Below are 62,535 nucleotides of genomic sequence, written 5' to 3' on the forward strand. Positions count from 1 at the left end.
AGTACGTCTTTGATCGACTTTTTACACTATGAAATGATACATTCAATATTGAAATTTATCCTACAGCTAAATGATTTTATAGAACAAAATAGGTCATATTACTCTGAATCAACTATAATCATTTTTAGTAAAATCGAATCAGATTCAACAAACAAACAATTTGATACCCAGATGTAATATATTGTAAACACAAAATGCAACACAAACAGCAAAAAACATTTTTTTACAAATATAAAGCGTGCTCATGACGTCATTATTAAAACAGATATTTTTAGAACATGTACATAGGGACTACTTTTTTACCTTTCACCCTGGTTAAAGGCCAAATGCAATGAAGACTTGTAGACGATTCATTTTGTAAAAATGTATCATATTTAAAAAGCATTATTTTGACCAAAACAAACAACAGAAAAACGTAGATTTTGTTGTTATTTTATTAAATTGTTATCAATGACAATATTCATACGAATAAAATAAATAAATCACTATTACACACTGAAGTACTGTCGTCTGCTTCAAATAAATATTGAACAAGATAACATTCTAAACAGAAGAATAAACATGTCAGATAATATTGATAATATAACATTTAAAATTTTATGGGATGATATTTTGCAAAACGACATGGAAGATGACTCACTTAAAACTACAAACAAACCAACGAACGTGAAAAATGAAGAAAATGGAACGATAGAATCGCAAAGAGCAGATCAAATTGTTCAAGCGTTATCATTTGAAGATTTTATTAAATTGTACGGATTCGATGCAAGGGTTCTGGACGATACATTTGAAAATGTAACTTCTAATGCAGTAGCCAGCATTCCGATTCCTGAACTAAATGAAGAATTTGAGGACATTGACATTTGCACGGTTAAAAAAACGTCTTTTAGGACAAGAAAACAAAGCAACATTGAAACAAAAATTATGTTGAAAAATTTAAACGATTCCTGAAATTAAAAGGCGAGAGCAGAGAACTGCGTGTACTTAATGTTGATATTTATGCCCCCCCCCCCCTTCGAAGAAGAGGGGGTATATTGTTTTGCACATGTCGGTCCGTCGGTCGGTACGTCAACCGAATGGTTTCCGGATGATAACTCAAGAACGATTACTGTATATTGGGGTATATTGTTTTGCACATGTCGGTCCGTCGGTCGGTACGTCCACCGAATGGTTTCCGGATGATAACTCAAGAACGATTACGCCTAGGATCATGAAACTTCATAGGTGCATTGATCATGACTGGAAGATGACCCCTATTAATTTTCATGTCACTAGGTCAAAGGTCAAGGTCACAGTGACTCGAAACAGTAAAATGGTTTCCTGATGATAACTCAAGAACGCTTAGGCCTAGGATCATGAAACTTCATAGGTACATTGATCATGACTGACAGATGACCCCTATTGATTTTCAGGTCACTAGGTCAAAGGTCAAGGTCACAGTGACTCGAAACAGTAAAATGGTTTCCGGATGATGACTCAAGAATGCTTAGGCCTAGGATCATGAAACGTCATAGGTACATTGATCATGACTTGCTGATAATCCCTATTGATTTTCATGTCACTAGGTCAAAGCTCAAGGTCACAGTGATAAAAAACAGATTCACACAATGGCTGCCACTACAACTGACAGCCCATTTGAGGGGCATGTGCGTGTTTTACAAACAGCCCTTGTTTAGATGAATATGTGGCAAATTTCATTCTTTCATGCAAGACTAAGTCAGGAACGGATTACGAACCCTCTAGTATTAGCAACATCATGTCATGCATAGATAGGGAAATAAAACACAACAAATATCCGTATTTGATCATGTCGAACACTGGCCCTGAGTTCAGTCTATCGAGGGATGCCTTCGCAGCAAGGTCCAAGAGTCTAAAGAGACAAGGCAAAGGAAACAAACCGAAAGCTGCTTCTCAATTGACTGACGATGAGATTGGGGCTTTATACCAGAAACAGATTCTTGGTTGTCAGACTCCCAGTGCCTTGCTGAATACCATAAGGTATAATAACTGTGTCCACTTTGGCCTTCGGGGAACCACGGAGCAGTATAATCTCTGGTTTGAGTGATTTATTATCGTTTAGCCATTTCTTTTGAGTTTTCTATATTGCCTGAAATAAAAAAAAACAATAAAGTAACATTGAGAGATTATTTTGAACAAATAGTAAATAATAATACACTAAATAAGTCGGCAAATGACATTTATTGCACACGGTACATCACACAGTTTTGAAGTTTATTATTTCAACAAGATTTTTTTCAAATGATAATTTGCACCATAGTTGCAAAAGGTACCATCTGCCATTTCAGTGTCCATGGTATTTTTTTGCACCAATGAGGCGATATTCAACTAGTATTCATCTGTTCATGTTCATCTCTTCTTTTTAGCTGGGAAGACGTTACCCTCAGAACGGCAACAGATGACACGGATTTACTTGAACTGCATGAGCGCCAGACCAAAACAAGGTCAGGGGTGACATTTCAAACATCCGGAAAGTGCCACCTAGGATGTATGCCACACAAGAAGACAGCTGCCCCATCGCAGCCTACAAGTTGTTTGCCTCTTAGCGACCCACTGGATATTGTTAACCAGGAAGTCCATTCTACATTGCGCGTAGGACCTGGGCTTTGACAGGACCACATTGCCAGTGGTTTATTATGCAGAGGGTCGGCCTAAATAAACTGGGACACATGGTTCGAAGTATAACTGAGCAGTGCGGGCTGGTCCGTCAGCGCTTGACTAACCACTTTGTTCGCAAGCGAATGGTCCAAATGCTCAGGGACGAAAACGTTGCACCTACTGACATTATGCATTTCACAGGCCACAAAAACATCTAATCTGTATTGAATTACAGTGCGATTTCTGAAACACAGAAGGCCGGATCACACATCCTGTCTGGGAAACGACGCTATCCAGTCACTGCACTATCACGTCTAGCGCTTTCAAGGGACCAACATCCGAACACAGGCCCGTCAATATTCCGAACATTGATGTTCATTCTTTCCCTACCCTCTCGGAACAGCATCACGTGTCCGTCTCGTCTCCGATGAATCTCCTTCAGACACACTCTCAGTTTTATGGGGCAGTCTTCAATGTGAACAATTTCAACTTTTACACCAATTAAATCCAACGATCTGTGTAATTCGCGTGATATTTGTTTATCTTTTTGTTTCAGTTACATTCGTTGTGTAGTAACACTGCCACATGTTCTGTACATGATTTATTTATGATTGCAAATGGCGGCCTTCACCTTTTTTTGACGGAAAATTATTTGCTAATTCTCATTTAATACTTTATATTTGATAATAAAAATGTGTACAGTCAAGTTACCATTACCGGATCATTACCCATAGCGGATCACTTTGATGTTCAAGATTGCGTATCGCAAAAAATAGTTGACATTTTTAGATGATATTTTGCACACAGCATCTTCAAGGCCTGTTCTTTAAAACGGATTGATTGAGTCGTAATCGGAGCTACTCTTTGTAAAACATTTCTGTATGTTTTGCTGACATGTACATACGACTTTTTTGACTTCCGTCTCGTTTCCAAATCGAGGTTGAACATTTTTCGCGGCCACGTGCTATAACTCTGTTGGAAAGTAAGAAGTTTACGCATTAATGTAAAGGCCATTTAGTGGTATTTTCTCTCTGCCTGCAAAAGTCCATTTCATATTTGATTTGTGTTTAAGATTTTGCAACACCTTAAATGAAATGAAGAATTAGGTAAATAACGGATCAAGCGTGATTATATGCGTATTGATAATATATTATATTAAAATATATACAAATCTTGTTGATTCTTTCAATAAATGATCTCACTCTTAATGTTTTATTTATGTTCCATGTTCAATATCGATGATGAGATATGATTCAAACAATTTACATGGTTTATAAGATGCCCATATTTTTTCGATCTTTTTAGGATTTTCAACAGATAATTCACACATGAACACCATGCTTACAGCGTGGATACAAGATCACATATAGAACACAATTAATAACAAAAAAATAATATAATTTATAACTGGCAATGTAACATGGTCATTGTAAACAACACATATCATGTTTCGACAGTTTAAATAGAGTGTTAAATGCCCCCCTGAGTTGTTTCAGTCACGTGATCCGTTATGGCTACAACTGAACCGTTAATGCATGAATTCTGCGGCAAAAAAAAGGTATCACAAATACGTTTTGCCTGCGTTTAAAAATAAGAATATGTGCTGAATCAGTAAGCAAATGTAATATTTAATAAAACTGTTGTAAAAGAAGTCTCAAAACATGTATTCCTTTTCACAAGAACAACTTAATTACGCTACTGATCCGGTAATGGTAACTTGACTGAATAAATTAGAACCGACGTATATGATGTTTATAATACGCGAGTAAAAATAGGTTAAAAACATAAAGGTACAGCCCCCGATTTTTGTTACATTATCGTTTCGTATAGATTCGTAACAATTTTATTAAATTATTTGTAGGATAAATGGAATACTATGTAAATGTGCTTGTGTACTTAAATTTATCCAACTCGTGTCAGAAAGGCTAACAAGGCTCGGCAAGCCTCGCCATGTAAACCTTTCTGCACTCGTGGGATAAATTTAAGTACACAATCACACTAACATAGTATTCTCTATATCAATATAAGTATTGTCGCGTTTTTGATTTGCGTTTCTATTGAATTATATTGGACAAACATAAAATAAACATCATTATTTTTTAAATAATAACATTTTGTAGCAATAATTAATAAATTCAATTGCATGACTCATTATCAAAACTATGGCATATATGTATTGTGCTAGTTGTTGGATATTAATGGATACAACGACATCGCAAACAAAATTATGTAGTATGAAAATATGCGTAACTGTATTGCATACACCATGAAAATCCCAGATCAAAAATGATTCCCGCTTTAATTATTCCAGTAAATTAATGTGGATTGTGGATTTTTAGGTTATTTCATACGTTTAAAAATGCACATTTTTCTAAACAGTTATCTGATAGTTGGGCCTATTTCATAAGTGTTATCGGTCAGATTTAAAATAACATTTAAAAAGGTCAGCGTCTACCATATATTTTATTATAAGTGTTTATTATATCGGTTTAATAACGAAACACTTCATAAAATAATGGATCGTGTTTCTTACAGGGAAATATGGGCGTGGATTATCACACACATCGCTGTAGAATTGGATATTTCTGTACGGGTTGCTACAGGGGCTCGGTTGCTAAGAAAGGAAGTGCATCTGTCTTACGTAATGAAGACTGACGGCAACATGACATCATGTTTATTTCGGCAGCCACCTCAAAGTGATCGTGAATATGCTTATCGAGTCATTTAACTATAAGTTTGAAAATTTCCAACTTGCACTTTCGATCTGCGAACTATACATGCACATATCTCGTTCATTCTAAAAACAAGAATGACTTCAGTGGAAGGTTATTATTTCTAAAAGTTTTAATAACACAGTCTTCACTTGAAATAAAATATAAAAGTTATATTTGACAATAGCCTTTATATGGTTTTAGACACGTTAAACGCACAGTTAATTATCTTCTATACAGATTTACCATGATCGGAATTGGCTATGCTTTCATTCAGATTTTGCAAGTGTTTGTCATTAAACAACAGTTACATATATAAGGCCTGGAGCAAAATCCTTGACCAGTTACAGTCAAAACTACAGGTATCGATTAGCCGTTGTTAGTTTAAACGTGAATCAATTAAAAACATATAGTTCCTTGCACAGAAACCACATTATTAAATAAAATTTTAAGTCCCTTTCTTAAGGTCTAATATCCGCTTCTTTTTCCCGCCTTCAATTAATGCACGTGCGAAAAACATATAAATGTGATGTTTCTTTTTAACAGCTTTCATTTCGTTGCTTACATTTATTTCGTTATAAATATTTTCTATTGTATTGCAGTAGACGTATAAGTCTTTATATACAAGATTGTATGATTAAAAATGAAATTTATCTAGTTTCGTGTTGTTGTCTACGTATCGTTTAAATCGTTATATGTCTTAAATTTCATTATCCGTAGTTATATAATTTTTCAGTAACAGATAGCCAATTTAGCACAAACTAATGTAGAACTAGACAAGTTTGTTTTAAGGTTGCTTTCTGATCATAAGTCAATACATATGTATTCATTTTTAAGTCATCGTCAAGGACTTTCTTGGGTTGTCTGAGTTCGGCAAGCCTACTAGGTACGAAACTTGTACATATTTACATGAAACGATCTCTCAAAAACAAATTTGTATTCGTGAAACAGAAAATATTAATGTAATCTGTGTTAAAAATGGTCGCAATGCAAATTTATATATTGAACTTATTTATTGTTATACTTAACATATTAATTTTAATAGAATCCAGTTTGCAAATCTTTAAAATTGAACGTGTTACTTTCCGCTTTCTTCTGAGAATTATACAGTCATTTCGACAATGATTAATCACAATTATGTATATTAAATACCGAACATTTAACCAATTTTCTTATCTAATGGATCATCTTTTTACAGATAGTGTACGTTTGTCGTTTTAATTGTGTTCAGTAGTAAGTTAATCAAGTGAAGATGTATATGTAAATTACGGTATATATTCGAGAATAAATCGTGCATTTGTTATTCCAATACAAAAACAGTAAATATGATACATAATATAATAATGATAATTATACATTTTATTCACCACAACAGCGATACTAAACAAACTTGATATTGTTGTAAACGAACAATATTTGTGAAATATAAAACAATATATGAAAATAACAGCGTATCGTACTGTTTATGGATTCTGTTGCAGTGATATACAAGGTCCAAGGAGGCCACTCGTTCGACAGTACAGACCTAACAATTATGTCGTTAAAGGTATGCTAAAATGTGTTCAGAAATATTGCTGGTGAAGTGTTTGGTTTGACATGCATTTATACTGGTTGAACCCCATATGAGTTAATCCTTTTTACGATTTATGTTGAATTGTTACTATCGTCCTGATTGTTTAAGGCAATTGGCCCCTTGCCCAGTTTTAGCCTCCTTTATTTGACCTCCATCCCAACCCCCAAATTCCATGCATTTTACTCCTTTAAAATTGTTACCCGCTGTTGTCAAAGTGCAGCGAATCTTTTCAGTTGTAATGAATACACAGATGCACAAAAAACCGCCATGTAAACCACTGATAAATCATCTGAAAGAAGGTAATGTGCATTCAAATACGATATTAATGATCTTAATACACCGAGTTGAAAACCCCTTGTAGGGTCCAGGCATTCATGAACTAGGCCATTAAATAAACAGACTACAATAGGTTAACAAGAAATTGTGTAAGGTATTTTTTTAGTGTAAATTTCCTGTCCTACCAATTTATAATCTGAATTAAATGTTTGTTTATTGTGTTTCTGTCGACGAACAGGGATGTCTGCTTTTTAGGCTGGAACTTGACAGGAAACGTCAAACAGAACTGAACAAGAAAAACAGAAGAGATTTGCAGCATCAGGCTTTTAGAGAAGTTCTCGATAACATATATGGTTTAAGTACAAGAACTGAATTGAGAATATCACCATTGCTTACTATCAGCAAAAGAAAATTATATTTAATGATCCCATTGTCGTCATGGTGGGAGCGATTAGATTTTTCACTAGCCGTTAAATATCCTTGTGTAGGCCTTGCTTATCGCAACCACCGTAGTAAAAACTCGCACTTTTTTTAGAATCGACTACATTAAGAGAATCGACTACATTCCGAGGAAATCCAAACAATCAAGTATGCAGACTTAATGTCAACTGATTGGGGATTCGATAAAGTTTGGGATAATTTATATCGCAGACATTATTCACGTCCCAATTCCTCAGCTTTTTATGATAGGCCTTCGTTTTGTTTGGACTTAAATAATATTACGAATCAAAACGTGTCAAATATCGGATCGAACTGCATGCTTGATCAGAAGGACACACATGCTTGGCTGGATTTTATCAAATGGGATCAAAGGATAGATTCCTTCAGCAGATACCCAATAGCAGAACATCAACGTCACGGAATTTGTTCAGCTGGTTTTTATTTAGGTATACATCATACGAATATTACATGATTGTGTTGTTTTGATGTTTTGTGTCGAACGAGTATGTTTAGGTTTACATCCAAAAAATATTAAATTGTTGTGGTGCTTTAATGTTTCGTGTCGAACGAGTTGGTTGTGTGGCTCGTGAAAATAAAACACATCCAACGAGTGCACATTTTTATATTAGCAAAATTATTAAGTTTGTATTCTACCTACATTTATTTTCTATGCATGCCTATAAATATGTTTTCCATAATAATATCGAACGCTTTATAACTCGCAATCACGCATTTCAGACGCCTTATAATACAAACAAGTTTTATTTAACAGCGAAATCATGTACATGAAAATGAGTTCTTTTATACGAAAAAAATAATGAATTATAAACTTGTAATAACGAGATTTTAAGTTATTTTTTTCACTTAGTTAACTAAACTTCATATAGATTTACGCCTGGCGTCCAAATTAGTTGAGAACGACAAAGTGAAACATAAACAGGTCGTGACACTGGAATCTCGCATAGATTCATACAAGAATTGGCCATTAGACCAACCCGAGAAACCGGAACAACTTGCGAAGGCAGGAATGTTTTACACAGGTAATTCGAGTAGTCCATGAAAGAGTCCTATATTTAGTTCAATTGCATGTGAGTAGACTTAATTGTGGTAGCACGTTTAAGCTTTACATGTTATATAATGTGTTTATGCAAGCCTTATAATTAACCTTTTATTAACTGTGAGATAAACGTTTGCTGCCCAACCCGTATTTAATCCATTTCGAGATGACGCCATTATAAATATATTGTTTATGTTTTATCTTTTTTATGCATACGAGTGCGCGTTTACAATTGGCACGCTCCGATGACAGCACACTACACAATGCGTTTTTGTAAATGTATTTCGCTTTCCAAGGTATTGAAGACCAGTGTCAGTGTTTCTCATGCGGCGGCGTCATCAGAGAATGGAGACCAGGAGTCGTTCCCTGGATTGAACACTTTCAACGGTTTTCATCGTGCTTTTATGCAACGGCATTCTATGGCGACGGTTTTATTAACCTGCTCGAATTCTCCAGGATTGTTACAGCAGTTGTAAGTTGGTTTGATATTGTAATTATCATAATTATTGATTCATAACTCAATGCTGTTTTACTTAAATAATCATCCACAGGAAAAATGCAGCAAAATAGGATGAAAACATTACTGCGTTCAGTGGGGATGAAATGATTCTTCAGCAAGCAGTTGAGATGAACAGTTCTGCGGACGATGTCAGAAATACTGTTCTCAAGCCTATGCAACAAGGTCAGATAAACAGAAACTGTTAGATGTTGCATATATCAGACTGTTGTATTCCAATAATACTTTGATTTAACAAAAATAAGACAAGATTAACCCCAAACGATTCCAAACGTGGCCATACTGTTAATTTTATCAGAGTTGCATAATATGTCGCAAACAATTAAAGGTACTGGTTCACGGTTTGCCAAAATAACAGTTTATATGATTCACGAAAAGTGGAAGCATATAGTCGTCTCTTCGTTCGTCCATCCAAATGCTTATTTTGAATGAATTTAGTTTGCTAAACAAATGCCCGATAATCGTGTCCGTCCTTCTTGTCTGTCCGTGCGCTCTTCCGTCAATGAGACGTAGACCCTAGTGATCCGACCTTGTTAACACTTGATATGCAGTACGACTATAGAATGAAGCGCATTATTGTCAGGTCGTTTCGATTAAAGAAAATTGGAAGTGATTACTTTTTATTATCGTTTCCGCGCAAAATGTCGGTCACTTATGATCCGAAATTGATGAAACTTTATATGCAAGATCCCTGAATGGGGGAATATGCACATCGTTGTACGGTCGTGCCGATTTCAATAACCTTCAAGCGATTCATATCCGTTCGATTATATATATATATGTCACTGTTCGTTTCCGCGCGAAATCTCGGACCTTTATGAGCCGAATATGATGAACTTGATATGCAGCATTCCTGTAGGTAAAAAATGCACATCATTCTAAGATCGTTAAGGGCCAATTGCTTTTCATGGAGTTATTGCCCTTTGATTTATTAAACGTCACTTATAATTTCGAGATATCGCGCGACTTGTCAGCCACGAGTGTTCAGAATTGTATGTATAATATGCAGCATCTCTTTTAGGTGAACATGCGCATAGTTGTAAGGTAATTCTAGTCCAATGACTGTTCAGGATGTCATTGCTATTCAATAATTTATATGTCACTTTTTGGTTCGGCGCGAGATCTCAGACACATATGCTCCGGAATCGATTCAACTTGATATGCAGCAACCTTTTAATGGTAGAGTTGCCCATAGTTGTCAGGTCGTTCAGGTAAATTGATTGTTCAGTGATTAATTGCCCTTTTGTTATTAATATGTCATTTTCTAATTGATTTCTGCGCGAGATATGTGGAATGATTGGATTTAGTGAAACGTTAATTGCACTATTTTACGACGGATGTGTACATAATGTCAAGTCATTCCGTTTATTTGATTTGTCCGTCAGTTATTTTCCCATAAAAATAATTCCTGTCCAACGTTAGATCTCGGACACTACTAATCCTTATTTAATGACATTTCATATGCAGCATCCCTTTTTGGTGGACGTGCATATAGTTTCGATTATTCCGCTCAAATTAATTCAAGGAATTAATCATGCGACGCTTTTGATGAATCTTCCTCGTGAACTATTTTTAAGGAAGATTTTGTCCCTTTATTATTAATATAGCATTTTCTGATGACGTTTCCGCTTGATATTTCAGGAACGTATGATCCAAGTTTGATAACAGTTTATATACGGTAATCTTAAAGGGAGGGCGTGCGCATATTGTTAGATCATACCTCATCAGCGATTTTCAAGCGTTTTATTGACTTTCGAATAACAATGTGTTTTCGCGTGAAGGTCTCGGACACTAACTATAAGAAATACATTTTACTTATACTCTGAAAATTAACTTAATGATATTGTTGCATCATTTGCTTCAATGTCAAGGCAATGCCATGGCGCCAGTATTTTCATCTTTCAAAGAGTTATAAGCTAAATTTCTAGTCCCCATGCTTTCAATTAAACCATGCACATTGCAACATCGGAGAACATCCATCAGTTTCACTGATGGCCTTGCCAAAAACAAAAGGTCATAGATTCTGAAAAGAAGGAAAACAATAGTTTCAGAAAAGCTAATAAATGACACTTCTGACTAAGAAAGAAAAATTGACATATTGCTTCATTAACGGCTAATTTACGGCAAATCTTAAAGCGAAATCAGTTTAAAGAAAAAAAGTTAATTATATGGTTGATATGATTTTCTTACCTTTTTAAAATTCGATTTTGAGTGGGAAATTCGCAGTGGTGTAATGGTATCGCTTAAGATTTAGCTTCGATTGACCCCGGGTTCAAAGTGGGCAAGGCAATGTTTTTATTCTTTGTTTAATAATGTTACAAAATATTCTCAATATTAGATATGTGTTAGGATATGAAACAAATGACATTTAAAAAAGGTATAACATCCGTTAACAATTTTAACAATTCACTTTCTGTCATTGTTTCCTACATAACATTAAAAGTTATTTCGTTACTGACGTAATGGACTTGTTTTCGCTTTTGTTACTGTATCGTGCATATTTTTACTGCGTCTCTTGAAACATGACATTCGTGTAAAGTTACTTCCTCAGGCCTAGAGTATACGGGCAAAGACGATGTTGTTATGTATCTGCATTCAGCTAAGGAGAGACAAGAACTCATTCAACGCTTCAAAACACCCCACCCGCCATTTCAACCTATAAGTAAGTTTGGCTAGAATAAAATTATACCGTCGTGATTTGGTATCATACATACTCGGGATGCAGGATCAATGGGGTTCACAGGGGTTTAAAGATGGGCTGGACAGAATGTAAACACACGGTTAAGAACTTTATTTTTGCAAATATCTCAAGTTTATTAAAATACATTTGCAAAAATCTACAGTGCATAAGAACAGTTTTTTCTTGCATTGTGTGCCTATATCTTTAGATTTAATAATAAATAATTGAATACGTCTGAAATTGGTGCCAAACTTTCACGTTGCGTGCAGCATAACCGTGAACATGAATGCGTTACACATCGGATTTTTGGCCAAGAACACAGGCTTATAAAATAAAGTAATTCTGATGTATTTCACATTGCCAAAAGCGGAATAAAAACTGCCTTTTTTGCACTACATGTAGTTTAAATTCTTAAGAAAAACTGTTTAAAAAAATTATTTGAACAAAGCACCACATACCGATGTGTTTACATTCAATTGTAAATCCCACAAAATCACGTGATCCTGCTCCCTGATACTAGCTGTATCGTGTGCGTTTGTTTACACATTATATCTTCCGTACTTTTGTTCTGATTTCGTTTTGTTTGTATTCATCATTATTTATGACTATTGTTCATTGCTAAATGCCATTGTTGCTTAAAGGTGCGGTAATCGAGAAAATTCAACACATGTGTCATGAATGTCAAGATAACCAGGTGAACGCATTGTTTCTACCGTGCACACATTACAAGTACTGCTTTAACTGTAACATGGAGCTGGGACAGGTGCCCAGACTGCGGCAATCCGATAAAGGAACGCATTCGCTCGCACATGGAATACTGTTGATTATGGGACAATGTTGGTATTCATTAATGATTGACGTGTGTATGTCCCTTCATGAATAATAAATGTAATAAATTACATGCATAAGCGGCGAGTGTATATTTTCATATTTGGATAACATTATAACTCAATTGTGAGGCATACAACATATACTTAATTGAGATGTATTGACTGTGTTCTCTTTAAACGATCCTTTTATTTATATAATGGACGCACGTGTGTATCGTTTTGAATCCCAAAGTTAAAATACTTAATAGCTAAAATACATAATAACATAATTTTTACTTTAAGATCATCAATTTAGAAACATCATTATTTCAAAACAAATGTCATGTTATTATACTAAAATTGGCTTTGTATGCTCTGTTTAGCTATATAATTGTTGTAATTTACTTTAATCAAATATACGAGCGTATACAACACTGGTGCGTTCAATGTTTTCTGTTTTATTGCACGTATATTATGGAGAAAAATTGCATCATAGTATATTCGATGACAACATTTTCATGTCTTATCTAATACAAAACGATGCACTTTCTTATAGTACATGTGCAAAGAATTTATAATGAACGCATTTGTCAACTGATTTATACATATCAATTTAACAGCAAAGTTGTTGTTTTTTTCGGAAGACCTTTCTTAAGTGTTTTATTGAAAAATTCATTCGCATTTAAAATTTAACCAGTGTTGAACAGTCCGTAAAACCACGCATACTTTTAATGAACGACCACGGCGTGCACTGAATGCTGAACAATACTTTTCAAGCATATCAAGTTTGGTATTATTATATGATACTGTAAACAGTAAAGTTATCATACATCGTGATCTTGTTAAATGAAGCCCTAGTAAGCAGGACCGTAAAACAAAAACAAGCTTATCTAAAAGTTAGACGCTCTTCCAAGCATAACAGAACCATTCGTTTCTTTATTATATTCCTTTATAGTGTTCTTTATTCCATATAAAGCAAGTGAACCCTTACACACAAAACATGAATTCATCGAGCAAATATGAATTACACATGTTATCGATGCGTGTGTTATTGTTTTAACAAGACACAGATCAAAGTATGACATAAACAGAATTTACAAAATTGCGTTAAGTCAACTTAAGCCGTAAACAGTTTACAAAAATTAATTTTATATGATTGCATGTACACGCATAATTTATTAAAATGCTATAGACGAACGCACAAAACTGCGACCAAAATACGTTGCGTAAAAACGTCGAATTGTACATTATTTTGACGCCGTTTGAATAATATTAAAAGTGGAAAATCCGACACACTTTTCTAGGAAAACTACTTTATATTTAGGAATAGCAAACACCAATACACCGTGTTGTCCTAACTTTATTGTCATTACGAACCGGTGCGAAAAAAGGTAGTTACTCATAGGCATTAGTAAATTTATTATTCTCTATTCTAAAATGCGATGAAATCCTCCTTGAACAAAACCAACATAAACATTATCTTCATCACAATCAGTACATTCATCAGCACACGCCCATACACGCCACGGCCCGAACAACCCGCCCGCCCCCGCCGATGCCCAAAGCGCACACAGAACGCCCCCAATGCATGTCCACCATGCCAATTTGCTAAAGTGCACAACATGAATCATCAGTTGTGCTTAAAGCAGTGCGCTATTTACAAGATTTACCCATTACCACCAATCAAGAGAAATACACATGACTTCAAGTACACCCAAAACAATCATCGGTAGTAATGTACGATTCAGGTTTAACCATTTTTCTTTTTCGTATTTTTTTTTCTTTTAATGGCAGGGGAACGTATGGGGACCGATATTTCTCAAGACCGGTGTCTAGATGCCTGCATCACTTCCTGAAACCTCTACTTTTAGAGAAATATTCAAATAATCACCTATAACTATATCGTTGACATTAAGTATTCTTTATAAAACAATGTAAAAACACATGGTCACATTCACAAACCCATACACCCGAATAGGGTAGTTAAATCAGATGCATTCGAACATTATATGTGTATACATTAGACGAAAAAATTTGCAATCGCTGCATTAACCTGACATCTACATCTAACCAACACCAACACGAAAAGATAAGCATATCCGTCTAATGATAGAAACAAGAATATCAGTGAAACTGATGGATGCTCCCCGATGGTGCGCTTTGTCAATCTATGTGTAAATTACCACCTAAAAAATCTATTATTAGCCTCGGTGACCTTGACCTTGACCCCAGTGAACTCAAACTTCATCAAAAGGTAGAGGTCCATGCAAGGTACCTACATGGCAAATATGAAAGAGATCGGTAAAGAATTGAAGGTGCTGTGAGAAACTGTAACAAGTGTGACGGAAAAATCTATTATTTGCCTCGGTGACCTTGCCCTTGACCCCAGTGAACTCAAACCTCATCAAAAGATAGAGGTCAATGCAAGGTACCTAAATGCCAAATATGAAAGAGATCGGGTAAAGTATTGAAGGTGCTTATGAGAAACTGTTAACAAAAGTGTGGAAGAAAGTGGAAGGAAGGAGGGAGGGAGGGAGGGGGGGAAGGAGGTGGTGGGTGGGAGTGAGTGATGTGCGAAGAACTTCATGTAATTCCCCGTTTCCTTCCTTACTTCCTCCGTCCTTCCTTCCTTCCTTCCTCCCTTCCTCCTTGCCTTTTCCTTCCTTCCTTCCTTCAGGTCCTTCCTTCCTTCCTTCCTTCTTCCACCTTCCCTCCTTCCTTCCTCCTTCCTGCCTTCCTCTCCTCCTTCCTTCCGGCCTTCCTTCCTGCCTTCTTCCTGTCCGGAAGGAAGGAAGGAAGGAGGAAGGACGGAAGGAAGGAAGGAAGGAAGGAAGGAAGGAAGGAAGGAAGGAAGGAAGGAAGGAAGGAAGAAGGAAGGAAGGAAGAAGAAGGAAGGAAGGAAGGAAGGAGGAAGGAAGGAAGGAAGGAAGGAAGGAACTACAAACTGGCAACTATATGCTTTACCAAAAATGTTTCGGGGAGAATAAAAATAAGAATAACTTGTTACCTCTAACTTTCAGTACATAACAAAACAAAATGATAAATCTTTTATCAGTTTCGACTTTTTAAACATACTTATTTTTAAATACAAAAACGACAAAAATTATCTCCATTACGCGAGAGTCTCAAGTATGACAAACATAAATTAGTATTAAAATCGATTTAAAGCACAATATAAAGTATAGGATGGAACGAAATGATCAAGAACGCTTAGCTGCTTCAGACTTAAGTGAACATTCATCCATTGATCAACACAGTAAAAGACTCGTTTCTTGTAAGGATCTAATCTCAAATAAACTAAAACAACTCGAATGAAAAAAAAAACTATATTTAACAGCTCTCCACTATCTAATTATACTTTTGAACTGTTCCTTAAGGCCACTCCGAATTGATATGTTGGTCTACGGATTTTTTTTTAAGTTGAAGAGGCGAGCGAAAAAAAAATTGTTTTTTGAAAACAGGAAAATTTCTGAGCGAGCGAAGAGCGAAGAATAAAAAAAACATTTGGATCGAAAAAAAATTGCATTATCAAGAGATACAGGTTTAAACAGCTATATTTTACATATAAATCAATTCTTATATAAAGAATATATATCGACCTCATATATATAGGAGTAAGTTGCATATGACCTTTGACCACAAAAAATACGTGTAACCATATCATTGAAGTGAGGGACACATGTCTACCTACTGCTGCTTATATTTGTTTGAAGTTTTAAACAGTGAAAGCTGTGAAAAGGTATATCATGTTGCAGCTTTGAAAAGGTATAACATGTTGCAATAGCACTTGAAGAGGGACAATCATCAAAATGATAATGACAGACAGTCGGACAAAGGCCATGCATATAATCCATTGTCGCTACCGTAGTTTAAAAGGGGCATATCGATTGCTAGTACGGTATTGTATTTTTCTGAAATAAATTTTTACATTACAAAGAACTTATTTGATGTTTCTGAAATACACGGACCTAGCTGTTAAACATGTTCCGTCAACCATGTATTTAAAAAATTATAAAACATTGTCCCTGTGAAACTTTTAGAACCAGCATTTAATGATTTTATGTTAATTTGTTTGTTCACTTAAAATTGTGTTATAGGAAAAAATTGCCCACATATAGGGAAATACCGTCCATATGTCCATTTAATGAAGAAAAAGTATTTTAAAAAATCTTTTAAAGTATTTTAAAAAAACGTCATTTTTCCCGATGTTGTTTGAAATTGAACATGCTTCAACGGTATCTGCTGATAGTTGCATGTTCGAACGTAAACAAACACATTCAAATAAGTTACAGAAGGTAGAAGATGTGTTTATATTTTAAAGGGTTTGCTGCAGCAACTTTACATCGCAATTTGTTAAAACGATCACGACAGCGAAAATGTACTGGTCGTCCTGATCGAATTATTTAGCGTCTACAGTTATCGATTAAAAGTGTAACGAAACACTATATTTGGCATTCGTATTCAGCGTCAAAATCGTTTCTGCTAGATCGCGTTTTTTTCTTCACAAATTAAAAAAACAATATGCGCTACGGTTACAGAAGGACACAAAAATGAATGCGAGCGGTAAAAAAAAAAAAATCATTTTGACAAAAATAGGTGCGGCAAATCTGACGACCAACAGATCAATTTCGAGTGGCCTAATTTAAAATATAAAGTTGGAAACATTAAAAAAAATTAAGATGTGCGTTTTAAATCGGTCAACTGACCACACAAGCCAACTAGAGTATCCACATTAGGCACACTGGCCTTCATCAAAACGGTCAACTAACCACATATGCCAACTGTTGGACTATTCCACATCAGGCACACTGGCCTTCATCAAAACAACAACTGACCACACATGCCGACTGTTGGGCCTATCCACATCAGTCACACTGACCATCAAATCGGTTAACTGACCACACATGCCAACTGTTGGGCTATTCCATATCAGGCACGCTAGCCTTCATTAAAACAACAACTAACCACACATGCCAACTGCTGGGCTATTCCACATCAGGCAAACTGGCCTTCATCAAAACAACAACTGACCACACAAGCCAACTCTTGGTCTATTCCATATCAGGCACACTGGCCTTTATCAAAACAACAACTGACCACACATGCCGACTGTTGGGCCTATCCGTATCAGGCACACTGGCCTTCATCAAAACGGTCAACTGACCACATAAGCCAACTGTTGGGCTATTCCATATCAGGCACACTGGCCTTCATCAAAACAACAACTGACCACACGAGCCAACTGTTGGGCTATTCCATATCAGGCACACTGGTCTTCATCAAAACAACAATTGATCACTTATACCAACTATTTGGCCTATCCACATTAGGCACACTGGCCTTTGTCAAAACGGTCAACTGACCACACAAGCCAACTGTTGGGCTATTCCACATAAGGCACACTGGCCTTCATCAAAACGGTCAAAAGACCATACAAGCCAACTGTTTGGCTTTTCCACATCAGGCAAAATGGTCAACTGACCACACAAGCGAACTATTGGGCTTTTCCTCATAACTGTCTTTCACAGAAAGCTCAGCTGACCACTCAAAGTTAACAAAAGAGTGTAAAATAGAGATTTAAGTATACAAATTATAATCATAATGTAAATAACTATTATAATAAAATTAATGCTCATCACAATACTACTAATCTTGCAATTATAACAAAACTTTGAAACCTTACTTTTAAGGTCACTATACTATTCGAACTGTACAGAAACTTTATTTGAAAGTTCTACACTAGCTCAAAAACATTCGGACTACCCATTTACTGGAAAATCAAGCTTACAACATTGTAAATTCAATATCGACGTGCGTTTAAAGAAAATTTCAGTCAACTGACCATATAATAAATCTGACTGCCTTCATGATTTCTTTCTACCATATCTTATGTCCGTCAAATACACGCCTCGAATGGCAAATCAGTAGATTTGCAACTCATATAAAGCCAAACCCGTGCTTTTTCGCGCTAAACCTTCAGCAAACAACCCGTGGATTTTTCGCGGCAAATATATACCGTACCTTCTCCTCTTAATATTAACCTGAACAATACGAATACGATGCCGAATTTATCAAACCAAGAATAATTTCATTTATCTAGACAAACGTGCGCCGTTTATCTGGTTTTCATTCAAAACTTAAACAAATAATACTGATTAAAGTTTGTTTTATTTTCAAATGTTTGTGCTTTACTGGAAACGTTTGTTTCATAATCGCGCATCCTTTCATTGACCTACATTCAGGTAGTTCCCTCATTCGATGTTCCGACCATAGAAATGTTACCTCCACCCGCTTGAATTACTTTGATTATTTTTTTTCATTAAGCTTTTTTATTTTGAGTAAGAAAACTAGTGGCTACACTCTTTCGTTGAAAAGATAACGTTTGGCTATTTAGTCATACTGTTTTACAACATTTCAAATGTCTGACATGCCAACTTCGAAAATAACGTTTTAAAAGTATTAAACGAATACAATTGTCGAAACTAAGTTGTTCCATTCATCCCTTATCCATTTTGTAGATGAATTTATAGTGAAATTAATAACAACGACAACTGAAAGCTATATTTCTATAACGTTAGGAAATATAATCTGGTGATCTGTGTCAAACCGACGTCGCGATTATTTTTCTTTTCTTTCTTTCCTTCGACACTGGGTAAAGGATGTAAGTTTTAAAATACACATAATGTTGATGTTATATAAACAGCGTTTATACTAAAATCTGGGCAATTATACCCCAAGTTAATCATAAGGAATACCCCACCTTATAGTCTCATTATTTTAACAAACTATTGAGTATCTTTAGGCTAACCCGCTTCATTAACTTTACATTATTAAACGGGATTCGAGTTTCGTCGTGCGAAACTTCGGTTAAGAGAGATTACGTTCTCATATTTCAGTTCCAAAGATTTCCCCAAAACTGGTTTTAAGTAGTTTAACATGTTAAATGTATAAGGATGTTAACCGAATTGTGTGCCAATAGGAACTGACTGCCCGTTGAACGCCGTCGTCAGTCGCCTGCACTGCAATTTACTCCATTACAGAATAATATTCCTCTCATTGGCATAAATCGATTAAACTTGTTATGTTTTAGCGGGTTGTTTGTCTTATTCGTTAAATAAGTGCTACTTTCGCAGGTAAGAGTTATATATCTACGGTGGTGATGCTTTTCACAGTGGTGATTCGAGGTGATACTGAAGTAGTGGATATGTTCTTTATGCATGGGTGATGTTGCTGATTTGATTGGTAGTGGTTCTGGCGTATGTCATGCTTCTGTTAATGTCGGTGGTATTGATTAGTGCTGCAACAATACGCCAAAAACAGTATTGCAATATATTGTCAGTTCAAAAACCCGTATTGCAATATATCGCAATATATTGCTAACTTGTACCAAAATTATAACTTGCCAATTACCCGATAATCCCATAAATTCCAATTTTAAAGCAAATTCTGGTAAATATTTACTATAATTGTGCTCAAGAATAATAAGAAACACAAACATTCGCAAATTTTCTTAAGTATCAAATACATTTTTGAAATTGTTACTTTTTAAAGATGTGATGAAATAACGTCCAACCGGGGCGTTTTTCCCACTGAACACGCGTAATTCAGCTGATGTGATGTTCCCGTTTTTATACGACACAAAATACACCCATACTTTCCATGCGACGTTCTACATGTCTGTATAATTTTCGCGCGCTTTTTATTGAGACAAAGGATAAAGCACTTTTTATTTGACGCTATAATTTTTTATTGTCGCGTTAGCATTCAAATTTGGAAGCGTGTTTCCGAAATTCGGATTACAAATAATGCTCAAATCAGAATCGAACGAAACATTTACAGCTGTGCGCAATTAATTCAACGATAATCTGTTCAAAAGCATCGAATGAACGCTCCCATGGGTGTAACAACGCTTCTCCGTATAATACACTTTTTAGAATGCTATTTTTACGTAAAAAATAATTTACACTGCTTTGTTTTGTTTACCTTTTTATCATTATTTCGGATGGCTTTTCTGGACGAAATGTGAGTGAATTTTTGTAAAATTTTCGTACCGGTATGATGAAAATCATATCGCAATACAATATGCGGATTGCGTATTGCGATATATACCGATATACCGGTATATTGTTGCAGCCCTAGTATTGATGCTGATGTCGGTTGGGATGATGCGTGATAAGATTGATTTCGTTGGTGGTACCAGAGGGTGATACTGCTTCAAATGCCAATCGTGGTGGAGCAGGTGTCAGTGGTATCTATATTGATGTTGATGGTTTGTTATGCTTATTTAAGTGGGGGTGATGCTGATGTTCGATTTGTATGTTCTGTTCAGGCCGGTTGTGCTGATGCTGATACCGGTGTTGTTTGTGCTGATATAAAGAGAGTATTACGAGAGTTTGGATAAAGATTAAGTTGATCATGCGAGGCTTAGAAACATGGTAGCGCGAGGCTCGACCAGAGCTACTATGGCTCGAGCCGAGCATGATAAACTTTATCTTTTCCAAAATTCACATAATATTCATTTATTCTATTATGTTCACCCTTTTTCCATTAATAAACATCATACATCGCATTTTTTGACAATTTTGTTTTTCCGTAGTTGACAAAAATAGATTCTCCAATTTTTGGAAAACCCCAAATCGGATCTAAAAATAGCATAGTATAGAGCTCAAGTTTATACCATCGTTGTTATACTTTAGCGATTTTCATCTGACAATAGGATAAAAATCTATAAGATTTGGCATTGATTTGATTAGAAAAATTAAAAACTGTGCTGTTTAAAAAAATAATATTGTATAAGTCGTTGAAAAATAGAACAATGCTCCGGTTGAATTTAAATTAATAAATGTCCTCTAAATAATAATATTCTATTTGTTTCTAAAAACCATCGTTTAAAAAGTATTTTTTTTAGTAAAGGTGTTATGTATCTACTTATATGTACTTCAATTATACATAAAACTTTATTCATACAAAATGTGCAGACAAGAGGTTCAAGAGGTTCAGAAATTTTTGGAAAAACCATATTTAAATTTTTAAATTCAAAATTTCCCTAGTGGAATCAATCCGTTTATAAATACTTTTAATGTGGACACCATATTAATTTGTGAATGATAATATTCATTAGTTTTTAACTCCCGCATCATCAGTTATTGTGTCGTTTCAGATCAGTAACGGTAATAATAATTGGACGGAAACGATTATTTTAGTACATTTTACATACGAATGGTGTTGATTATTTGTCTTTCAAAGGCTTATATCAAACGCATTGAGGTTCCTTAGTCCTTAGTCAAGTAAGGATTAAAAAACTAGTGAAAAAAAAACAAACTTACTTATTATAGTTTTTATACGGGTAATAACACCCAAAAGCATGAGATAGGCAGTGGCTTGTGTCACAATATTGAGTGCGAAATCGTGCTAGAAATGAAAAATAATTATCTTGGATTTACTGTCAAGGGGAACCATTTCTAAGTACAAACAACTTAAAATGTTCAAGTACAATACACAATGCTTAAGTGTGAAGAAGTCTTTGTTATTGAACAGTCCATATTCTTTCGTCAAAGGGATATTGTTTAAATGATTAATCTTTCGTAGGAGTTAAGATAGTGAACGTTGTCGTGCATGGTAACATGACAAGCACAGATGAAGCATGTCCATTTTTGTGAACAACGCAGTTTTACCAATTTAGTGGAATATTGTATCCGTGAACACGATCTTCACAATGTTATACACATTTACCAGGCAATTTTCTGTTTCGCTATCGCTGTTGTTTTAACGAACAAATGTAGTCATACAATATAAAATAGAACTACACAACGAAACCATAAAACCTAATTAGTACAATACGGAAGTTGGATGAATATAAGCTTTACGAATGAAAGACAATCCACCAGGATAATCGAAATAGTTTGTGTCTGTAAGTAAATTGTCTTTTATATAATAGGAATATATCTGGTGTTGCATTTATCTCAAAGTTGTTATAGGAAAATGAATGAAAGCAAAATAAAATATAGTATTACTCCGGGGTATTACTTGTGATGTAATGCAGGAACAATATTGCACTAGGAAGTAAATCAATTATGAATATTCAAATGAGTTTGTTTTTCACAGAAATGCGAGTAATATATATATATGGGATCAAACATCATACTAGTGAATATCGATTACGAACTTCAATGTTATTCCGTTAATAGTAAAGTTTTAACCCGAAACAAAACTAATTATATATGGGATTCCAGCATTAAAGAAGTTCTATAAATAAATTATGTTATGAGCAAGTTCAAAAAATAAAAGCTGTTCATAGATTATTTTAAGTTATTAGTAATCAGCCTTAGGATGCCTTAGGAAAACGTAAGCATATAGTTGGATTGACTTGTTTGGTGATCATATTTATGTATAAAACAAGACAAATTGATGTGTATTAATACCGCTTTGTGGCGCTTAAAAATGTATAATGCCTTTATCAAGCAACCCAACGACATGTCAATGACAATAACAGAATGACATGTAAGAACATGCAGGTTTAAACTTTGCTCTTTTCATTCTTATCGCATTCGCTATTTGAACATTTCATTATTTGCCACGTATCTTTATCATTTTGCTGATAGAAGTGCAATTCGGGAAGTGATATAAGTGTGTCGACGATGGATCGATGTGAAATACCGGTTAGCAGCTGTTTTAAATGCAGCCCAAATGGCCAGAAAAGTGTCACTAGGTTCGGAAAATTCAGGTAACATTGTTTTAAAAGTATAGTTATTGTACTGTTCTTAGAAATATGCTCAAGATATATAATTATTATTATTAAGAATGTCGCGTACCGTTTTAGCCTACCGGTACACTGTGTTTACAGATTGTATTATCCTATATACAAATCCTTACATAATTTAAATTTGTTTAAATTTGGTTTGTGTTGATATTTCTCCGTGTTCTGCCGTAATTCAGTCATTAAAACTTTGTCCTTGGATATATGGGTCGGAATTCACGTATCCCCTGAGGGCAATGTTATCTTCTTTCGTAGTTAAAGCCACACAACTTATTTGGCATAGTAATTTTAAGTTTAAATAAGAAACATATTTTATCTTTGCCAATTAGAATCTATTTGGTGTTGCAAGGAAGAAATCCGTCTTTTTGCGCTTTAAAACTTAAAAATAATCGCGTTTGTCGAAATGGGCGTATACGTCTAGAAATCCTAATTTCGGTTTTAAAAGCGGTAACGTTTGAAAAATAATAAATTAATTGCTAACTAGGCTATATATTTAATTTTATCTATGCCAATTAGAATATATCTGGTGTTTACAAGGTAGAAATTCGTCTGTTTGCGCTTTAAAACTTTAAAATAGTCGCGTTTTTTAATGGACGTATACGTATAGAAATCCTACTTTTGGTTTAAAAGCGGTACCGTTTGATAAATAATAAATAAATTGCTAACTAGGCCAAATATTTAATTGTATCTATGCCAATTAGAATATATCTGGTGGTTACAAGGTAGAAATCCGTCTTTTTTGCGCTTTAAAACCTAAAAATAATCGCGTTGGTCGAAATGGACGCATACGTATATAAATCCTACTTTCGGTTTCAAAATTTAGAAAAATAATAAATTACTTGCTAACTAGGCTATAGATTTAATGGCAATTTTGAACACTTTCAAATTGCATCTATATGCATTGATTAACATGTATTTCATTTCAAGGTGTGTGGCTTTAAGTGACAGTTGCTGATATAGTTTTCTTGCGTGCTCTTCATTTAACCTGCTTACTTGCTTATAAAAGGATATACTAATAATAAGTATAAGAGAAACAATTAAATGTTACATCTCCAAACAAATCCAGAGACCTAAGGAAATTAAAAGAGTTGTAGTAATTTTCTTACGTTTTATCTAAGGATATTTGTGAATACTTGCCCTGGTTTACCAGATATGAGTGCTCATACTTTTAACATTTATTGATATATCGATTAGCTGAGACGAAAAATCGTGTTACTTTGTAGGTGCATTAAATGTTCATTCACTTCAATGTCAATGTGTAATGTGCACTTGATTTTAAAATATACCTACATGTACGGCTGGTGTGTTTAAATTGATATTTGTTTGTTCGTTTTGTTAAATAAAAACAGGCCCGATATAGATCTTATACTAAAGTAAAAATCGCCTAAGCCATTTAGATCTCAGTTTTTTCTCCGTGTACAAAATGTTCAACTGCCTATGATTTATGTAAGTCTGGTGTTAAACCTTTAATAAGCCATTCGATTTGTGTCTTTACTTTGCAGATTGTCGCCGCAAAGGATTGGGCAAACGACACCATTTGAACGCTCAGTTAAAGGTATCAACCTATAAGAATCTACATGATAGAATTAGTAAATATAAAAATAATGAAATACACTATATGAGTAATTTTGCCAATAACAATTAATTTGCATACAAGTATAACACATGTCTAACTGTATTTTACACTGATTATTTGGTAAGATATCGTTGGAAATCGCTTTTATTTGCTTTTGCGAATAACAATAACACCGAGCGCCCAATGTGTTTAAAACAATATCCGAACCATTCAGCTGTGCCTCGTCAAATTAGGTTTGGATTCTGATTCGCCCTTGTCAGTCTGTCCTTCCAACTTACTTTATTTTATTGTGTAATACGAACTCCATATTAAGTATTTGTGATAGAGGGACGCCTTAGCAAACATATAAACATGCACGTGAACATTCGCACCTTTTTGTTTGGTTCGGATATTTTCGACATAATCGGAGTTACCGTCCTTTTTTCATCAGCAAAAATACAATATTTATTGTGTTTCTTGCGTAACTCAAAATGTATTGATTTTAAAAGGCGGAAACTTTACAATCACATTAACCAGCATATGAACTTGCATTTTTCGAGTTTTTGGTCAGCATGTTTTCGCCATAAGTGGAGTTAAGGACCCTTTTCATATGAAAAAAGTGCGATTTCACTTATTTTTCTTTTGGATCTTTTGTCACAACTGGAGTTGGAGCACCTATTTGTATGTTTTATGTTGGGGAATCCGTGTCTTTTGGACACATGTTAAGCAGCATTTTTAATCGATATGCAACGCTATGAGGCTAATGTTTATTTGCTATTGATTGTTAGGTATTTTATGCCTTTAAATTATGTTGCCTTTGCTTTTTCGTTTTATTTCTTAATATGTTTGCTTTATGCCATAAACAAAGACTATCGGATGCGTCCTATTCGAGATTCAATATCTTTATATATGTCATACAGACAGTGTGCATAACTGAATAGGTAATTTGTTTACTAGAACAGTTTGAAAATTAAAGAAAACTTAAGTCTTTGCATATGTGCGGACCTACATTGTAACCTTATTCTCGCTTTTTAATATTACATTTTCAAAGCCATGTTCTTTAGGCTTTATTTTACTGAGTACAACACATTTATGTTGACAGCAGCAATGTTTGTGTTTGTTAACACGCCGATATATTTAACTGTAGACTTTGAGCTGCATTATGAACCTGCCCGCCCCAGGGCGAATTTCCAAGGTTATGTTTTTCTTATCTCTCTATATAGTTTGCATTTCCTGGCAAAAGTTTGAAAAATTCTCTTGGAGCTTAACAGAGTTATGGGACTTTGAAACGCATACCCCCTTATGCTGCTGCTATTTATTCTGTTTAAGCAATATTGGTGCTAAATAACTGGTGCCCCAGCCCACTGTGAATGAACAAAAACTGTCACGTGACCACAAAAGTCAACGTCAGTAGTCATTTTATGACAACAAACAGCCGCGCAAGGTACGTTTTTTTCCAATATCTTTGCTGATCATCCTCTGATTTTCATACGACCTAGTGCAGGCAATATGGCATGCATATAGCTTTCGATCGGTATATCACGCGTTTTGTGTGTTGCTCTGGTTTTCGAGAACACTTCGGCGCAAATTTCTATTTAAGAAGCAAACGTCAGTAGAAAATTTTTAAAGAGACAGTGTTCTCGAAAATTAACAATCACAGAACTGTCCATGCTTTACCGGACAAACATATATTACATATGTCTATGCATAAACAAACACAAATATCTACCATATATTAGATAAACGTTTAAAGAGCGAAAACAAATATGGCAAACGTCAGTAGTACGTTTAGGAATGGCTAACGTCAGTAGCACAAATATGCAAACGGCAGTAGCCGAATAAATGCAAGCGTTTAATTTAATGAAAAACATGTCAAACAATATAATTTATGCTAAATTAGATATAACAAGTTAAGATTGATGTCATAAATTAATGCACTACATATATAAATTCTACAAGTGTTCTCTAAAACCAGAGCAACACACAAAACGCGTGATATACCGATCGAAAGCTATATGCATGCCATATTGCATGCACTAGGTCGTATGAAAGTCAGAGGATGATCAGCAAAGATATTGGAAAATACGTACCTTGCGCGGCTGTTTGTTGTCATAAAATGCCTACTGACGTTGACTTTTGTGGTCACGTGACAGTTTTTGTTCATTCACAGTGCAGCCTATTCTATCGAATTTAGACATTGTGAATGACAATTCTTCCTACTTATCGCATATTTTATACACACAAATGTAAATATCAACTATTTTTTAAAAAAGTTACGTCCCTTTGTTTGGATCCGTTCATTTTATTGAATTTCTATAGACAAAACCAAAGTTTTGACTTTCAAAACGTCATGAAAAGATAAGTGGAATTTATTTCTTAATTATTTAATCACTTTTGATAAATCAGAAATACATCTTAATGTATTTTTCAAAAATGAGTCATAATATGATGTTCTATCAACTGTAAGGTTTTCATACTGCAGGGGTTTTACTGCTGGGAATGCAAGTAAATGTATCACACCTCAGCCTGTGTTGATAAATTTGCTCAATTGGCTCTATTTTTTGTTCCAAGGGTTATTATTATGTTCCCATTTAAATAGCTCTCTCTGTTTAATCAAAACAATGTGATTGCTGTTTCTTCTTGAAATAATACAGACAACAGATTATATAGCAATTTTCATTTGGACTTAGACTTTGAATAAGAGAGGAACAAAATAGTATGTGCAAAAGTTAACACCGTTTTATTTTGACAATAATGTGAGTCTTTTGCGAAATTATACAAAATAAAATACTGTTTTTAAAATATACAATAACAAAATTAAAAAGTTGTTTTCTATATATAATTTAATTGCGAGTACATTATTTACAGTCAGAAGAGTAATTCTACTAGAACAAGTGAAATCCTTGCTACATGTACTATTTAATTCTTTATACGGTTTTAAATTAAGAAAATGTTCAATAAACGAAATCTAGAATTCTAGGTATATTGTGTCTTTTAAAAATGAAGTGTTATAGTATTCAAATAATACAAGTGCCTGTAAAGTGGCGGAAATTCTCTAAATCGTCTTTTTTCAGAAACGTATTATGAAAAAGCCTATTAACCTAAAACAATCATAGAACCTGAAATCTAGCCAAAACATAAATAAGGGGAAACTATGTATTGTTCATTTTCAAAGTACAGTTAACGAACAGGTGCATTTACTAACAGGCAATAGTTTCCAAACACTTAACGATGTAGCAAAAACAAGGTCAACATACACATCCTCAAAACATAGACCAGAAAAATTAACTAGTAAGCTGCTCGCACAAATGGATTGTGAAAAAAACATGGAACACACAGGTGAACTTACCACTAGTTCAACAAGCCAAGTCATGTTCCAAAGCGTGGAGCTTCATTACCTGATGATGATGACAACCAGCCCTCTACATCAAAGTATAGACGTATATCCTTAGATGCTACCAGTAGCTTTGTTCTGTTTCCAGTCTATAGTTGCTTTCTTTTGTGACAAATGTATTATCAAAGTTAAGGGCTGCAAGCAAAATTTAACTAAATGTTTTACAAAATGTGCTGAAGAATCAATAAAGCTATCAGCGATTCAAAAGTTTGATAAACGGATGCTTTGTGAAGTTCAGGAAAAACAAGCAATTTCCCGTGAAGCAATGTACCATAATGCTTGCAAAACAAATAATTATTTAAAATCTTGGACTTCGCCATGCAAGTCACGAAGGCTTAGAAGCAAGTATTAATTAATAAGTGCATACTGATGCTTTCAAGTACATATGTAATTATTCCGAAGAGCATATTGAACTAGGACATAATGTAGAACGATTCAAAATGATAAAGGAAAGATACCTTAGCTACATTCTCAAACACCACCCATCCTGATATAATGCAAAAAATAAAACCTATAAACTCAAAGAATAGCCGTCAAAACATTTGCCAAACCCATTTGATGAGGAGGATGGAATGGATAAGTTGTATTGTTTATCATCTGGTGTTTCTGCTGAACCTAAAGCAGCTGCCAACTTTTTTTAAGGCAGTAGATACAGTTCGTTGCCCTGTTCCGACGGGATTTTGACATCGACAGGTCAAATTGTATCAAAACCTTCAATGATAAAGAATGTTTATGCTTGGATATGTCGACCAATTACTTGCCTAAATTATCACAAAAGATTTACATGAAGTTCAAAGTATTTTTTCTCATATTTATTGATGTTTACATCGCACTATGTTGCCCTGTTCCGGTGCCTCTTTTCAGTTCCGACGGCTCACCGTTATTTTTACTAACCCGTAAAAATCACTAAAAGAGGTACATTAGGGGAATGCAAAACGTCTTAATATACTGCAGAAATAATATTTGCACAACTATTGGGGAACTGGCACCATGTTTAGTTACAAAATTAAAGATAGCGTTATAAAAGGCTATCACCAATTTAAAATAAGGCCTCCAATGCATACCGAGTTAAATGTGGACTTAGAATATACAAATTTGCATGATGAAAATGCAGCATTAGTGTGGATTCCACCTATTGAGGACTTTCCTCCAGAAATGAGACAGAATGTTACAGACCAAAGTCGCTTCTTAAGATTGTGTGACATTGCAGGATTGCCCATAGGCCATGTGCCAAGAGGACTAGCTGGTGCATTCAGAAAAATCATTGAATTGGAGGGTAAAATCACCGCTTTAGCCACTGGAGAGCCCTGCCCTAGCTTTGCACCCTGACAAGCCCCAGAAGCAACAGGTGTGGGTGTGGTCATTCCATGTGACTACATCATCACCTGTGCAGAGAATGACTTTAATATCATCTCTGATGCCATAGATAGAGAGGGAGAGAGAAAGAGAGCTTCCGGGAACTGCATTTACATTTACATGGAGTCCTGCAGTCTGACCCACTGCTAGAAAGCCTAAATTTTCCCATGTTCCTGTTGAAAAAAAAAGAATAAATTTAATAAAAGAGAAACAGAAAATGATTAAAAAAAAGCATGGTGATATCTGATGTTAATGCCTGCTTACAGTTAATATTTATTGTTTGGGCCATACTAGGAGTCTATATCAACATATATACCGCCATGTGTTGGAAATATTTTAATAATCTCTTTCATATCAAAATATGGACAGACAGACAGACGAACATAGATAGGTTACTGAAATATTACTGGAGTCTGAGCAACTGACAATACAACAAAACAAGAGTTGTAAATTGATCATAAATTGTAAAATTGCAAGAATTTGCTAATTGCGCCTAAGGACACCCATCACTCAATTAAACGTCAAATCCACCGGAACTGGTCAAAAGTTATCCATTTATTTTTGTTATAATTTCATTCAGAGAACATATATTGATTAACATCATATTTTTAACATATGTTGTCTGTACCTGTGCAATAACATATGCACTATAAAATTTTACCTGCCATGCCTAAGAAAAATTTGACATGAAACTCATTATTCAAAACGCCATTTTCCCGATTCTCCACCAAGTAAAAACAAGTTAACCTGCCATAAAGTATGTTGGGATTTTGTTACCTAGGATAAAGATTTCATCGATCATGTACTGCTTGTTCAACAATGGCAAGTGTGCGAATAAATCTAAACCACTTTCGATTTGTGGCCGCCGCTATTTATCGGAAAAACATTCGGACTCCATCGGAACCGGTGAAACGTCGGAACAGGGCAACGAACTGTATTGGTTGTGTTGCCATGGAAGCCTTTATCACTAGTTGTCGCATTGAAAAGAATGAATTGTTACATGATCCTGTGATGCGAAACAAACTTCAGACATTTGCTACATCCGAAGTGAGTAAGACAATTAGAAGTTCCAGTAACAAACTGGCACCAGTTAAAGCTGAACGCAACATATTGGCACAATTGATCCTTCTTTCATTTTAGAATTATATTGATCTTGAACGGACACTTTCTTATCCACAGTCGTCAGCACCTTGGTCTTTGGCAACAGCTGATGGAATGCAAGTGAAAATGGATAAAGCGAAGCTTTTACATTATATGGAGACTTATTACACTAACACCAAATAATGATGTCACCAGTATCATTGATGGGAACGCAGTACTACACAACCTTGTATCAGTCCCGGATACTTTTGAAGAAGTAGCCAAGATGGTTTTTGGCCACCGTGGGGTCGTGATTTTGTCACAGGCACCTATCATAAAACTACATAAAACATCAACATCATTTCTATTGTCAGGTGCAAAAACAAAACGCCCAGGGAGTGGACAAGTTTTCTTTCACACGATTTTAACAAGCCACAACTTCTAAAATTAATATTGGAACAATGAAGCACTGACAAATATGCAGAACAACTTTAGGATCGCCAAATTTATTTTGTTCTTGGTGAACGATACTGTCTGCCTACAAGCTATGACGGACTGATAACTGAGGTAGTTCCAGACAAATCTCTGTTCTCGTCTCATGATGAAGCAGATACAAGAAAAATTTTGCACACGCTCATAAAAAATTTAAACCTGACACCAAAATCATAATTCTGAGATCACCCGATACAGATGACTAAGTGCTTCTTATTTGATATTGGAGACAAATTGGGCAATCAATCCTATTTGAGATGGGAACTGGAAACAAACAATGACTCATCGACATGGAAAAGATTGTAAAAGCAAATGGAAATGACTTTTGTTCAGTGTTACACGCAATTCACAGCTTTACTAGTTGCAATACTGTGAGCGCATTTGTGAGAAGGGGGAAAGTAGGTCCAGTTATGCTTATCGAGAAAAATACAGAATTTATGCGCACCTAAACCAAGTTTAGTGAACGACAGGAGTGAAGTGATGACTTGTTAATGGAAATAGAGTATTTTGTATGTTTTATGTAAGGAAAGCCAAATTACTCAGTTGTAAATAAGCTCCTGTCTGATACATTCTGTAAGAGAAGTGAGATCAAAGGTAATACTCTGAACTCATGCGACACTATTTACTTAAGTTTGCTACCTCTCTGTAAAGCAACACTAAACATGCACACCAGACATGCTAATTACCAAACATATATTTGGTTACACGCCCATGAAAGATTTCCTTGCATGCCTGATGTTCAAAATAGTGGCCGGAAACTTGGTGCCGACGGAATCAAATATGTGTGGACTGATAGTGACATTTTCCCGCAGTGAGCTAGTGGAAATATACTGAACAAAGTTGCAAAAGGATAAACCCAATCAGGATAAGGATGAAAATGATGATAATATTGAGATTGACAATTTGCTTGATGAAGTGTTTGATGATCAGTGATATAAATCCTGTGTCCTAACTATAAAAATGAAAAAATGGCAAATCGTTAGTTACAATTTGATTTGAAAGTGTAAAATAATAAAAGTAATAATAATTATTATTATTGTTTTGGTTATTGTTATTGTTATTATAACAACAATAATCATCATCATATTAAAAGTAACTTTATTTAAGACGATACAATTATCAGGTTATAAATATCTTCTAAGTTGAGTATAATCGGTTTATTATTTTACTGGGAGATATATTTCTATGTATGCTATCTCTGTTATCATCATTATTATTATCACTGTTATTGTTTTTATTATCATCATGATTGATAATTGTTACATTCATTATTGTCATTATTTTACCAAGCTTGTTGGCATATTGTTTGATAGAATAACGTGATTATGATCTGAAATAATATGTTTCACACACAATAAGTATGTTTAAGGAATATGTATGTGAATCATATACAAATGTGTGTAAATGATATATGTGTCGCATATATTTTAATAGAAAATAGCATTATATAAACATAAGAGGAAGGTTTTGAATGATTACAATCTTTTTTTATTTAAGGAATGATAAGATAAGTTGTTTACTTAAAAAGTTTGCATTTTGTATTAAAGGTAATCTAAAAAAAAAATATTAAAAAACGTTATACACTCATATATTTTAAAGTTAAATTTCTCCGTAACGCCCCGCTAGCAAATTGCATACAAAGTACCATGAGACTCAGGAGTTGTAGAGGATTAAAAAATAGGGCCTACGAAATTCCCCCAGGGGGGAGCAAAAGTATTCTTGGCTCATGTCCAACTGAATCCAATTGGACCTGTATGCGTTAACATTTATGTCTATATCGTTTAAATAATTAATGTTGTTTTTGTACTTTATTTCAGTCTTACCGGATCCTTATTCAGACGTTACCATTTATCAAATCATCATAAAGGAGGGCTTTCTTTACAAAGGCCTAACAAATAGAAAAGATTCACAGATCAAATGGATTATCGACTGTCTATATGATTTTGGTAGATATGGTTGTTTAAACACGCCGCCATTGCTGTATATGAGTAACAGATATGTGTATGTCATTCTCGCACAACATCAATTGTTTAAGTGTCTACCGTGGAAGCGTCTACATATAGGAAATGGTACATTTATTCCTGATGTATTTCTAGCATATAGAAATGAATATCGCCAATATTACTGCTGTACTGTTGCGGACTTCAGTTCGTTGGCGACACGTATTGGTACTGAACATATTCCTTTCATAAAATTAGACGATTTATATAAGTCGGACTTAACTGAAGGTTTTGGTGAATGCACTATGAATGAATGCCACTATCCCTTGTCGGAAAATTTGAATAAACCATCATATGATTCATCTGAATTGAAGTTTCCAATTCAAGCTAGCGACGATGTCGAAAATGAATGTATCGGAACAGTGGAACAAAATGGTTTGCATCAGAGCGGTTTAGAAAACGTTCTACTTGCGAATAACCTAAAATGGAAGGTATAAATAAATACTAGTAAAAGTTTTCTCTAATTATGAAAAAAATATATTTGCTTTAAAGGGGCCTTTTCACGTTTTGGTAAATTGACAAAATTGAAAAAAATTGTTTCATATTCGCAAATTTTCGTTTTAGTTATGATGTTTGTACGGAAACCGTATTACTGAACCTTTACCATGTTCTAAAATAGCCTTTATATGCATCTTTTGACGATTTAAAACCTTAAAATTATAAAGCGTTGCAACGCGAAACGAATGAATAATTTGGAGAGTTCTGTTGTTGTCGTTATATTTTGTGCAACTACGAGGATCGCTTATATCAAGTATAAAATACATTTGTCATTGTTTAAGGAAGGATGGCCGAGAGGTATAATGCGTAGATATTTTACTCCTGGACTCCAGGGGTCAGTGGTTCGAGTCCTGCTGAGGGTTACCTTTTTTTTCTTTTTTTAAATTTTATTCTTGATTTCGTACTGGAGCTTTTTAGATCCAATGTTTACACTTATCAATATAAAGCATTTAATGACAAACTTCAAAACATGCCAAAATCTGTGAAAATGCCTCTTTAAAGGGGTCTTTTCACGTTTTGGTAAATTGACAAAATTAAAAAAAAAATGTTACAGATTTGCACATTTTCGTTTTAGTTATGACATTTGTGAGGGAACAGTAATACTGAACATTTGCTATGCACTAAAATAGCCATTATATGCATCTTTTGACAACTTAAAACCCCAAACATTATAAAGCGTTGCAACGCCAAACGAATTAATAATTTGGAGAGTTCTGTTGTTGTCGTTATATTTTAGGAAACTACGAGGATTGCTTATATGTAGTATAAAATACGTCTGGTATTCTATACGGAAGGATAGTCGAGTGATCTAAGTCGTTGACTTTTTACTCCAGGACTCCAGGGGTCAGTGGTTCGTATCTCGCTGAGGGTTACCTTTTTTATGTTATTCTTGAATTTTTTCTGGAGCTTTTTATATCCAATCTTTATATTTATCAATATAAAGTTTTTAATGACAAACTTCAAAACATGCCAAAATCTGGGAAAAGGCCCCTTTAATGCAAAATCATACTTCTTTTCTGATTGTTGAGCTTTAAAGAGAAAACAAGTAAACGTCATAACAAATAACTTTAATATTCGCCTTCAATATTCCCAATACTTAGTGAATGTTGCAATGACTGTAATCAGTGTTGATGCGTAGTTGTTAATGGTGTTGCATTTTTTGGTTATATGTATTAACAGACTGCCAAATATCCAGCTTATTCGGATGCTGAAGAAAGATTGGCAACTTACCGCGGATGGCCGTTGGTAGAACCGAACCCGAACACACTTTGTACCTTTGGATTCTTTTTCACAGGTAGCAAACGAAAATCGATTGTGGAAAACCGGTAAAACATATCGAAATGAAACAAATATATATTTGGAAAATGCATTAAAAGAAACACTCCTAGATGAGAAATTCTTTATCGCTAGTATTTAAAAAAACAATACAAGATAAAATATTAAATAAAACATTTAAAACCCCATGAACACTAACAAATCGACGAATATTTCGGACAATATTTCGAAAAATGAAGTTAACACGTACAAAATCAATATTCCTTAAAGCAAAAGCAAATTTTAAACGCTAGATGTGGTCTCGTAACACAGATATAACAAGATACAAAATGCGTTTTGGGGGGACAATATATTCAACACATGTACACGTGCCATGTTAGTGTTAATGTGTCGTATGCATATATATCGTTGCGGGAAATTAAAATGGAATATATTGTGCCACAAAAAAATAATAACGCGATTCCTACCAAAAACGCGTTCGCGGTGACACCGCGGAAAATGAATAATTTCTAAGAGCTGTACTGTACCTCGTTAAATCAATGTTACATACAACATCTAACGCTGAATTTTTGGCTATTGTTATAAGGAACACTGATTGTCTATGGGTTAACTTTATTTTACAAAATATTTTGCGAAATATTCGTTTATTATGAGTATTTATTTTACTTAAACATTAAATGATTAATACAACGGGGTAAACGCCTTCAAACGGTCAATCCTGGGCATGGGGGTTTGAACCGATTTTGGTCAAACCTAAAGTCATTCTTAGCTCAGGATCAATCATAAGCACACGAGTGTATACAAAGTGAAACATTAACACTGAAACATTGTAATTAAAATATAAAAAGGCGATGTGTTATAATTTAATTGTTTTATGGTTAAGATACGCCAACGAAACAGAACCTAGCATCATATAGTTCACAGTTAAAAACATCATAATGCAACTCTGGAAGAAGTAATGATACAACATTGTAAGTGTCCATTATGTAACTTGGATGTACATTGTTTCTGCAAAGTACTCAGATTCTAATCTATCATAATCAGCTGTTTTTATTTAATTGTTAAATTGTTTTGATAAATCAATTGTTTATTATGTTTAACAAATTATATTCATAAGAAAGCCAAGTATACTGACCAAAATAAATCCCTATGTTTTGTAGAAGGCTTATCAATCACTCAACTCAATATAAAACTTAAAACCCTGATTCGACCAACGATCTCAATTATTTACTTTTGAAATGTGCTTTATTGCATATTAAAACCATATAATTATTAAATTGCGACGTATCACTATGTTGAAATTTTATTTAATTGTAAAACCTTCTCGCAATATTCGTTTTCTGTATTACCAAATATTTATTATTTATATAGGTCATGACTTCGACCTCGTTCGATGTTTCTGTTGTGGCATCGGTCTAAAAGACTTCTCAGACACGGACAATCCGTTGCTGGAGCACGCGAAACATTCATCGAACTGTCCGTTTATCATCGATTATTTTGGAAACCGTGCAGCATTAGAAACATACAAGGTAGCACTCGTTATAGATGTGTCATACATGCCGAAATTACGCTTGTTAACGAAAACTTCAAACCAAAGATTTTGCCGATACGGAATTGCAATGTGTGCAGGTGTATACATTCGCGACCAATTAATTAGCGACATTTATCATGGGGCCTTTAAAAGGCTTATACCAAACGGGAAATATCCACAATCTTGTGGGAGGACATAAACCTAGGTTCAAGGGACTATTGTTCCGCTCTACTTTGATCACAATCATCACTTCATTTATGTATGTGTCTCTTACACTTCATCGACTTAGTATAGGCAGATAGGCACGTAAAAACCTTATTATTAAAGAAGTAGTGAACATTATTAGCTTGTTTAATAGCCCAATTTCGTTGCAGTAATTCATACAAGGCCGGCCTTTATGTTCAAAAGAGCAAGCAGAGTATTGTCAAGAGGACGTTACTTTCATGTACAACGACACTTTCGTCATTAAATATTTCGTGAATCCTAATAATAATATCGCCATTTAAATGACTTGATCCTAAAGTGTCAATAAGGATTTGTTGTGACACTGTGGTTAATTTGACACGCTACCACTTCACTTCTCTTGATATGAAAAGAGTGTTTGACTGTTTAGCAGTGCTTGATATGAAAAAAGACGATTGAATTCATTCTTGAAGTGTGTTTATTTTTGTACATGCTGTAAACTAGCAAACCGGGAAAGGGCTCGGATTTTTTATCTGAATAGGGAGATTTATATTTCAGTGTCCTAGATAAGAGAAATTCATCTTATACAACAAGGGGGATTCCCTCGATTTGTAGGTGTTCTCACGTTTGTTGATGTGTATGAATACGCATTGTAACGTTGAATAGGATTTACGAACGCATGCACTAACGTACAAACCGCCCCAACACAATACGTGACGTATCAAACATTATTGCTTATTAAACTTTATCATACAATCATATAAAAAATTAATCAATCACACAAAAACCTAACTGTGATGCCTATCTCAAAAGAACATTTCACGAAATAATATATTTCATTTTAGCAAAGGTTTGCAACACAAGATCCTGAGGAGATAAGACGTAGGCAACGTGAACTGTATGAACGACAACAAGGTATTATCTTTCCTGATCCTTCATTCTCCATCACAATTAAGCTTTAATCGACCATAAAAATTCGTATATGAGTAAAAAAAACACCGTGTGTTTTGTAGTATGTAAAAATTTTTTTTTTTTTCTTAAGAGGGACTTGTTCAAAGATTTTTGTTTTTGTTTTAAATATCATTAAATAAATTGAACAGAACTATAATACCGAGACAAATTGTAAAATAAAAAAGTGACAGCTCGGGGTATCGAACCAAGAACCTTTGGAAGCAAAAGCTAACTACCGCTTCACAACTCTGTGACGTAGTAAAAACGCTATGTCGATTAAAAACGTGTTTGCTGAATTATCGTTGAAAAGACATACAAACGCTTAATGTTGTTTACGACTTCGATTGATAAAATCAGTAACAGAACATATCTATTAACAATTTTCTTAGTCAGGAGTGTTTCCTTGCTTGTTTGGATAAAATGCCTATTTTCTTTTTTGAACATATGGCAAACGTTTTGCAAATGCTATTTACAAATAAACTGCGAACAAGTCTCATTAAGATATTTGATTAGACAAAATTTAATAAGCAAACATGTAGTGTAGAACATATATTTTATGCTCTAAAATACTACTAATGTTAGGAAAATGAATATTATTAAATCATAAACCGAAGCATATAAACGTGCAGTTATAATAAGATAAGCGTAAATCACTGGGGTTGTATCTGTGGTGTCTGATGAAACTGTCTGATGATAACGACATAATTTCGCACAGATTGCACGTTCGGGTTCACAAAATGATTCGCGTGACAAGTTATTTATTGCCACGTTTATCTTAATACTGTTCCTGGATATGAATATACATGTATTCATGTTAGATATTTTAGTATGATACTTAATGGCCTTAACGTGAATTGAATGACACAAGTTAAATTTCGTGGGTTGATAGACCTTCGACTTGTCCTAACTGCTCGAACCATATACTAAAATTTGTTTGCTAAAATTCTTATAATAAAACGTTAACAATCATGTTGTAACCACAGGTGGTTAGCGTGTGTCGCTATGATATTAAGTTGTAACTTACGTTTGCCCGAGATCTTCCGCAATATCATGATAACATGAACTTTAAACAGGTAATACTTGTGTTGCCACTCAAGGTTCAAAAACACATCCGCGTTGATTAATCTCTTGGCGTTCTCATACCATATACAGATGACAATTTTTATCTAGACTTAAAGATAATATACATGAAGAATAGTTTACAAAGCCGAACGCCGAGATGACCTGGTATAAGAAGTTTAGTAAAATGATTGTGCAATGGCAAACACTTACCCCCATACATCATTTGGTACACATGGTGTTTCGATTTTAAAATAAATTCGCTTGCTTGATTTTATATAACACAAGCATACATTACAGGCAGACCAATAACAACCTACAAAGCAAAGCACGAACAATTCCGAACGTTTGAATCTCGCTTTGGAACATTCACACACTGGCCCCAACATTTATCACAGAGACCGAAAGAGCTGGCAGATGCAGGGATGTATTACACAGGTAGTGTGAACAATTCTAAAAATGATAATCAAAAACTTGCAATAAATATCAAACAAAAATGTCATTGACTGTCTATTTGGTTATACTTACATCCATATATGCATTTTTTCTGTTGCATTTACGTAATACTGCGAGTTATATTTACGATAGTTTAATCATTGAAAGGTGTTGATGATCATTGTCGGTGCTTCGCATGTGACGGTGGTTTGAGGCACTGGGAACCAGGAGATGACCCCTGGATAGAACACTGCAGATGGTTTCCGGCCTGCGCTTATGCCCGTGAGGTCAAAGGGGACGAGTTTATCAACCTCGTCCAACATTCTGCTGATCAGGCCCTGGAAGTATGTTTCTGTTATTGCGTACCCTATGTTTGTCATATAAATATACTTTTCTGTTCATGCTTTGCGTTAAACTAATAATGATTGTGTGGAGTTTTCTTGTATGAAATACAAATCCAAACATATGTAGTCGTTAAGATGTTTGTTATGACTCTTTGTTACCGTCTCTAAACTTATAAAGGGACAATTTGGAACTTACAAGCTTCATAGTGGTAATAAATCTTCGAGGGGCGGTTCTTTTTGGAGAACTGGTGCGTCTTTTAGTTGGTCGCAAATGCAAAATGAACTTCGTTACTTGATTATAGGAAAATCGTCTAGATGAATTTAACGGTGCAATGGCAGCTCCAACGATTAATCACTCAAATATTCAGCGAATAGTCGAGAAAAATCGAGATATTCTTATACAAGACATGGGGTTTCCTCTTAATGATGTGAAAAGCGCTGTTCTTGAACTGGTACAACAAGGTGAATGGTGTTTCTGTTCTTATTCTATTGATAGACTGGCAGTTATTCTAGCAAACTTTATTTAACGTATAGTAAGTGTCTCAAACATATAATCCAAACAATTTTGCAGTGTTTAAAGTTTCATAGTTTGAAATTCTTTTTTTTAAATGATAATACAAATTATACATAAACGACTAATTGTTATCTAATGTGTGACATGACATGTAAAAACAATATATGCATTGTGCCATTCAGCCTCCGTTGACCCGGATATTGATGATATCATAACTCGTCTGGAGGTCATAAATGAGCGAAAGCAGCTCGACCACCTATTCCAGCGCCCAACAGGACCTCCAGAACCAGGTTTGAGGCTATGACTGTTATTGCGTTGAATAACTTATCTTATGGAGATTTTATCTATACAATCAAACCTAGTAATTTAACATCATTCAGGGTTCGCGCACTGCTATGTAGGATATAGGCGCCTATTTTCATTTAACTTAGTTAAACATGTTCTTGTAAGTTTAGTTTTGGAAGATTTTTTTTTCCGAATTATAACCATGCGAAAATACTCAATAAATCAATCGCAGTGCACCCTTTATTTAAAGAGAGGTGCAGCTTTATTGTAAGCTTTGTTAATTAAATATCACAAATTCGACGTTTTATGTTTTATCTTCTATTGCATTTTCCTTATATGCTCGATAGTTTTGATACACTGTTATAACAGATACTATTTATATTAATAACAAAATGTTTTCTTATCCAGCTGTGTTTAACTTGTAATGTTCATTTTTAAGTTAATTCAAATTAATCTAGAACAAAATGCGAATTTACATTTCAGAAACATTATTGAAAGAGAATCAACTATTAAAAGGCTTTCTTCGATGTCATTCCTGTCACACCAACCAAGTGAACTGCTTGTTTCTACCTTGCACCCATCATAGATACTGCCTAGACTGCACACAATACATTGATAAATGCCCGGATTGTGGAAGACCGATAAAGGAGAGGATTCGAACATATATGGCGTAAACATTGTACTTATTATATGGTGAATCGAAAATGAAATGCTGTATGTTTGTAAATGTTGTAAGTAACTGTTGTGTTCATGTCGTAAAAAGAAGGTTTTGGATGCATAAAACGTATAAACGTATAATGTTATGGGATTACATGATTTTTCATGGAAACTTATAGACCTTTAGTACTTCTGTTTGTCATTTATATAACTAGGTTACAAACGTTTGAACTTCAGTGTACTTGTTAATGTTAGTATATGCAACACAATACATGCACTAAAATCAGATACAATGAGTAACACGTATAATTAATAAGGTTATTATGTATAATACAACTGAATGGAAACGTCTTTTAACAATAATCCGTCAAATAACTATGGACGTCAGATGGTGATTAAATAAAAATTGAACATCTTCTTTAGGGAAGGTTGATGGGTATAAATTGTACTTAAAATGACTTGGAACTATTTAAGTTTATGTTATAAGCCGGTGCGACCCGGCGCTTTGACATGTAGACCTCGAAATCTATATGCTTTCGACCGATAGACCGACGGAATTACGGTTCTGTAAAGCAAAAAATTGGGTCTTAAATATATAACTTTTAAAAAAAATACACGAATGCTATAATTATCCATATAAAAAGAAGTATATTTTATGTCCATTTTAAAATCACTGACATCGTTGACTGTACGTTTTCTATTGAATTCAGGTGATGGTGCAATGAAGTCTAAATCTAAGAAAAAAAGAAGAAAAGCGTGCATCTGTTTGAATATTATTTTTACAAGATGAACCTATGTGTACACCAAAGTACAATAAATCGTGATGTGTTGTCTTTGTATCTAATGGTAAGGAGAATAACTTTATTAAACGTGAACATATTCAGGAAAATTATTCACTGCAGAAGAGTTATGCGCAAGTTCGTTTGATTTAATTGTTGAGAATTGTATTTATTTAACATAAATTTTCATTAAAGTGTTCAAGGAAGAGGGAGTATATTGTTTGGCTGGATGTCAGTCGGTCTTTCGGTAGACCAGTTCGTTACCGATCAATAACTTGTGAACGGATTGACAAATTGGCTTGAAACTTCCCGTGTAAATTGGCCATTGCCAGTAAATTAACCCTATTAAAACTAAGAGTGAAAATTGTTTCCGATCAATTACTTGTGAATGAAGGGACCGCTTGGCTTGATACTTCCCATGTGCAATGGCATTGGACAGTAAATGGCTCCTATTGAAATTTGGGTTACTACGTCAAAGGTCACTGTCACACTAAGTGTGAAATCGTTTCCGACCAATTATTCGTCAACTGATTCACCGATTGGTTTGATACTTCCCATGAGCATTGGCATTGGACAGTAGATGACCACTATTGAAATTCGGGTCACTATGGCAAATTTCAAAGTTACGGTCACAATAAGTGTGATAATCGTTTCCGATCAATAACTCGTCAACGAAATGACCGATTTTTCACATGTAGATTGGCCTTGGACAGTTTATGACCCCTATTGACATTGACTTCACTTGTTCAAATGTCAAGGTCACTGTGACATTTAGTGTTAAATTGGTTTCCGTTCGATATTTCATCAAAGGATTGAGTGATGGGCCTCATACTTTGCAGATGAATTGACATTGAACAGTAGATAATTCCTATTAAAATTTAGGTCAAGGATCAAAGTCACTGTGACATTGAATGTGACAATCATATCCAATTAGCTCGTGAGCGGATTGACCGATCGGTCTGATTTTTTTCGCAGATACATTGACCTCGCACAATTTCCATGAGTAACTCTACCATGAATCCACCATGGCGCCTGATACATTACAAGATGTATTGGCCTTGGTCATTCTATGACTAAATGTAGTGTCGCGTGCAAAGGAAATGCCATGGCTAAATCTCTCCGGGCAAGGTCACACTTAGAGGCAAGTTGTGTTCAAAATATATTTACACAAGTGGATCAGATGATGGAGGCTCATATCAAAATAATGCTCACGGTTGCAGGTAACAAAAGAATTTTCTCTTGTTGGTATGTAAGTCTACCAACATGACGTACAGATGAAGCGTTGGTTTCGTCCGGGTCCATTGATTTTTGGCAAAGTTATAGGCCTTATACTTTTCTAAAATAGCTGCTGTGCGGCTTCAACGCACAGTGGGGGCATTGTGTTAAACAAACACAAATCTTGTTGGTTTGAGGCTTAAATAAGTCCATGACATTGTTAATGACTGCAAACAGTTATCGTGCGTGATGGTGAACCGTGCATTATGGCAGATTTTGTAGAACATTATTTGCAACCATCTATATGCCACTGGCCCCGTGTTCACAAAACGATTTTGCAATCGAAAATCGATTTTAACTGACATCGATTTTCATGTTTGCCTATCAACTACAATGGAAATCCATTTTCAATGACAAGCAAAATCGATTTTCAATTGCAAAAAATGTTTGTGAACACGGGGCCTGATTTGAGCTGATATTATGCATGACTAAACCAGCGAGTAAGTAATTACGAAAGTTTCGTGTTTTAGTAGTCTATAAGATATCCATTTTTATGTCAAACATGAATGACAATACTTAACTTTTATCACGAAAAAAAAATTAAATATGCTGTGTAAATCTGACTTTAAGCCTGACGGAATTATATCTGCATTTATAAGTTAAAACTTGATATGTTTAAATACATTTAACTCATGACGTAGTTTAATCACATCGGCAACAAGTGGACTCTATTACATGCCAAATCAGAAAAGGTCTGCTATCGTGTTTTTGTACGTGTGTAAGAAAGTTTATATAAAACATTGTACTGGAAAATACCAAATGTACTACAATATAATTGTTTATTATTGTAACAGCAATTCAATCTATCTAACAATAATACGCAGAAGTTCTATGTCCAAAAGGTATGTTTAAAAAAAAATGTATCTGAGTAATTATAATTAATGTTATATATTGATTTCTCGCTTTACATCTTTTCATTTCTTTATGTTTGTTTTATAGTACCGGTATTGTGAATGTTCACAATATGCATGTTGTAGATGTTTTTGTAATGTATGTAATGCAGTCAAGAAATACATTGAGTTCTATACAGAATACCGTTTTGCATTGTTGAAAGTCGTCTTAAGGGATGTTTATGGATATTGATTGCTTTAAATGGCATATGAAACTATTAAATTTCATGGTACAAGCCCATGCGCTCTTTATCTTTGACCTGTTGACCTAACAGTATACAGACTTTGTTCTCTTTTCCGTACAAGTAGCATATACTATACAACACTGTATATTAAAATCGTAGATGAAAGCGTTATTTAAATATTGTGCGGAAACGAAATGGCCAACGGAAGGACCTGTCGACCGATAGAATGACAAGTGCAAAGCAATATAACCCCGCTTGTTCTGAAGGGGCGTAATTACTTTAAAGCTAAAATTCAACATTATTGAATTTTTCTGCGGCATTAAATTAAGTCTCAAATAAATTCGTTGTATTTCCGTACGCAATCAATATAATTATTCAAAGAAAACAAAACAGAAAGTATACTGTATGTTTGTTCTATTTCTCTCAAGAATTCGATTATTTTGCGATAAATATTATTTATCATTACTGCTATTAAATCTGTGTATGTATATGTTATGTCAATAATTAAATAGATACACAGATAAGTAATGAAAATTGCTCTTACTAAGTAGATTTTATGTTGACCCCTTGAATGAATATGATAAGAGTTATAAATTCTAAATTTGAACTGTTTGTGTGGCGCATATTCTTACATGCTTAAGATATGTGTACTCTAAAACACAATAAATCGTGGTGTGATATTGAATCATTGGTAAGACAAAAGTTAAGTTTGTATATAAGGTAAGGGATAATACATTATTAAACAAGAGATTGCCAAGAAATATGGTCCCCTACCGGTGAAACTTCACCATTGTCGGTAATTTTTTTATATTTGTTGCCATAGCAACCACAATTTTTGACGTAGGAACAAAATGAATAGACGTGCATAATCTCCATATTGCCATCTGTCCATGTTCCAAGTTTTATAAAAAAAATTAGAAGAACTTTTAAAGTTATCGCAGGATCCAGAGTGTGAGGACTGACAGACAGACAGACTGACGCACAGAGCACAACCATAAGTCCCCTGCGGTTTCACCGGAAGGGGACAACATGTACATATTCACGAATAGTATTTTTTACTGCCATATACTTAAAGTTTATTTATTAATAATATGTTAAACAAAATGACTTATCATCAATTAAATATGCATTTTATTAATTTCAAGATTTTAGTTGACAGAACGCAAGGCTACACCAGCAAGTAAGTAATTGCAAACGTTTCTGTAGAAAAGTCTATAATAGGAAATCCGTTGATGTCAAAATTGGATGAAAGAACTAAGAAGCAAATAGTTACAATACGCTTTCCAAATCTAAATTACAGCATAAGCAAACAGTGTTTACATTTATTTATAACTTTAACTTACACACGTCAAATACATGTGCCTCAGGAGGCAGTTAAATCACAAAGGCAAGAAGTGGAAACAGCAAAAAGCCAATAACATAAGCAAATAACTTTCCAAAAAGAGAATGTCAGCAGCGTATTTATAATCTGAAGAGATATGTCGGACAGGCATTTAACCCAGTTTTATACTCGCTGAGATATCATTTGGACAAATGTTATGTCTAAATTTCAAGAAGATTTGGGAAATAAATGTGGCCTCTAAATTGTTCATAAGGTAAATGTCGACGAAGGACAAAAGATTATCACAAAAGCTCAAAATGAGCACATTGTGCTCAGGTGAGCTCAAAATAAATAAAAAAATCTTATTAAATGATTGCTTCATACACATCTTTTGTAAAATAGATTATTAAAACAATTATCTCAAGATCATAAAAACTGTCTCCCGGACATGTGGGGACAAGATTATCAGGAGTAGTGAAAGTGTTTAGTGCATATGTGCTGCTATGCGCACTATTACCGGGTAATAACACTAGTGTTGGGTTGTAAATATTTCCATTGAAATGCGTGATTTCTGTAGTGGTGAGCTTGAATCCCACTACGATCGTGAAATGAAAAATACTTCTTTGGCACTTTATTAGTTTGTTTCCATTTTTACTAGTATATATTTGTTTTGATGAACAAACATAATCATTTTCAAACTTGTGCGTCTATATTGAGGGTAAAAAATCGCCATTCATTTTGTACATGTCCTTATCATCTTACATAACTTAAAAATTTAAAAAAAGTTTTTCTAACTTTGTATAATATGGTTTCTGCATGCACTAGCCGGTGATGACTGGAGTAAAGCGGATCGTACATTAACAAACACATTAATCCATGCATTTATAAAGGTAGTTTTTTTTATAAATTAATATACATAAAATCTTATGTCAATTTGAAATGCATTGAATAATTATCTATGCAAGCATGGCAAGAAGCTGTAATGTTGAAATATTAATAAGAAGACAAATTTACCCTGTTATTTTAATTTCCGTACAACTAAATGTTTATACAAGTCTACCAAATAAAGACAAACAATTAAATGGTAAAAAAAAATGCTGATAAAAGCAAAAGTAAAACAAATGTAGAAATTACGAACATACAAACATATGTGTATACATGTATGTATGGTCAGATCTTAAATTTTAAAGTTTTCTTTATAAACAGAATATAAAATAGAAAACTATGTAAGATATGTCTTCAAAATACATTGTTTTTTAAAACACATTCAAAATTAACATTTTAGTTCTGAACATAAATCACGTATAATGGGAGTCATAAAAAAATCAAAATCCAAATAAAAACAATGATTATGAGTACCGCCATTAAGCAATCAGAATAACAAACTGTTAACACAATTAGTCATCAAAGTAATATGTTGCTGATAGTAATTTAACCCATTTGTGCCTAGTGCACTCTCCCATCCTTCTAAATTGGATCAATTTATTTCCAAAATTAGGGATGTCTAGTATATTTATTTCTATGTTTAAAATATTTCTTACAGAAATTCCTTTAAGCAAACATGCGGCGTCTCTTCTGGGTCTACGCTGTTTGCCAATGCCTTTTTTCTAGACGCTAGGCATAAATGGGTTAAACAATACTTTCAATGGTATGAATGTTTGCTTAAATTAATTAAAATGAACACACATTGAATAATTATATCTGACCTTGGTTCACCTTTGCACTCATTGCCAACTGCTAAGTGGCAGCAAAATAATACAGGATTCAATTGCAAGCAAATTTCAAAATGCATAAGTTGAGAACATTTATAAATTCTGAAATGATTGATTTTTATTGAACCTATAAAGCTTTTAATCATTATTGAAATACATAATCAACAAGCAAATTCGTTGAATTGATATCCCCCGCCAAATAAATTTTGTTTATGGATGGGTTTAGGACTATAAGAAAAGGTATAAGTGAAGGGTTGTGCCTTTTGTCAATTTTTTTTTAACTCATTTGTACCTGTGATGGGTTTGCAGACAATAAAATGCAAATAGTATATTTTCATGAATCAATTAACATTGATAGTATCATGACAAAAGGAGAAGTTGCTTGTAATGAGCATTTTCTTAAATAGAAATCTTACATACCAAGTTATTGCCCAAAAAAGTAACAACATACAAAAATAACAAAGGACAATAACTCAAAACTAAGACAGATGAGGGTTCTCGAGCATTCAATATTTATTTAGGTGAATTAAACAGTCTTGCCTTTTCCACAAAAACATTCAATCTTAATATACACCAAATTTTCAGAGTGTTGCAGAGTGAACACAACATCCGCCATGAGAAGTATTATGGAAGGTTATTACAGAATCCACTGATGCATAGTAAAATAATGGCCAAATAATAAATATTTCAACAAATGTGTGACCTTTCCTACAAATGTGTGAACTTTGATGTGTGATCTTGACCTTGGTCAAAAACACAAAGGTCTTGCACTGCCTGATAATTGAGAACAATTACATCAGGACATTTTGAGAATCCATTTTAGTACGGTAGAATCCTTACCAAATAAGGCATATTTAATCAAAATGTGTGATTTTGACTTTTGTATGTGACTTTGACCATGACTCTAGCAACCTGGATCTTATTTTTGACACTCAGCTAGATAATGGAGAACAATTATGGACAGTTATTACAGAATCCCGTGATGCATAGTACATGTAATGACTAAATAATGAATAATTCATCAAATTTGTGACCTTTGACCTCAATGTGTGACCTTGACCTTAGTTGCTAGGATTATGGGTGTTGAATGCGAAGCATCCCCAGATGATTGAGAACATCTATGGCAAGTTTCATGGCTATGACTCGTGTTAATGGAGATAAAGCTCTAAGCTTATATTAAAAAAGCATTTTTTCAAGATACAATGGGCCATAACTCCGTTATTAACACATGGTGAACAATGTCATTTGGCGTACATCATCCTTTTATCCATATATATATATACTCATACAAAGTTTCAATGAAATCCGCCAAAGCACTTCGAAGATATGGCTACGGACACAGAAGAGCCAGACCGAAGAGATGGATGGACGGACAGACGGACAACGCCAAAACAATATCCCTCCGCCTATGGCAGGGGATAATTAAAACTAAGATTTGGTGTATGGAAACAATGAGTACAATAACAAATTACAAAATTTTTAATCATTAACAAACGCCCTATTGCTATTTTAAGCTTTCGAAACCTATACATGGAGCATAGCAAATACTTAACATTCTTTAATGAGTTTATAAAACCATGTTACGTCATTATTGCACATGCTAATTTCTTTTGGAATTCTGACAAACAACAAAATGATGTAGATATTTATAGCACCAAATAAAATGACATGGAATGGTTTTTTAATAAAGTTTAAATATACAAGATTTAACACACTTAAAATAAACAAATACAAAAGTATTTTCCAACATCAAAACAGAAATTAAATATGTTCAGTACTTAATACTGGCTTGAATCTAACATAATGTTTATTTATAATATGGAACACATTATATCATAGTTGCCTAAAAGTTATGAAGTAAAATTTTGTGGAAAGAGAATATAACTGCTACATACACTAAAAAGATCTAGATTTTACTACCAGTAAATTATCCAAAGTTTTCATGATATTTAAGCTAGAATGCTATCTACTTACTACAATATCTAAGTTCTCTTTGATTTTTTTCTGTGAAATTCATTGTCCATCATAAGCTAGGTATATGTCTAAATATTTATGAACTCTAAAACTACAGTTCAACAGATAAAAAATGAAGTTCATGTCGAACATAACTTATCTACTCGTCTAGTTTTCTCTTTGGTTTTTTTGGATTGCGAGATCGACTCTTGGCTTTGCATAGGGGACAGATTGGTGCGTTCCTGTGGATTTGCTGGTGACATGACAAACATGCCTGAAGTGAAGAAATAAGGAATAAATATCATAATTTCACCTTGGAATAAAGGTAGTTAAGTTTCATTCCTTCTGTAATATGTGTAAAGTAGTTGTACAGTTTACGTGGGAAATCATGTGGTTTGCTTTAACATGAAACACAGACTTGAACTCACTTAAGACTGAACCAATAGAGGTAAAGCTTGCAAAGGATTCAACAAATCATAAGGTCAGTATCTTAAATTGGAAAGACCAGTTCAGAGCATCTTTTTAATTAACAATTAATTCATTGATGGCTTTTTTTTTGGCAGATGATTTTAATTTTTCAATTCTCGTGGCCAATGTTAGGCAATAGGTAAAAAAATTGATATATTTAAGCTACACCACTAAGTGTTACTCTGTTACAAGTCAAAATAGTCCCACAAACATGACATGAATCAAAATCAATATGAGCAATTATGATGAGAACCTAATTGGACTTAACTTCAAAGTCTATTAACAGTTTTCTAACGTCCAATATGATTGCATAAACATATTTTACGTTATTGTAATCCATATGAAATAAAAATGAATACATATAAACCATAATTACTACTACATTTACTTTGGAAAATTGGCATACCTCAAGGATGAAAATATTTTTTAACAAGGGACAAAATTGTCACAAAACCAGGTTTTCATTGTGAAAAAAAAATCTGATAAAGGGAGAAAACTCAAACTGAACTTTTGAAATGAACAAACAAAATTAACCCCCTTTGCAAGTTTGTTTTTTAAAAAAAATCTATTTTTAGTCGTGGCGACCTTGACATTGGAGATATTGACGTGATTCTTTCGTGCGACACACCGTCCCATGATGGTGAACAAATGTGCCAAATGATTTAAAAATCTCACAATGACATAGTCATGGCCAGGACAAGCTCATTTATGGCCATTTTTGACCTTTGAACTCAAAGTGTGACCTTGACCTTGGAGATATCGACGTAATTATTTCGCGCGACACACCGTCCAATGATGGTGAACAAATGTGCCAAATGATTTTAAAATCTGACAATGAACGACATAGTTATGGCCCGGACAAGCTTGTTCCGCCCGCTCGCCAGCCAGCCAGCCTGCCCGCATTCGCCAATCTAATAACCAGTTTTTTCCTTCGGAAAACCTGGTTAATAATGAAAATGGAGATTAATCAGGGCTCGACACTAACGGTGGTCCGTTGACCCGGGGTCAGTAAAAAATAGGGAGGACCAGTGAAACTAAAAATTTGGTTGATCCGTCGGACCAGTTAAAAATCCTGGCCAGTTTATTGTGAAATACTGGTGGAAAGCCGTTTTCATCAATAAAACAACTTTATATGTTCATAATAATCCGATAATTTCATCATTATTTTATGGGCCGACTCGAGACCGGGATAAAAATAGCAACATATTGGAAATTTCAATTTTTCTAGATGCCCGGATAACAAAAACCTGTTGTCGCATGAAAAAATTGATTTGCGATACGCAAATGTCTCCCGAAAATGTCTCCGGACTTCGCTGTGATCGATACACAACTTAACATAAAATTCTAATCGTTTGGATGGAGAAATGAACAAAATGGTATTTATTATTTTGAAAAAGAAGCAATAATCAGCATTTTATCGATCTTAATACCATCAGAATATACTTTGTTTACCGTAAGAATCTATACTGGAGGGCGCCGAATAATGTTTTGATATTGTGGGAGAGTAAACGTGCGTATTTTCAAGATTACAAGTTTTCGCGATGTGGAATTTCATTCGGGGGTGGTTGAACCTACGCCTCAAAAACCTGAAACTAATGAAGAGAAGCTTGAAGTACAGCGAAAATATGAAAGGGATATTGAGATAGTTTAGTAGATAGTATAGTTTTCTTTTTATAAATGCACAATACATTGTGGATAGTCCGGAAAGTAAGTTGAAATTTAGGTAAAATAACCGAAATTGTCGGACCACTTGAAATCTTGGAGGACCAGTAATTTCTGAAAGCTGGTGGTCCTTTGGGTCAGTAGGTAAAAAAAGTTAGTGTCAAGCCCTGATTAACCTCAAATTTGTGCACACAAACGCTTCCCTGGAGTCTCATAATGATTGAACAAAATAACCCTGCTAAAAAAAATGTGTGAGTACCTTCATGGGAGGTGGCTGTTGTCTGAAGGCCTGCCTCGGGGGTTCTGGAGGGGGCTTGGCCCTCTGGATCTGCACCTGCATGGGGGGTGGGGCCTGAGGGCTCATCTGTATCACGGGTGGCTGGGGCTCCGGCACTGATGTCGTGTTAGGTTCATGTTGGAACTCCTGCTTTGGGCGGTCAAAGTATCTGAAACAATGTGTGAGAGTTTAGCTGCTAAGACTAAATTTCAAATTCTGGAAATCACTTTGGAAATGCTCTACCCCCTGACAGGATTCAGCTAAATCTCCAATTTGACATGGATTTAGCAAAGTAAAGAACAATGTGTACAACGATTTTGACTCTGAACTAGAGGAAATATGCTAAATTAAGGAGAGATAACACCTCTACAAATTACATATGAGGGAAAGCTCAGCCATTATAAATCGACAAATTGGTCTACAAGTATGTGAAATTGACAAGAACTTTTTAATAGTAAAAATCCCACAAAAACGGTCAAAATTAAAATAATATATGTTGCAAATTATTTTAATTAGGCCAAAATTAAATTGTGCACTAAGGCAGCACTGTTTTGGCTCTTAGCCCATTAGAAGACAAATAATAGACAGAACATATCCAAAAGTATTCAATGCACAAAAAATGTTTTACCAATCAAGGATGTGATTTACAGACAACAATTACAAATAGCTAGTGCGCTTTTAGAATTATTAATTTGTATGATGTGGACATTAAATATGTCAAAATAATTTAAAATGAGCTTCATCATATTTGAAAGTATGTGTTTTTACACTTCCTAGACAAATCTTTGCCTACAATTAGCTTTTGAATTAAATAAGCTTTACAATAAAATGTTGTACAATGTAGAATGTTTTCAACCTAAGAAAATAATTAAAGGTCTATGTTACTCAATATTCGGATTTAGAATAATGTATACTTCATTGTCCTAAAACTGTCCAACTGCAAAATGGATTTCCTTTATAATCCAAAAAATGAAATTTATATTAAAATAATAATAATAACATTGTAAACAAGGGAGTAAAGTTACACTTAGGATGTAGACACATAGTGAAAATATTTTATCATTTAAGAGTAATCATCATTTTTAAAATTTATAAAATATTCAAAGTACAAACAATTAAATAACTTGCTATGTTTTAGTAATTCTGAGGTTTGCGTTAAATTTTGAGACAACGCAAAGTTTATATAAAACAAGATGTGTTTGTGAAACACTATGTCCCCCCCCCATATATTTGACCTTTGACCTTGAAGGATGACCTTGACCTTTCTCCACTCAATATGTGCAGCTCCATGAGATACACATGCATGCCAAATATCAAGTTGCTATCTTCAATATTGCAAAAGTTATGGCCAATGTTAAAGTTTGACAAAACAAACAGACAGGTTAAAAACATTATGTCCCCCATGATAGACTGGGGGACATAAAAAATACAAGTTTGCTGCATGACACACTAAAACGTCTAGATTGCCAAGAGGTTAAGCCCGCAATAGTCATTTAATCCAAACATTGGTTTAAATGTCAGTGGGGCTGATTTGTTTCTGTCTTATTCATTTTCTTTCCTTCCTTGAGCTTTTTTGTTCCAAATTTGTACTGTATTTATGTAAGGCATTGGTCTTACAACAAAGCCAAAATCTGTGAACCAGTCAATATAAGACCCAATCCCTTACTGAGGAGAGATCTTCTCTTCCTCATCATGCACATCCAGCAAGGGCTCCAGTCCAATTCGCCTGCGCAGGAGGTCAACCTCATCCTTTAGAGGCTTGTAGTCATCATACAGAAGCTTGGCATTCTCCAGAGAGCGATTACGTTCCTCCTCGGCTTGCTTGATTGTCGTCTCCATCTGCAGAAACAGAAACTAGTTAAATTTGCTAAATTTGTTGGTACTGCTGTCAAAGATGGGATATGATATAGATTTCTTGGGATACTTATATGCAATAGTAAACTGCCAATAGAACTGCACAAATTTTCATGTTTAGGCAATGCAAACTTACACTAATGGTTTAATGTATAACACACAACTGTCGGAGACTAAAATCGCAAAGTGGTAAAGAAAGGACAGATACAGACTGTACATGTATGTCCCCTTTTTCCAAAGGGGGCAAACTTGTAAAATATATAGAACCACAAATAACAATAACAATCATATATGAGTTACATAAACAGTCTGAACTGTCATAAATCATTTCAGTCAAAGGGGAGTCGAGAGTAAATCCTATATTCAATATTAATAAGATTTGTCTCCCATGTAACATATTAAACTTTATTTATTGCTAGAATGGTAACAAGGATTTTCTAAGATTTGACCTCTTAACATAGTGTTCAATTGTGCATGATCCAGACTTAAACTCTGCCTAAATATCAAGATAAACATTCTAAGTTTCATCAAGATGGAGTCATAAATGTGGCCCTAGAGTGGTTACAAGGTGTTCTAAGATTTGTCCTAGTGACATTGTTTTTGGAGGCATATGACCTTTATTCAAACTCCAGCAAGAAAAGGTTAAAATATACATTCTGACAAAATGTTGTCAATATTAAGCCATTAATGTGGTTCTTAGGTGGTAAAAAGGTTTTTTACTAAGAGTGGTATCAGGATTTTAGTTGACAACGAACTTCACACACAGCATGACACCAGACACCAGAAACAGTTAACCAAAATAGCTCAAACATGTACATAGTTTTTATTTTGCATGAAGCTTCTATAAACATGTATTTGATATTGAGAGCCAGTTACCTTGCTGCATTTTGTACATGCTCTAAATGCAAGTCCACTTTCCCATTTTAGTACATTTACATAAATAAATTTTTATCCTCCAATATAGATTTTCAACAATCTAAATGTCTTCTATTTGATGGCTTAGGCCTCTGCCTTGAGCAAAGAAAAAAAAGAAAAAAGCTCAATCCCCATTCAGATTGTGTTCTCTCAGTTGGTCAGGTTGGCAGTGAACAGAAAAGATAGTCATTAAAATCAGGTTCAATAAAAGATGTTTAAACAAAAATACACCAACCAAGTTTATGTCAGCATGAATCAAGCGCAGTTCTTCCACATGTGCCATCTTCTCTTGCAGCAGCAGCTCCATTTCCTTCTTATAGTCCGCTATAAGTCTGTCTTCATTCTCCGTGGAGTCAAATTCTTGTCGAAGCTTGCTCTTGATGCGCTCAAGATTTATGGTCTTCGACCTTGATTTTGGAATATATGTCAAATATAATAATCAACATATGATTATGGTTTTGTAAATTGAAATATTCACTCTGTTGTTATTTTGGACACTAAATCATGCTTAAGAGAAAATAACTATATGTCTAAAGGTCGCTGGTAATGAACACGGCTGCTTCCTAGCGACCTGGAGGTCATGGGTTTTTTCCTCACTGACTGTGGAAGCATTCTTAGTTTAGTCTTTAGTCAGAGACACAAAGTATGATTCAAAAGCGTTGTAATTACCGATAAGGATTTTGATGCAAATGAGGTACAAAAATAGGTCTAAACAGCATTTATAATTTTAACACAAGTGAAAAAATGCACAATTGTCAGCTTTGTTTAATGGTAAATAACTAGGAAAGTTGTGGATCACCGAGGACAAGAAAAAAGAGGTGCAAAAAAAGCCACTCGCCCTTCAGTGCTTCCATCTGAAGAAATTTTAACAATTTCTAGCACAAACTTATAAATAGCAGAAGGCTATGCAGGACAGCTGACCGTTTCTCGATGTGTTTATTCAAATCATAACCCTGTCTTAAAGTTTCAGTAAGGAACACATTGAAAACTTTAATGTTGCTGCTTGTAATGAAATCATCAGAAACATGTTCAATTTATACTACATGTAGTGTATGTGTTTGAAAGAATACAGGCTATCAAATTGATTGTGTATCTTTTGTCAACAGGCTATCAACAATCAATGTTTCTAGAATGTTGCCTATTCTACAATGTACCTGTAACCATTTGTATTTGCTAAGCACAATTGTTCAGGAAGAACTGAGAACACTTACATTTAGTTAACAAACTTGGATACACATGCTAATATAACAAGAGCACCGCATAGCAGTTTTGAATAAATGAAGACTTGTCAGAAGTTTTATATTACAGGTCTTAGTGACCTTGACCTTTGACCTAGTGACCCAAAAATGGGTGTGGCTAGTAGAACTCATCAAGGTACCGCTACATATGATGTTTCAAAGTTGTAGGTGGAAGCACTTTGATTTAAGAGCCAATGTTAAGGTTTCAGCACGATGCGGACGGCGGACGAGCTGGCAATGACAATACCTCAGGTTTTCTCCGAAAACAGCCCAGCTAAAAATTGCTTTACACTATATAAGTTAAGTAATTACCTATTTCTATATTTCTTCTGCAAAATAAGCATGTTTTCTATAGAGGTTGGAATGTTAAATATATTATCAATATATACGTTATATGGCTAAATAACAAAATACAATGGCAAAAATACAAACAAAATGTATTCCTTTTTAAGTTACAAATAGATTGATAGGATTTTTTCACATAATGGTTACCGTTTTGAAATGTATAGGCCAAAAAAAAGATATAATAATCAACAATAAATACATATCTTTGAATGCTAATAAGTGGCCACAGATTTTTAAGTTAAGTGACAATCTGATGATTGGATAATTGGATAAGAGTTTACATGCCCCATTTATACTCATTTAATTTATTGTGATTAATTATTATACAGAAATTGACCTGGATACATAAAAAACGCTTTGACTAACCAAATCTGTTTCTGTGCTTCAGCTAGGATTTCAAAAGGGCAGGGGGGGGCTATTTTGTCAAAAGGGCACTTTCGATGGGCAGTATTTTGTCAAAAGGGCACTTTCGAGCGCGCTGTCATATCTAGAATGCTCCCTGTTGCATATTAATTTTCATGTTATAAATTATTGTTAGAATATATTATTTTCATTATTATTAAACCATGCAAATAAAATGTCTACATTGAGGAATAAATAAATTGCAATGTAATAAAAGATTTATAAATTATAATATGTCTACAAAATATTAAAAAATTAATAAAAGCGCAGGGCAGGGCGGGGCCCCAATCAGCAGTCAAGACTGGAGATTTGCCTTGTGGGCAATGCGGGCACAGCAAGCGGGCAGATTGGCCGAGTGCGTTCCCGAAGACTTCGACGATGCAGTTCTGTAGGCGCTGCCAACAGTGTGCGAAGTTGTCTGTGATATTGAGGTGTGCACCGACATGAGCACTGAAGTAGGCAACCATGAGACTGGCTGGCGGCGGAGGTAGTGAAGACAAGTTGACCGAAGCATCGATGATGCAGTTCCGTTGGCGCTGCCAACAATGCGCGAAGTTGTCCGTGAGTTTGGGGTGTGCACCAACATGAGCACTGAAGAAGGCAACGTTGAGACTGGCGGCGTCGGCAGTTGTGAAGACGCGTTCACCGAAGATGTCAATGATGCAGTTCCGTTGGCGCTGCCAACAATGCCCGAAGTTGTCCGTGACATTGTGGTGTGCACTGACATGAGCACTGAGGAGAAGCTGCTGGTGATGACAAGGTCCCTGAAGAAGTCGGTAAAAAAAGACCAGACAATGGCGGTCGACAAGGTCATACAGCAGGCGGCTGCAGGCCCCAGGACGACCGCTGATCAGGCAGTCAGCAAAATTGACACGAGTGGTGAGGTCATCCTGACAGCCGGCCACGTGAATCCGGTTGATGTCATCGCATAAACAGCCGTGAGGTGTCCAGTTAACGGTGAAATCCCACTGGTAACAGCCAGCAGGAGTTTTCCAGCTATGGTAGCAACGCGGTAAACAGCAGTGAGGTGTCCAGTTGTTGGAATCCAACTGGTAACAGCCAGCAGGAGTTGTCCAGCTATGGTAGCACCGGAGTAAACAGCCGTGAGGTCTCCGGTTTCCGGAATCCCACTGGTTACAGCCAGCAGGAGTTGTCCAGCTATGGTAGGACTGCAGTAAACAGCCCTGAGGTGTCCAGTTACAGGGTCCCCTCTGGTAACAACCAGAGGAAGCCGTCCAGTTATGGCGTCCCCTTGGTAAACCGCCGGAATAGTGCGTGTGGTTACAGAATCACCCCAAGTGACTGCTGGGGGACAGGAGCGTAAAGAACGGCTACGTTTGGCCCTGAAAGTCGGGACGATGGATCTCGAAGACCTTTCAGTTGTAGCTCTTAAGGGTGGCGACCCTCAAGTTTTCGCCGCTGAGAGCGGTCCCAGAGTTGGAAATTTGGTAAATATCTGAGCGAATGTCGGGGATCTGGAGAAAAGCTAAGTGCTGAGGCGACGTTAAAGCGTCAGGGCCGGAGGTATTTATCTAGAGATAAAGGTGAGAGCACAAGGAATGTGCTGGCGGCCACAGTGGCAGACACCCAGAGGTTGTACTGCGTCAATTGTTAAAGGGTGGGAGTGGGTACATTTAATAGTTTCTCTGTTTTTGATGTTCTGGTTTTATTTAAATTGTGTTTCCCTCAATTAATGTCAATGAAGTTATTTTGTTATAAAGTTTTATGTTAAAAAGTCTATTGAACAGACTTTTTTATTTAGCTAGCGCCATGTCGGGAATGTATTTCGTAAATTAACCACTGGGTTCGATGGGATATATGTAGACCCGCCTAATTGGAACACTGTTGTGTTATATGTTTAATGTCAAACTGTATGTTTTGTTTGCATCATCAATAATAGACCATCATGTGCCTATTAAGCTGAAGTAATTTGCTTTCAGAAAAAATCTGAATCTGCCGGTGCAGGATGGCGAGGATAATTATAGTACTTATGCTAACATTTTAGTATTGATTTATATTGCAGTTCACAGTCTCATGCAGAGAGTGTAGGCCTTCTTGTGAGGGCTGCAAAGCAGGTGTGATTGTCGGTAGATCTTAGGGTGGGTGCTCCTGTCCATTAATTGTGTTGACAAGCAAAGGGCAGGAGTTACCAGACCTTGGGTAGAAAATATTGAAAATTATGAGTTTGCAGGTTTATTAAGATGGCTGAGTTTGGAGGCACATTCAGACACTTAAGTAGAGCATGCATTGTTTTTGTTTGTACATGCTGTTTTGTGTTGGGTATAGTCTTCCGTGATATATACAGGAAAGGTGGTCGGGAGGTCACAGGTGATATGTCATTGGATATTAAACATCTGTTTTCCTGTACTACTTTAATGATTTTATTACAGACCAGGGATCACTAACATTTAATAGAGGGTAATTAACTTAAGTTGTGGTGGGCATGCAGATTAATATATTCTTGGTTGTCGTACGAAAACCGGCCAATGGGTTCAATTTGGTGTGGTCTATTGCAGAGTGTGAGCAAAGAGAGTGGTCAGAGAAAGCCTGCTAGAAAGCAGACCTGTCTTCAGGGAGTCAGGTCAAGGTCACAGTATCCGCTAGATCGCTGCCGTCCATGTGTACATCGCATGGCAAAGGCAACCCCGGGCTTACGAAAGGGGCATTGGGTCCGAGAGAAAGTGTTTGTACTTCCTCAGGGTGCAGTAGGTCGGCTTGGGCACAGCGGCTTAGAGTATGTTGCATGGCGAAGGCGCCCCCGTGCTTACTAAAGGGGCATTGGGACCGAGAGAAGAGGTTTGTACTTCCTCAGGTGCGACCGGACGTCTGCGGCGGCACCACTCCTTCCGAGTGGGGCGTCATCCCAAAAGGAGAAAAGTGGGGGGAATGTATTGTCGGTGACCAGCCCACGAAACCCGCACGTGTCGCGTGATAGGGGACAGCCATTCAGACAACCAATCAGCGAGGAGCTCGCGCATGATGACACTTGCTTCCTACCCAGTCTGCTGACATGAGCAGATGTGTTGCCCTGAGGCAAGTATTGCCAGGAGGATAAGTGTGGACCTGTGACCCGGAGCCTATGACTGTGAGCCTGTACTTGAAGTAGTATACGTGTATTGAATTGTATTTGCCCCGAGGCCCCAATTATAGTCCATATAAACGTACTTTGACTTTCTCGCTACATGTCTGTGTTTTGCTGCCATTGTTTTTCGACCGAACGCTCGGTTGTAAAACGCCATATCATTGGCCAACAAAATGCTGGCTATTGGAACAACCAACTTGATGAAGCGTTATAAAATTAAAATGGTGTACATGTGTAGACGAAACAACGAGTGACATGTAGCGAGAAAGTCGAAGTTAATTGAATAATAAAGTTATTAGCCGAACAATAAAGTTATTAGCCGAACAGGCGATCGATATGTTGTGGAATCACGTTGCTTTTAATGTCTTTTAACGAATCCAGTTGCATTAGGTCGGCAACTGCATGGAAACATGTGTGTTCTCGATGAAAACGGTCATGCCCAGTGTTCCACAATCTTTCAGCAATAGACATATAGTGTGTTTCATGCCTTGTGTATAATAATACCTATACGAGGGGTATTTTTTCAAACTGTGTATTTGTGTCAATATTCGTTGTTCAAAAGTCAAACCAGACACAATAGGTGTATATTTAACAATCTGGAACCCCTGGGATAAGCTTGGGAGGGGGGGGGGTAGGGTCCAGAGGGGGGGGGGGGGGGGGCAAATTTATGATACTGCTGCCTGTGGAACTACGGAATGCCTACTAGTTTTAGTTGTTGTTGTTGTTTTAAATATAACAACAAACACATTTTCAGAATGCATGTTTAAAAATAAAACAAAAAAACAGGTTGTTTGTGTTTTAAAAAATCAGAAATGTCACCTTATTTCCTTTAAATTTTCTAATTTATGCATTATCTCCGTTTCGTTTAAGTCTTCCATTGTTTACAGAATACAGCGACAGAAACAGCGCAATTCCGAAGGAGTTTGGGTATCAAAACACGTTTCACCAGAATACATACAAAGCATTTATTTGTTCCCAACTAATTAAAATTTTATTGTACAAATGTATGCGTGTTTGAAAAAAAGATTTTTTTATAAATTGTTAATGGGACGTCATTTAACATATCTTAATGAGCATGTGTCTTAGTTTTTCGAAGTTTATGAGGTCCTTCCGCACCTAAGGCTCCATAATGTGTGACCTCGGAGTGTGTCCCACCAGCCCTACGTACCCAATTTGCTTGCTAGACTCACGAAAGTTGGGCACACTTTGGATTATACAATTCCATCTATTTAGTTGTTAGTGAAATATTTTTAATTTTTGTGTTGGTTTTTATTGGGGGAGGATAAATAGGAGAAAACCCCAACTGTCCGGTATGCTAACCACCAATCAAAATCACATGCTTCTGTGAACGAGGAATGCACCCTGGTGGCCTAGGTAAGAAGCGTGTGTACTAACCTCTGGGTAGCCACATTACTCAACATACGTGTATGTATTTCGAAGTGTATGAGGTAATCATGCGTCTGATGCTGCACAATGTGTTAACTCGGAGCGTGACCCAGCACTCTTACCTAATAACGTACTCAATAATAAAAAAATGGGAAGAATTTTGAATTATTGCTGCAATCTCCAGCTATTTAGTTGTTACGGAATGATTTTCAATTTTGACGTGGTCTTGTGTTTTTTAGCTGGAAGCCTGAGTACTCGGAAGAAACCCCTTAGGTCCAGTATTATGACCACCAACCAAACGCACATGGTTACGGGAACGGGTATTTAACCGGGGTCGCATATGTGATAAACGCGTGTACCAGCCACCGCGCTAAACGGACAGTATTAATGAGCATACTATCACGAAATTACCTATAATTAGTCCGTAGCTTTTCATATTAGGTCAGTCACGATAAGTGTCGTCGTGGCTTTAAACAAAACGACGACATTTAATACAATATAGCTATGTTCTGCTGTTAAAACGTTGATAATTGAGAAAACAATTACACTGTCATACTTCTACGTTGATATCGACTTTTTTTTATCCGATTAGTTGGCGTTTAAATCAGTCACTATTTGGGGTACGATATATATCTGAAAATAAAGGATAAAGTCTTCATTTAAGGTAGGAAAGAGTCAGACTAAAACCAAACAAACAATTTGATACCAAAATATAGTCCGTTTTAAACTCAAACAGAATCTAACAGCGAAAAGCGTATTTTATAAGTACCACGTCCATATTACCTCGTCAAACATCATACAACATATAGTTGCAGAGTCGTAGCGATTTGATTTAATTATTTCTTTAAATATGGGGCGTAGACGTATGATAAACAAAAAAAGGTTACTGTCCTATCGTGTTGTCAGGTTCGGCTCGAATAAAGAACGACTCAAGCAAGCCTCGCCGTCATTACGATGGATTTGAAGAAAAAAAGTTACTCGGTAAGAAAATTTGTTATCTGGCTTCATACTGACCAAGTACTGTGGGACACAGGGAAGTTAATTTACTGACTCTGTATAACACCGTGCGGGGTCAGTAATGTGCCAAATCTTCACGCAGAGTTGTCGTTCCATGCTTTGACATACAATGTCAGCTATCACACGAAAAACTTCCAGATTTGGAAGGATTTTTTTGTTTAAGTTTTATATTATGAAAATTAGTATCATATTTTTGTATATCTTAAAAATAGCGCATACGTTTAGGTTCATACTAAAGGGATTCTATCGAACTATTCTTGTTCCAGTCAAATCTCTGGCGGAGGTTGTAATATGTAATATGATACTTGAAAAACAATCTGTTTGTACTGCGTTCGTGATTTAAAATATACTATTTCATACGTCGCTGTCGACATTGTGCATGTCGATCTCAATGTAAAAAAATAAAATTGTAATTCGAAAAAAATAAGCGTCAATTTGACATTTTAGACCGGGAAAAAGACGTAAAATTAAATATATTGAAAAAGTAAGGCATGCTATTTAACAAATTCTGTTTGACCTTTTGTTTAGTTCGTGTCTCTTTGTCTCGGCAGTAGACATAGCACCAGTATAAGCAGCATTAATTTTTATGACTGATATAAAAGATGCTCCTTCACATAGATTATGCGCGTTAACTAAAGCTTTTTACCCAGCTTATTTTAGTAGATGTTTTATTTACCAATACTAAAAAAGGTATTTTATGATAGCCGTTGCTGAAACGTTTATTCAAGA

The 62,535-nt window shown here is 35.2% G+C and overlaps 2 protein-coding genes across 5 annotated transcripts; one reads left to right on the forward strand and one right to left on the reverse strand.

Annotated features, from left to right (window-relative positions):
* The first annotated feature begins 22,448 nt into the window (after nucleotides 1-22,448).
* Nucleotides 22,449-44,228, forward strand: LOC127849540 (putative inhibitor of apoptosis). Of its 4 annotated transcripts, none has more exons than XM_052382169.1 (12): nucleotides 22,449-22,590; nucleotides 23,282-23,403; nucleotides 24,939-24,991; nucleotides 33,131-33,744; nucleotides 34,991-35,105; nucleotides 36,458-36,615; nucleotides 37,646-37,715; nucleotides 39,111-39,248; nucleotides 39,414-39,589; nucleotides 39,892-40,051; nucleotides 40,286-40,393; nucleotides 40,872-41,191. In XM_052382169.1, the coding sequence occupies exons 2-12, from the start codon at nucleotides 23,318-23,320 to the stop codon at nucleotides 41,060-41,062; spliced, it is 1,869 nt and encodes a 622-aa protein (XP_052238129.1). In that variant the 5' UTR covers nucleotides 22,449-22,590; nucleotides 23,282-23,317; the 3' UTR covers nucleotides 41,063-41,191. The 4 variants fall into 4 exon arrangements, with proteins under 4 accessions (XP_052238129.1, XP_052238131.1, XP_052238128.1 ...); XM_052382171.1 differs by lacking the exon at nucleotides 22,449-22,590 and adding an exon at nucleotides 23,008-23,024; XM_052382168.1 differs by lacking the exon at nucleotides 22,449-22,590 and adding an exon at nucleotides 41,756-44,228 and having other exon boundaries at nucleotides 23,243-23,403; nucleotides 40,872-41,058.
* A 1,010-nt stretch (nucleotides 44,229-45,238) lies between these two features.
* LOC127849541 (zinc finger C4H2 domain-containing protein-like) lies at nucleotides 45,239-60,344 on the reverse strand. Its single transcript, XM_052382173.1, has 5 exons — nucleotides 60,223-60,344; nucleotides 54,572-54,743; nucleotides 53,234-53,406; nucleotides 51,550-51,736; nucleotides 45,239-49,434 (listed from the first exon to the last, which is right to left on the reverse strand). Exons 1-5 carry the CDS (start codon nucleotides 60,279-60,281, stop codon nucleotides 49,321-49,323), a joined length of 705 nt encoding a protein of 234 aa, XP_052238133.1. The 5' UTR covers nucleotides 60,282-60,344; the 3' UTR covers nucleotides 45,239-49,320.
* Nucleotides 60,345-62,535: the final 2,191 nt, after the last annotated feature.

This window comes from Dreissena polymorpha, chromosome 11 (assembly GCF_020536995.1).
Source record: "Dreissena polymorpha isolate Duluth1 chromosome 11, UMN_Dpol_1.0, whole genome shotgun sequence".
NCBI classification, from domain to species: domain Eukaryota; kingdom Metazoa; phylum Mollusca; class Bivalvia; order Myida; family Dreissenidae; genus Dreissena; species Dreissena polymorpha.

Coding starts and splice junctions, on each gene's coding strand:
- LOC127849540 (XM_052382169.1), top strand. CDS start 23,318: ATGGATCGATGTGAAATACCGGTTAGCAGCTGTTTTAAATGCAGCCCA. Junction 37,716..39,110: donor ACTGTATGAACGACAACAAG/GTATTATCTTTC, acceptor CATACATTACAG/GCAGACCAATAACAACCTAC. Junction 40,394..40,871: donor AACAGGACCTCCAGAACCAG/GTTTGAGGCTAT, acceptor TTTACATTTCAG/AAACATTATTGAAAGAGAAT.
- LOC127849541 (XM_052382173.1), bottom strand. CDS start 60,281: ATGGAAGACTTAAACGAAACGGAGATAATGCATAAATTAGAAAATTTA. Junction 53,407..54,571: donor TTCATGCTGACATAAACTTG/GTTGGTGTATTT, acceptor CTGTTTCTGCAG/ATGGAGACGACAATCAAGCA. Junction 51,737..53,233: donor GAAGAGAAGATCTCTCCTCA/GTAAGGGATTGG, acceptor ACATTGTTTCAG/ATACTTTGACCGCCCAAAGC.